The following is a 72,089-nucleotide window of genomic DNA, read 5'->3' on the forward strand; positions in this document are numbered from 1 at the left end:
GTTTTTTTCTTTCATGCTATTGCTTCTAACACATTTATAAGATTATTTCTTTGTTGCTTTGTATGTCCCTCCCCCACAGTATAACCTGTGCTTTCACTGTATTTGATGTTGGTATAATTTGTGGAGGGGAAGGGAAAAAACTAATCATTTAAATAGGGATACAGGTGGACCCATTGCAACAATGAGATGTACAAGTTGTTATGTGGAAAACGATCTTTACAACTTTGGTAGGGGTGGGGGAGGAGGGTTGGATGGGGGGGTGGCGGGAGAAGGGGATGGGAAGGGGAAACAAAGGAGGAGGCTACAATGCTTGTTAAGAAATGTACTCATTATCTTGCCCATGTAATTGTATAACCCCTCTGTACAGTATTTTCACAATAAAAAAATAAAAATAAACAAAGAAATTTCAAAAAAAAAGAGGAGGAGGAATGTACACACACACACACACACACACACATATACACACACACACACACACAGATTGAGGATGTAGGTCAGTGATAGAGTGCTTGCCTAGCAAAAATGTATGCAACAATAGAAACTCTCAATAGTTCTGAAAGAGGGATAATGAAAAAAAGATGGGTTGAGAGTAGATACAATTTGGGATGAATTCCAGCCTCTCCTTGATGTCTGTGGAACACTAGGCAAGTGATTTACTTCTTGGAGCTTCAAACCTATCTAATCACAGAGGTGCAAATAATATTTGCTCCTTTAGATTATTAGGATGAGTAAATAATAAAAACCTGTAGGAGTTTGTCATAAAATAGTGTTCCATACACAGTAGCTCTCTTGCACCACTTTTCTTGTTTCTCCCATCTAATCATAGTGATTTGTACTGCTCTGAATTAAGGTGTTTTCCTACTTCAAAAAGAGTCTTGCTGATTCATCAAATGGATATAATGACCAGTAGCTATGTTTTAATATTTTGAGGCTATAATTACAGTACTTATCTTTTATATGAGGTACATGTCCTCAATATGTCTTATTATGGCCACAAAACTATTTTCATTGAATCACACCTTTGAAACAAAAATCACTCTCTTTCTCTCTCTTTCTGACACACACACCCCTTCTTCCCTCCACCCCCCATACACACTGGACACACAGTAAGATTAGTTAATAGCTTAGAGAGGTTAATTTTCAATTATGGAGTCATTCCCTTAATTCATAAGACTATTATCTGCGATTTTATATTAGACAATTCTTGAGGTTTTTTTTTTAACTTCTCAAAATACCATTTACTTTTTATGTGTATTTGCATAGAATAGTTGTTTTGATTCAAAATGAATAAAAACTTTTATTCCTCATTTTCTTTCTCCCAAGACTTCTGAAGACTAATTGTCTTAGATGAGTACCAGTGGCTAACATCTGTAATCCGAGCTACTCAGGAGGCTGAGCTCTGAAGATTGTGGTTGAAGCCAGCCCAGGCAGGAAAGTCCGTGAGACTCTTTACATCCAAGTGGCGCTGTGACTCATATGATAGAGTGCTAGCCTTCAGATGAAGAATTCAGAGACAGCCTGGGCCCAGAGTTCAAGCCCCAGGACCACCAAAAAAAAAAAAAAAAAGAATATGCTCTTACTTAGAAACAGGGTATAGTGTGCCAAATTAAGGTAGGCATGAGTAGAATAGGCTGTTGATCTTATATGGTGTCCTTCTAACTATAGACAAATTTAGATCCAGACCCAGAATTGAAAACAGCTCTCTGAAGATGGGTGCAGTGACTTGTTAGGCTGCCATAACCCAAGGAACACTTTCAGCTGCTAGAAGCTGGAAGAGGCAAGGAGTGGCCCTCCCTGGCCTAGAGACATCAACAAGAGCATATAGCCCTAGTAGCACCTTGATTTTGGACTTCTAGCCCACATAACTGTAAAACAATAAATCCTTGTTATTTTAACCTACGCCCATTCAGTTTGTGGTACATACAACTTAGTGCTTAGCCTTAGTTCCCTAGTCTTGGCTTTCTGACCTTGAGACTCATTTTTCTGATTATGGCCCTGCCCAACCCCGAGATATAAAATTGTACTAATTTTCCGTGTTAGAGTTGTCCTTCCTTACTTAACCAAAATAGTGGACATCCTCCAATGATAATATGAAACACAGGTGTACAGCATCATCCACACCAGTTTGCTGGAGCTCCTTCCCTTTGCAAGATATAACCATTATTTCAAAAATTATATCACACAAGCTTTAAATTAGCGAGGCTAAAACAAAGATAATAAATCACCAAGCTATTTCATCACTTCCAAATTATCAGACTAAATTTTACCGCTGTATGTCACAGACTATGTTTAATTAATATTTTTAGTTATTTATGAATAGCACAGTTATATCTATTTTATCTGCATGGCAGAAACACTATGTAATGTTTAGCTACTGCCTACTTTTGCCAGCTCTCATTGATAGCTTGATATCAGCCATGGTGTATTTAATTGTCTATATTTTCAGAGAACTAGTTGTAAACTTAGACCAACACAGCACAAAAAGAACTTATAGTTCATCCTATAAGTCAAGCTGTAATGGCTACAGGGAAACAGACCAAGATTAGTGAAGACATCTTTTCTCTTTCATTAGGAATTTGGGCCTGAGGAAAGCAAGAACAAAAAAATAAAGTGCACTATTACAAATAATGGAGGCAGAGATTTGACTGGGATTGTGAAGAGGGATAAAGGAGTCTTAGATGCTGCTGACCTACTTTTTAGTATTGTCTGCTAAATCTCTGAGGGAAGTGGTTAGCTCTGATTATAAATATTAATTAGATTCTAAGGTAAATACTGTTTAAAGGGTCTTCACTCTTTAAAGGTGAGACATTCAGATCTATAGGAAATAGAGATAGATGATAATGATTGGCTGATAGATCAATAGGCAGCAATAGGTATGGCATATACACAATTTGCTCAAGTTGTTAATAAAATAGATGATTTCACTATGCAAAACAGGTCCACGCTAACTATAAAATTAGAGGAGAATTAAATGACTCTATAAATGGGTCAGATAAAACTTTAGTAGCTTTAGTTGCTATATAATTCTACCATGTATGGGCAAGGTCAACATTCTTTAGCTTTATTATGACATCTTCCATATTATGCCTATAAGCTGAACAAAAATATTTATAGAAGCAGCAGCTCTATACATTTAAAACAATGATCCAAAGAAACTGAAACCCATTAAGTAGTGACTTCCCAGTACTCTTAAGGATATTTTGACGCTGTTGGCTTTTTGATATTCTCCACAACAGGGAGTAGAATCTCAGGTTAGAGACTCTGCCCTAGGCCTTGAACTCTGTGCCAGTAGATACTGGGATTGCTTCAGACTTTTAGTCAATGCCAGAGAAGGGGAAGGCCTTTCTTCTTCTGACCACAGTGTTGGCAGTAAATTAAGGAGTGGTGTTACCCACACTCCACAAGTCTCGCTCAGTCCACTTTTGTTGTAAGATCTGGAGCTTTTACTGGGTGGTGCTGTGGGTGGAATGTATGAAGCATGCATCACCTCAGTTTGTTGTGACTGAGACATTCTTTGAAAACGTGTCATCTGAGTCCAACAACGTTCCTATTTAATTAACCACTAGGGTTTTTCTAAAATAAATAAGAAGCTCCTTTTCATTTTCTGTGAGCACACGCTGAGTGAGAAGAAACATAGCCTCTTAAAGTTTTCTATGGTTTAACATTTGTTCTAGATCCCCTGTGCAGTCTAGGTAAGAAAAGAAAAACAACAACAACAACAAAAAAAACAAAGGCTTATCTAACATACCTTAGCAATCTCAAGAGAAAGTATAATACAGAATAAAACACTGCATCACAAACGCAAGAAATGAGTATTTTTATAGTCTTACTCTTTATTGTCCTGGTAAAACACCCTGAGCCCTGAAGATGGTAAGATAGAGAAGCACAGGAAGGGAACACAGCTAACACTGAGAATCTCAGAGCCTTCCCTCTTGGTCTTGGTCTTTAGCTATCTTTCTTCTGTTCCCTTTCTACTCCTTGCAGGTCTCACTCCACCCCAAGCTCCCATCTGGACACATTACTGCAGGGTACTGTCAAAGAATTCCCCAAATCGCAACACTTGATTAATTAACACTTCAGGTGACAGCAATCGGCAAACTGGTAAAACTACTCACATAACTTTCTCACAGATGGATCTTGATAACCATCAAAAACTATACTTAAGACCTAATGAGAAGATGATCTTTATTTTTCAAATACTTTGGACAAGTAATGTCTTATAAAAGTACCAGATCAGACCACACAAAGCAGTAATAGTGTTAGCACAAATAATTAAAATTGTATGACTTTATTGGCTTCTAAAAATTAGCTAAGAGGGCTAATGGCTCTATTTTAAAGTAAAATGTCATAAAGAAATACACTGAAAAAAAAAAGAATATAGCCAAGCTTTTCTTTAAGCTTATATTTGTTCTGTATTTTACTGGAACAGATTATTATACATAGATGCCATATCTTTGTTATCAAAGTTGATTTTTTTTTCTTTTCTGCTTATTACAAAAGCAAGAAAAGAGCAGAAGGGGTGACTCACCCGTTCGCAGCTTCAGAGGGCAGTAGGTAAGTGTGAGGGTCTCCCTCTGAGAGCAGAAACAGTTGGCTCTTTACGGAAAAATAACTAATAAGGGATGGGGGCATGTTTCATACGGCAGAACACCTAAACATAGATCTAGATTATCTTTAGCATCAAGTACCAATTTTACTATCTGTGACTCATAGTAAAAATGCCCCATTTTTATAGTTACAATGATGATCATTTAAACAATAAATGCTTTTTTTATTGACCAAGTTCAAGCTAGATTTGTATCTGTAAGCTGCTATTCTCACCAGGCCTATGCTGAACTTTGTAAAGGTTTTATAATGAAAGCTTGACTGAAACACAAGCCTCTCATAATTACATGTCATGGGACAATTCTTATGCCATGACCTTGTGGTTCTCCAAATTTAGGACAAACTTGTTTTATCAGTGAGTTGAGTTTTAATTTTGTTTTCCTTTGATTCCATAAATGATGGTTCTAACCTTGAATTGGGCCACCTAATGTATGACGATGTTTGTCATTTCTTTTTAAGAGTAAAACAAAAAATAACATGAAAATTACTGGCTTGTGGACAAGAGATGATATTCAACTTTCTCCCTGATGTGGAAGATCTCATGCAGAAGGTCCATGTTTTCTCTCTTTAGATGGTTTCCTAGATGAGGCTATGATTAAAACATATTCTGGAATGCATCTACCTGACTGATGGTCTTGATTATGAAGTCTGGGAAGGAAGACCAAGAACATAAAATATTTATTTGTGTCCCAAACCCAATAACAGAGAGGCTAGAACTCTGAAATACTGCAATTGAACCAGAAAATTGTAGTTTACTGGGTTGAAAATCATATCTTTTACTTGAAGTTCATCAACACAAACTCCATGCAGAATCAATCCTTTAATCTATGTAGTGTGTGTAACAATTTAGATGTTAGAAGCATCTCTGATTAAAAATTTGCACAACTGGAGTTTCTGTTAAATAGTTTGAAATTATAGATAAATGATTAAAGCAGATAACTTTTTCACAAGTTATTCCCTGCATTTTTCTTCCATAATTAAAACAGATGTATCTCAGCAGCTGAACAACCCTCCCCCCTTCCTAAAATTCTACAGCTACAGTTATGCCTGTAGTCATATAAGCTGTTTAATTCTTTGACTTCAGCATCCAATGACATACTGAAAATTTCTATGACAGTCACGATTCATTGTACATTTTCATTCAGCTTTTGGCTAAATCCCTCCATTCCTCTTATTTTTGTGAACTTATTAGGAAAGGCTTGTAAAGCTAAGTGTTTGTTTTGGGGAAAGATGTGGAGAGATAGGAAGGGATCTCAAATTTAGTCATTCTTCTGCTCTCCTCCCCCTCCCCCCTTTTAAATTGGGAATGCTGTAGGTACTAGGCTGGTATTTCTCCTGTAAAACTGAAAACCTGATATCTTCTCAACTTAAAGCAGGCTATTGAAACTCTTGCTATTAGCTGCATGGTTGAGGGAATTTCTATTGCTCTTCTTATTGGCGACATACGGTAGAGGGGTTGGCCCTGGTTTGGTCCACCTGCCAGCGGAGTTTAAAGTTTCCGAGGCTCAGACGAACACAATGACTTGGATCAAACAGTCTAAATGAGAAGGAGGGTGTTTATTCTGCCCCCAGGAAGCCGTTAAACTTCTGCCAAGATTACCGTCTCTCTCTCTTTCTTATTTTTTATTTTTTTGATGGGTCCATGCGGCCTCCAAACCTAACCGATCGACCAATCTCCTCTTCCACTAACCAGAGATTATTTCTGACAACCCAGGATATCCCAAACGCCTGGAGACATATGACTCGAAAATGAAACGACCGGAGAGTGTGGCCACAGCGTTCTTTCATGTCGCAAGCTACCAGATGGACGCTCAGTGAATGGCTCAGGGATGTGAATGGTCAGTTTTAAGTATGATTTTTCCCTCCCTCTTAGAATGCTGAAGCAGGCTTGATTCCCTTCGCTTTTCTTTTGGTATAAAGATACTTGCCTCCTCCACCCTTTCCCCATTCCCTCCATAAATCCTTCTGGCAACATCAATTAACTCAACTTTGCAGTGGAACGGGCCGAAAAGAAGGAGGAGGACGAGGAGGAGGAGGAGGAGAAAGAAGCGACCTGAGTGGTTTTAGCAAGTGTTGGAGACAACGTCGCAGAGGCCGGGGTGGCTGCGGCGGAGCCCGACCGCCGCCAGTACGGATCCCAGGGCCGGACACTGCGTTAGCAGCTATGGGGCGGACGGCGCCCGGGGTGCGCGGAGGTTAAGAGACCCGGCCCCGGGAGGGAAGGTAGGGACCGAGGGTCTGGTGATCTCGCGGCCGCCTTGGAGGCCTTGGCTGCCTCTCCTCGGCTCCTACGTGTATTATCATCCTTATCGCCGATCTTGAAGAAAGTCATGGAAGACGGCCCGCTGCCGGACCTCAGAGACATCGAACTGAAGCTGGGGCGCAAAGTACCCGAGAGCCTGGCGCGCTCCCTCCGTGGGGAGGAGCCGGTTCCCAGGGAGAGGGACCGGGACCCCCGCGGGGGCGGCTGCGGCGGAGGCGGCGACGGCTGCGGCAGTAGCAATAGCAGTAGCAACTGCAGCTTCCCCCCTTCCTCGTCTTCCTCCTCCTCCTCCTCCTCGTCCTCCCCAACCTCTAGCTCCCCACGACGTAGCCACTCCGGCACCTTGGAGAGGCTGGAAACCAAGCTTCACCTCCTTCGCCAAGAGATGGTGAGTGTGATGTTCTGAGCCGCCGGGGTTAGGGCGGGGATGCCGAGGGGGGGGGGTCAGGCTGAAAGATGGGGCGATCGGAGGACCAGGTCGGGAGTGGGGAGACCAGGGCCGCGGGGCGGAGTGCGCGGGGCGCGCGTGGGAAATGCGGGCTGGGAGATGGGGCGCGCAGTGTGTTGGGGAAGGGGGGGAATGGAAGGGGGGAGGAAGGGACGCAAGCTGGACTGAGCTTATTTACCACGGACTTTGCTCGGTCACCGATGGCCACCGCTTTTCCCGGTCGCTGTACCGGGTGGTGGCGCGCACTTCTGCCGGCGGAGGCTGGCAGTCGTAGCCTCCCAGCGGGTAGGGGTGGGAAAGGCGTCAGCCTTTGGTGAAGGCGGGTCATCCCTGCGCCCCGTCTGGAGCCTGGGGCGAGCCGTTTGCACTTTCCGTGGGTGCAGAAGGAGGCCCCAGTCCGCGGCTTCCGCTGTATGTATCCGTGCTTCCCCGTTTGCCGGGAGGGGGCGCGGCGGGGTCTTTCCCTTTGCCGCCCTGCGCGCCGAGCTCCCCCTACCTCCCCAGGCCGCTCCCCCTCCCCCGGGAGGCGGCAGGCGCAGCTGTTCCAAGGCCACTGGCTGTGCTCAGTCTTCACAGCTGGTTCTGAAAACAATGGCCCACCCGCCCTTGATGTGCTTAGGAAAGGCTAGTCGCACTGGTTTGAGGCAGGAAAGCAGGTGATCCCTTCCCCCCTAACACCCCCTCCAACCCCGGCCCGGGGATTTGCTAATAACCACTTCCTATCCTTTCTCAATCTGCAATCCGCAGTTGTTTTCTCTGTCGTTCGCAAACGTTGACCTCTGCCTAGGACAATGGGGCGAAGGCAGCGTCTGAGAATACTTGTTTTTCCGGATGTGTTTAGGCTTAGGCATTTATAGACTTGCCGTGAGCTCTTAGGCCAGTCGTTTGGCCTCTCTTAGACCTTTTGTATTTTTGCAGCGTTGAGCTGGTTGTGGGAGATGATCTCTTGTCAAATCCTTGGAAGAAAATGACCACCAACAACAGCATTTTCTACTTGTTTAAAATAGTGGAGGTTCCACAGTAGGCCTCAGTCACTCAGGAAGGTTTTGTACAAAAATGACCCGGTCTGCTGTGGATTTGCATCAAAAAGCAGTTTCCTCTGGGCCCTGGTGGCTCACACCTGTAGTACCAGCTACTCAGGAGGCTGAGATCTGAAGATCTTGATTCGAAGCCAGCTCCAGCAGAAAAGTCCACGAGACTCTTATCTCCAATTAACTACCGAAAAGCCTGAAGTGGAGCTAGCTGTGTCTCGCATGGTAGAGCATCAACCTTAAGCAAAAACCTGAGGGGACTGCATGAAGTGCTGAGTTCTCAGTTCAGGCCCCAGTACAGGCACACAAACAGTATCCTTAATTTCCCACATTTTGATCTTTGTGGGGTTGGGAGACTTGAGGAAGGAATCGTGAAGTCATCTTGGCAACTCTACTAGTGCCAAAGGTCAATCTTCAGAGGTCATGTTGTTAGTACACTAGGATGCCACCTAAAATCCTCCCACCAGATCCTTAAAGCATCTGCCCAAGAACTTTTAGTTCTTAGGTCTAAGGAATCGTTTTCTTCCCACTAGGAACATTACAGATGTTGAAAGTAAACATATGTGCATGTCTTCATGTATCTGTATGTGAATATGTGAATACATATTCATGTACCATGTGTATTACAAGTGATTTTATTAATCTATACCTTGTCCACTTCCATATCTACATATATATATATTTATATATCTTGTATGTATATATGTATGTGTGTGTGTGTACCTAGTAATTAACTGGGTACTAAAAATACAAAATAAAAAAAGTCAAGTAGTTTGTTTAGGCTCTTAAGTCTCTTGCACTAATTTGTGAGTTCTTCCCTGTGTCATATCCATGCTAGTGTGATGAAAAATGGTATAGGGTGAAAAAAAATCTGGTTATTTTCAGCTAAGAATATTTTCTAAATATTCTTCTAAATATTGTTTTTGTGTGTTTTTTTTTTTTTTTTTTGTGTTTTGCCAATACTGGGTTTGAACTCAGGGCCTATTGCTTGTTTTCCTCTCACAGTTGGTGCTGTACCAGTTGAGCCATGCCTTCCCTTTCAGCTTTTTGCTGACTAATTGGAGATGAGTCTTTTACATTTGTCTGCATGGCCTGGCTCTAAACTGTGATTCTCAGATTTTAGCCTCTTGAGTAGATTAGGATTATAGGCATAAATTACTAATGACAGGCTTGAACATCTGTTTTTCTTAATGAAAATTTCAGACTTGACACATTTTTTTTCTTTTCAACCATGTCTAATGATTATGGTATACTGGCACACACACACACACTTAAAGCAGAGACTCATGCCTGTAATGGTAGCTACTTAGGAGGCAGATATCTAAGGATTATAGTTTGAAGCCAGCCCAGGCAGGCAAGCTCCTGACACGCTTATTTCAAATTAACTACCCAAAATTCAGGAGTAGAACTGTGGCTCAAGTGGTAGAGTTTCAACCTTGAGCCAAAAAGCTCTGGGGCAGTGTTCAGGCCTTCCATTGAAGCCCCAAGACTGGCGTATGCATGTAGAAAAAGAAGAAGAAGAAGAAAATAAAAGACAAAAGTGGTATATTTTTCAGTTGATTGGCTAGTCATCATATTTTTTGTGTGAGCTTCGATGTGGGCTTAGAAACATTTATGTTAGAACACACGTTTCTGTGATGAACTTTGTACCAAAGAAGAGCTCCACAGAACAAATCTCCCAAAGACTGGCTTTGAACATTTAGAATGTGGAAATCAGAAGAAGGTATGTTGCTTTGCCAAAAGGATAATTTTTCCCTCACATTTTATATAATTCTTGTGGGTGCTCAAAATCCTAGCTTCAGCATAGTTGCAGAGTAACAGATTTGTTATTACAAAGAGTTGGCAGTTTTGTTATAAACATTGAACAGATGCAGTTCTGTGGTTCTCCTGTCTCCTCCTAGCTTCTTCAATAGAAAAGTTAGGGAGCTACAGTTGGGCTACAACATCTTGATCATTTCTCTCTTGCCCTGTAGGATGAGCGCTATGTTAACTGCAAGATCCCATGTTTTATGTTTATGATTTAAATTGTTCACAGCTTTTACTCATTGATCTCCTGGAATGATCAGACGTTGTGCTTGCCCTCAGAACACATTAGCTATGCATAAGCTTTTGTAGAGACTTTCAGGAATCAGGCTCCTTTTCTTCTTCTTTTATTTTTTATTTTTTTTATTGTAAAAATACTATATAGAGGGGTTACAGTTACATGAGCAAGGTAATGAGCACATTTCATATCAAGCATTGTTACCTCCTCCTTTGTTTTCCCCCTATCCTCCCTTCCCTCCCACCTCCACAATTATACTCTTCCCACCACACACACACCTAAATTGTAAAGTTCATTTTTCAACATAGTGTCTTGTACATCTCAAGAGAAACTTCTCTGAAGAGGAAATAAGAATGGACAATAGACATGCTCAACCTCTTTGGCCATAAAAGAAATATAAATCAAAGCAACATTGAAATTCCACCTCACCCCAGTTAGAATGGCTATCATCAAGAAATCTAATAGCAACAGATGCTGGAGGGGATGTGGCCAGAAGGGAACCCTACCACATTGTTGGTAAGAGTGTAAACTTGTTCAACCACTTTGGAAAGCAGTATGGAGGTTCCTAAAAGACTCCACATAGAGCTCCCCTATGACCCAGCAATCCCACTTTGGGCATTTACCCAAATGATCACAAACAAGGCCAGACTAAAGCTACCAGTACAACTATGTTTATTGCAGCACTGTTTACCATAGCTAAGATATGGAACCAACCCAGATGCCCCTCAGTAGATATTTGGTATATATATACAATGGAATTCTATGCCTCCATCAGAAAGAATGGCATTGCCCCATTTGTTAAGAAATGGAAAGACTTGGAAAAAATTATGTTAAGTGAAGTAAGCCAGGCCCAAAGTAACATAGGTCCTATGGTTTCCCTTATTTGCAACAACTAGTATATGTCTGGGACAAGCAGAAAAAGTCCAAAGCTATGTACATATGGCCAGATAAGATGATGTTAGGCGAAATGAACCCCAAGATAGGGACACAAGGGCTGGGAAGGTGGCTCAGTGGTAGAGTGCTTGCCTTGCATGCATGAGGCCCTGGGTTCGATTCCTCAGCACCACATAAGCAGAAAAAGCCAGAAGTGGGGCTGATGCTCAAGTGGTAGAGTGCTAGCCTTCAGCTGAAGAGCTGAGGGACAATGCCCAAGCCCAGAGTTCAGGCCCCACGACTGACAAAAAAAAAAAAGATAGGGACACAAGTCTTTTTTTCTTTCTTGCTATTGTTCCTAACATATTTATAATGTACCATGTGATTTTTTTTGTTTCTTTGTATGTTCCTCCCCCAGGGAATATCCCGTTTTCACTGTATTTGATGTCGGTGCCCTGCATCTTGTATGTACACTTCTCCAGTTTGGGGAGGGGAAGGGAAAAAACAAAATGCTTAAATAGGGATACAGGCACCTTTTCTTTGCCTCTATTAGTGGCACAGTAGAGCATGCACTGCAGGGTGTCAGTCTCAATATTTAAGTCTTAATCTATACCCATAGGATTTCACCTTGGTCTTTCTTACTTTTTGCAGATAATTTCTTTAACTTTTGCCTGTAAATGCTACAGTCACTCCTCTTACAGATTTGGGAGATGACCTGTGAAGCAGCCATATTGAAAGAGGTTGAAACATGGGTTTGGATTTTTTTTTTTTTTTGGTTGTTTGTAGGGCTTGAACTATGGGCCTGGGTACTGTCTGAGCCCTTCAGCTCAAGGTAAGCGCTCTACCTCTTTAGTCACAGTGCCACTTCTGGTTTTCTGGTGGTCAATTGGAGATAAGAGTCACAGACTTTCCTGCCCAGGCTGGCTTGAACCACTGTCCTCAGATCTTAGCCTCCTGAGTAGTTAGGATTACAGGTGTGAGCCACTGGCACCTGGCTAGAACTAAACTTAATGTTGAAACCTTCATTAATACAAGCTACATGTAATAAAAGATGTGAGAAGGAAGATGTTAGAAAGGAAAACTGCAGTTAGGGATTTGATATGATTGGTCAATTCAAGATTACTTCAAGGATGTTTTCAGAGGGAAATAAATTTTCCTGATGATAAGAATTTGTTTTGAAGTTAGAGATAAAGAGATTTTATATTACAATAAGGAAATACAGAAACGCACATAAGGAAATTTGTCATAAAAATTGGATGTAGGTTTTGAACCTCTCATCCAATATTTGCTCATTGTACTCAGTTTTTGTAGCATTTCAATGTCTGTTATCATTTGAGCCTAAGGTTAGACTAGGAAAACGGAGGTATTTTAGTGAACAGAATCATAAGTTGAAACTATGTCATCTAACTCAGTAGAGTGTGCTTTATTTTTCCAGTAATTTTTCTTCAAAATAAAGTATAGCTCATGTATATCTGTGTTATCTCAGTACCTAGTGAAGTGTTCAGGGACCCACAAGAACAAACCCTATGGGTATATAGTGGAATTGTTTTAAATATGAATTCACTTATTAGTCTGCAGAGTTACTAAGTTCCTACTGTAAATCAACCTGCTTCTTACCTTGGGTGGGGACATGGAGACAAATGGCTTCCTTGAAAAGATAGACTGACTGGTCCCTTTTCTTAAACTTTCTTACAGAATTGTATATAGGTTCCACTATGTCCTGTACAAATGTGTATGTGCTATACTTTCATATTTACCCATCTTTTTGTCTCTTCCCTGCTTAGAGTGATTCTCTTTCCCAGTAGTCTCCAAGTTGTAGGCTGACTTACTTTCCGTCAGGTCTATGTCCAGGAGTCATAAAGCAGGGTCATATAGTAATTCTATATTTAATATTTAATTGCTTGAGGAACTTCCATACTGACTTCCATAAGGCTGCACTAATAAGGGTATTCCCACCAAGAGTGTATAAAGTTTCCTGCCTACCTGTGGTTTTTTGTTTTTGTGATGTAGCCATTCTGAATGGGGTAAGATGGAATCTCAGTGTTGCTTTCGATTTGCATTTCATTTATACTTAAAGTGTTGAGCATTTGAATATTTATTGATCATTTATACTTCTTAAGAATTTTCCAATTCATTGCCTCATTTGGTAATTGTAATATTTCATCTTTTAGTGCTTATTTTTTATATATTTATATTCTAGGGAGTAATACTTTTTGAGATGAATAGCTGGCAAAGCTTTTTAATGTGATATGATCCATTTATTAGTTCTCTTTTTTTTTTTTTTGGCTGGTCATGGGGCTTGAACTCTGGACTTGGGCGCTGTCCTCAGCTCAAGGCTAGTGCTCTACCACTTGAGCCACAGCGCCACTTCCAGCTTTTTCTGCTTATGTGGTGCTGAGGAATCTAACCCAGGGCTTCATACATGCAAGGCAAGCACTCTACCACTGAGCCACCTTCCCAACCCCCCATCTGTTAGTTCTTACTCTTACTTCTTGATTAACTGAGTTCAATTTTTAAAAATTGCCTATCGTTTCAAGTATCTTTAACTTTTCCTGCAGTGGTTTCAAATTTTCAGGCCTTACATTTTTGTACTTTTTTTTTTCTAATGAAAAGCCTTTTTAAAAATTATTATTATCTTTAAGTAGTTGTACAAAGAAGTTCCCATTCTACAAAACACTATATGAATACAAAGTGACAACATTGTCACCCATGGCTTCTACCCTATCCCTTCTCTCACTTTTTTAAAAAAATTGAGATTAGGTGATCACATAAATTTCACATATTTCACAGTATTGTGGAAGAGTGATACTTAGAATCACAAACACATTTTAACTTTCACAAGGCAAATTGTCATTATCATGGTCTAAACAGTTTGTGAATTCTATGAGCTTTGACAATACAAGTTATTTTTTCCACATCAGGTAATGTTTACATTTCTTTCCTTTTGCTTAGTGTAGGCTGTTCCCACTTATTCTGTTCTTTCTCCTGGCTTCCCTCCGTTGTGTGCATATATCTACCATATATGTGGTCTAGAACATGTAGTCATTTAGCAATGATATGATAAAATGGGTGGCTGTCCTTTGTTTCTTGAGTCCTTTTACTTTGCCATATCTTCTTGTATTTTGGCTTTAGCCTCCACCTAGCAGGAAGACCATGTGCCATTTGTCTCTTTGTTCTTGGCTTACTTGGCTCAAAATAATCTGCTCTAGTTCCATCCATTTCTCTGCAAATGCCTTTATTTTGTCCTTTCTAATGGCTGCATAATATTCCATTGTATATAGATACCACAATTTTTGGATTCACTCATCAGTAGTGGGGCATCTGGGTTGTTTCCAAATCTTGGCTATTGTAAACAGTGCTGCAATAAATATGGAGGTGCATGTGTCTTTGTATACTGGTTCCTGTTGCTCAGGGTAGATGCCTAGGAATGGTATGGCTGGGTCATAGGGGAGGTCTATATGTAGCTTTCTGAGGTATCTCTAGACTGTTTTCCAACCTGGTTATATCAAACTGGTTGTATTAGAATACATTCCCACCAGCAGTGTGATAGGATTCCTCTTTCTCCGCATCCCCTCCAGCATTTGTCATTGGCTGACTTTAGGATGTGAGCCATTCTGACTGGGGTAAGGTGGTATCTCAGTGTTGTTTTTACTTGCATTTCCTTTACAGCCAGGGATGATGAACATTTCCTCATGTGCTTCTTTGCCATTTTTATCTCTTCTTCTGAGAAGTCTCTCTTTAATTCCCTTGACCATTTCATGATTGGTTTGTTAGATTTGTGAGGGGTTAGTTTGAGTTCCCTGGATATAATGGATATTAGACCCTTGTCTGATATTTTACTGGTAAATATTTTTTCCTAATTATTTGGCTGTCTTTCTAGTTTTGTTGCTATTTCTTGGTCTGTGAAGAAACTCTACTGAAAAGCCTTTAATACTACATGTCTCTATGATACTTCTAGTTTGAGAGTAAAAATTCTTTTTTTTATCACTTTAGTTTGGAAGAAATTTGACATGTGTAGGCTTATGAATAAATACAGTCACAAAAACAGGAAATTGAAATTAGGAGAGTCTAAGCCATGTCCCCTAGTCTGCTTTCCTAGATGAATACTAGAAAGTCAAAGTACAGTTTGGAATATATATACACTTTCTGCAGAGCTGATACCACATTCTATAGTATGGTCAGGCCCTATGTAGAGATGGTGTCCTACGGATACTGCAGTGCCAATGTGAAAACATGATTGGAAAATACAGTGTCCTGATCTCCATATTTTTTGACAATAGTTTGTAGAGCAGCCAGTAATAATGAAGCTTAAGTAATCTCACTAAAGTACTTACCTTTTCTTACAACTAAAGTAGTCAAATACCTCAGCTGATTGCTCATCTCTTATTTTGAGTTTTGTACTGAGCATCTAGGGATAGACACAAACACACATATATTTAAAAAATAACCATAGACAATAATAGGACACAAAGCAACGTGTAAGAGTTCTAAACATAGTTTAGATTTTTATTGACACTTTCCTTCTCTAATTCATCTTTCCCACATTCCCCCCTGTTTTAAATGGCTTGCTTGCTTTTGTAGTAAAAATAAAAACATTTCACATTCCCTAAAAGGGGAGATAATGATTTCAGTAAATTAACCTCACACTTGTTTTTTGGCATGCTTTAAATAGGTGAAGAGATTTTTATCACTTAAATACCTTTAGGTAGAAACTAGAAAGTGGGTGGGATCTTTGATGAATTCTCAAGATTGCTGAAAAGATAAAATAGGAATATAATTTGGTCAGAGAAAAATTACCAAGAAGTCTGCAGGCTTCTGATGCCTTAGTGGAAATTAGGTATAAGCATGAGACAAACAGACACAATTATGTAGATACTTCACAGGAAATATGCCTTTTAGGAGGAATTACAGATGCTGGGAACTATGTAAATGAGCACTTAATACTAGGGATAAAGACATCAAGGAAATGAGGAAATCTTGTTTCCAACATAGTTTTTTTTTTCCTTGTCTTTTTGCCTATGGAGTGTTAATATAGTTATTTAAACTAACAAACAGGTATTTGGTAAGGGAAAACCAAAGCTTCAGTTCATCTGGTCCTCTACTCCCCATCCTACTCTGTATCCCCAAGTAAACAACTTGCTGACAGTCTGCAGTGAATCCTCTGAGGTGGCTTTCTACGTTTTGCCTGCATATGTATTACATGCATGTATAAAACTGTTGTGTTTGCACTAATGTGATGGTGTATCTGCACTTCATTTTCCTTATTCTGCATAGTAAGATTGTACCATAACAGTTACCACTGGTAATCATTAATGAAAGTTATAAATTCTAGTATTTTTGGGGGGGGGGCAGTCGTGGGGCCTGAACTCTGGGCCTGGGCACTGTCCCTCAGCTCTTCAGCTCAAGGCTAGCACTCTACCACTTGAGCCACAGCACCACTTCCGGCTTTTTTCTTTCTGCTTATGTGGTGCTGAGGAATTGAACCCAGGGCCTCAGGCATGCAAGGCAAGCGCTCTACCACTGAGCCACCTTCCCAGCCCCTTTTAGTATTTTAGTAACAGACATTTAACCTAACTTGTCTCTATCAACTTGGAGTGAACCAATCAAAGCTTGGGAATGAAAAAGTGAAGGAAGTTAATTTCTCTCAAGGTGATGAATCCCAACGTTGAAGGCTGGGAAACATTTGGAATTCTTTTGCTGAAAACTGAATGAAAAATAGCTGCCACTGGCTACTGATGTGAAGTTCACATTGTTTCTAAGATTTCTTTTATGCATAAGAAATTTTGTATTATTATTAAAGGGAGTACTCTTTGCTCCTTATGCATGCAATACTATAAGAGGAAATAAGAAATAAAAAGTTTTCCATATCCTTTTTCCCTATTTCTACTCTCCCAAAATGATTACATTATACTATTTTATACAATAATGTAGAAACTTTTGGAACACATGCAAAAACACCTAGTTTTAAGTGTACTTCCCATATAGCTGTGTACCTGTAAATTTATGTATGGTTTTAAAATTGAGACTCAAAAACTACTGATGTGACTGTTTCTCTAGATTCCACAAACACTCAGCTATTGATCATTCTATTTTTATTATCTATATTGTGCATACACACAATTATATCTCAAGCATAACTTACAACTGTAGTGACTTTGAATAGAAAATTGACCAACATAACCCCCCATCCCCAAAAGCCCAGCATTTAAAGAGTCATTCTGTTTGTATATAAAAAAAAATCCTTGGCAATTGGTGATGCAAAGTAAGTCAATAGTCTCCAGAAATAGAGAAGAACATTGCAGAATCATATGATAGAAACTTTAGAGGTCACCTGACAGATTCTTCATTGACACCCTAGCCAGTCTTAAATTGAATGTTTTTAATGGTGAGGACTTCACTGATTCTCATGGTAAACCATTCTGTTTTCAGATGCCTGTATTTATTGTATCTGGTAAGTGGCAACCCTAGGTCATCAAAAAACAAATTTGTTATCATTTGCCTTGGGGTGAAACAATGCTTCAGCATGCAGACCTTTACACTCTGGACTCCTAACTTAAGATGTATGCTTTATTAGGTATAAAATATAAAGGAAGCGGAGTGCATTTTCATAGGTTTGATGTTGTAAATAAGGTTTTCTTGAAAATTGAGAGGATAATGCTCATCAGCTGCATTAGCAAAAATAGCACTCTCCTCTGTGTAGATGTGTGCATTGGGAAACACCATCAGAAGTAAATTTATGGCTGGACATCAGTGACTCATCCCTGTAATTAATTCTAACTAATTAGGGAGGCTGAGATCTGAGGATCCTGTTATCTAGCCAGTCTGGGTAGGAAAGTCTGTACGTTTCTTATCTTCAATTAACCACCAAAAAATCCTGAAGTGGAGCTGTGGTTCAACTGGTAGAGTGCTAGCCTTGAGCAAAACAGGGGCGGGGGGTAGGGGAAAGGGAGGGGAGAATCAGGGACAGGGACTATGCTTAGGTCCTAAGTTCATGAGTTTAAGCCCCAGGATCAGCACAGGAAAAAAAAAAAAGAGTAAATTTTTGCTATATTAAAAAGTTTCTGGTGCTAGTAATACTATAGGCATCTATTATAAAGAAATGATAATTCACCAAAAAAGTAGTTTATGTCTGCATTTGATATTCTATATTATTGGGAAAAGTTAAAAATTCTAAATGACCAATAATGGTAAGTAGATTATATATGTTCATATGGCAGAAATTTATGCACACTATTAACGTTAACAGGACAAATATAAGTGGCGTTATTAGCAATACTTTTTTCTATTTTATTTTGACCAGTTTCCTCTAAAGTAAGTATATTTGTTTTGATTTTTAAAAGCTAGTTAAAAAGATTTTTAAAAAAATAGACAATTAGAGAATGGAGACTCTAGAGTAGGAAAGAAACTGTTCCAAGGCATCAACAGCCCTGCCATTTGTTACCTAATCCCTTTAGGCCCATAATTTTAACAATGTGATTAATATATTCAGAGTAGCTGAGATCCTGGCTAATATATAGTAAACATTCATTATACTTCTCTGCAGTTATTCTTCCAACTTGATTAGTGATTAAACTATGCAAATTTCAACGGAAAGAGGACCTAAAGTTTTTCCTACCCTTTATTCTTTTTATTCTATTTCATAGAAGGAAGCATGCCAGTATATAAAATAACTTGCTTCCTATCTATACTACTCTCAGCCACTCACTTTGGCATTGGCACTCTGTCTAGAAGTAGCATAGAAGTAGCCAAATAACCAATCCAACCATGGAAGATAGTCTGTAGAAGGCTGATGGATCAGGACTTGAGTCATAGTGGTGAATATTAATCATGACCAGACCCATCATAAACAGGTAATGGAACTGATAACTACTTTCAAATATTTACGAAGTATTCTATTGCGTCTTCAGAGGAGCTTATGAGAGCCTCCTGCTTCTTTGTCAGAAATAGTTGCATAGAAAATACTCAGTCTGGGGCTGGGAAGGTGGCTCAGTGGTAGAGTGCTTGCCGCACCTGCATGAGGCCCTGAATTTGATTCCTCCGCACCACATACACAAAAAAAGCCAGAAGTGGCACTGTGGCTCAAGTGGTAGGGCTAATGCTGAAGAGCTGAGGACAGTGCCCAGGCCCAGAGTTAAGGCCCACGACCCAACAACAAAAAAAAAAAAAAGAAAGAAAAAAAACCCTCAGTTTTAACTAAAGGTTCACATAGATTTTAGATAGAGTTTTGTTGTTGTTTTTCTTGTTGTTGTTCTGGGTCTTTTGATTCTGGCACAGTCATTTAGCTGCATTTAATGTCAGCATTAAACTGGCATTGTTTAATGGATATGTTGGTATCCATTTTTAATGTTTTGATCCAGCTTCAAATTAAATCACATACACATTAAAAGGATCGATTTATTAAAACTCTTAGTGATTTTAGAATCCTATAATCAACGTTCTAGAAACCTAGACTGTTCATTCTATCTATTCAATTTTTTCATCTGGACACTTGTCATTACAAGTATGCTAACTGTATCAAACAACTCAGATACAATATGCCCAAACCAATTGTGCTCTTAAGTCCCAACTCCACCAAAATTGTGTCAATAAAAAGTCATAGGATTCATGCCCTGATGTTACTCAGCCCACAAAGATGGCTGCTGAATTAAGTAATTATTTTCAGCTAAAAAAACATATATATTATACCATGTGTTAAAATATATGCAATAAACACTAAGATTCCTGTTCTTTGTTCTGTTATTTTGTATGCTAAACCTCAAAATCTCATTTCAGAGTAGGAAGAGGATAGAAAAACCTACCTGCATATTCTCTGTGAATGTACTGATAAAGGAAAAACCATCTTTACTTTCTGTGTTTCGGAGACACCCTGGGAATGATGCTCCTGAGATTGACAATATCTGAAGAAATTCTCCTGCACCATTTCAAAGCAGGCACAAAAGTTATTTTTTTCTTAAGCTATATGCCACACTAAGGTCAGCAAAAAGAGTTTTGAGTCTTTAATCCAGAACCTAAGTTCCAAGCGACTGAGTTTAGCTGGTGGGAGGCAAAGAGGCAATGAGCTCTTTGTTCTATGCCAAAAAAGGAAATGTTTCTGGCGCATTCCAAATGCGAAATGGGAATCAGGATTAAAGTGTCCTTAACTTAACACGTTATACACATTTTTTGTCCCTATATACATGGCTAAGCATTAGGGAAGTGTCAGCATCAGCGAGTCACATCTGCCTCTAAGTTGATTATATAGTGAGAGAAGAATAGTATGAAATGTCAATGGCCACACTGGAATAAAGAATCTGAAATCTACTATAACAAGAAAGTAACAGATGATGTCACAGTTTTGTCAGAATTTTACTTGAGCCTTTAAACAATAGCATGTTTTAACTGCAGAAAAGCTTTCGCCAATACATTGTATTTAGGGTGCTTGTTAGGTTTTGTAGTGAAACTGAAGCAGTCAGCATCTACATGATAAAAGTTTGTGATATTAGGGACTTAGTAGTAGTCTCAAGTATGCTTTTAGATATTTGCCTGTGATTTCTGAATCAACCTAAAAAGGAGGCTTTTTTTCCCTCTGTTAGTCTTAATGATTTCTAATCCTTTACTGATCTTGTCAAGAACAAATTTTTACCAGGCACCTGTGGCTCATGCCTGTAATCCTAGCTACTCAGGAGGCTGCAGTCTGAGGATGGAGGTTCAAAGCCAGGCCTGGAAGAAAAAGTCCATGAGCCTCTTATCCCCAAAACACTACTCAGAAAAAGCCACAAGTGGTGCTGTGGCTCAAGTGGTAGAGTGCTAGCCTTGAGCTGTTGTGTTTCCTTCTGTTTTCTTTCTTTTTAAAATCTCTACAAGAAGTTTTAAGATACTGACTCAAAGATATTAGCTCTATCCCTTTTTCAAATAGCTCTGCTATATAGGACTTTGCTGCTTTTCAACTTTTTTTGTTTGTACCATCCCCAGGAAAAAAATTCCACGTATAAATTATTGTTTTGAAATAATTTTAGACTTTACATAAAAGTTGTAAAAACAGATCCAGAAATCATTACATAGCCCTTTACCTTGAGTCTCCTAAATATTAGCATTTCATATTTGTGCTTCTCATCCTCTCCCTACCTTATCCATCTTTCTACATATGCATATTTAACACATTTTTCAACTTTCCTGAAAATGGAAGATAGGCTATCACTTTGCTTCTAAATAGTTCAGTGAACATCCTGACCCCCATGTCAAGGAAATTGATGAACCCTGTTGGCAGTTTTCTGTCTTGTGTATCTTGTTATACTATTAACGATTCATGTCACTTTTCCCTACTGAGTTTAGATCTATCCTAAGAATATGTTTTAGCAAAGCAATACCAGTGGCCATCTTCGTGAAAGCTACCTTAGGCCAGCATCTTGTCAGATAGCACAGTGGGTCATCTAAGGCATTGCAAGAACAATTAGAAAAGCAAGCTTCAACTCCTCACCCTAAATGCCTAACTGCCTAACTGCCAGGTAGTCACATAACATAGGGAAATAAAATCAAAATTCTCCATTACTGTACTTAATACAAGACAGAGCTGTTTCTTAAGTCTATATTGGTATGAGTCGGGTATTATTTGAATTGATTTGTTATCAATGTATACCCATATTGACCTTGGCTTTGACCTTGTAGAGTTAGATTGATTTCTGCTAGGCAGTTTTTCTTTCTTTCTTTTTTTTTATAGACTTGTTTGGTTACTCAATCCAGTGCTTTTTGAAAAAAATTGTTTTCCCTTCCCAACAGCATTATAATTTATGTTTACAAGGAATTATAAGAGGATAATTTCACAGAAGCTGGGAAACTTCAGTGAAGCAATGAAATATTTCTATTGTGTTAAAGTTGAAATATAATATGGTTTTATACATGATGAGATATGGAATTTTGAGATCTTAATGAACATCATGTATTCTATTAAAGAGACAGTATAGCCAAGGGCTGGTGGTTCATTCCTATAATCCTAGCTACTCAGGATGCTGGGATCTGAGACTCATGGTTCAAAGCCAGATCTAGAAGGAAAGTCTGGGAGACTTATTGCCAATTAACCACCAAAACAATGGGAGTAGAGCTGTAGCTCAAGTGGTAGAGTACTAGCCTTAAGCAAAAGCTGAGAGACAATGCCTAGACCCTGAGTTCAAGCCCCTGGACTAGCACTAGAGAGGGAGACAGAGAGAGATTAAAGACACCACATAAAACCTCTTTTATAAGTATTCTTTCTAGTCTTAGTCCAAAGAAATCACTTCACTGAATGATAGCTCTACTCAGCACCCAGACCTGGAAAACCATCTATCTGGCATTCATGGAAAACCATTTATCTGGCTTTTTGTGTGATATCAGCACAAAATGAGACTCATTAAAATGAGACTTTTATATTAAATAGATAAAAATGAGTTCAGAATAAGAGTGACTCCAGAAGTGGTGACTGTGTTCTTTGTTAGATGCTCTTAAATATTCATATGCTCTTAAATAAGATGCTGTATTGGCATTAATAAGCAAGTGAGTTGACATGATTATTATTAGAACTTAAAACTCTTATTCAAAACCACTAACCAGGGCTGGGAAGGTGGCTCAGTGGTAGAGCGCTTGCCTTGCGTGCATGAGGCCCTGGGTTCGATTCCTCAGCACCATATAAGCAAAAAGAAAAAAGCAGGAAGTGGCGCTGTGGCTCAAGTGGTAGAGCGCTAGCCTTGAGCTGAAGAACTGAGGGACAGCACCCAGGCCCAGAGTTCAGGCCCCATGACCGGATCCCCCCAACCCCCCCCCCAAATAAAACAACAACCTACTAACCATTAATTAAGTCTCCTGAGACCAATATCAAATCCTCATATTGCTGAATTGGAAATGGAGATACAGAGATTGTGCAATTTCACAGCTGATAAAGATGAGGGTAACTTTCCTGCTTCCCATACTGCCTGTTCCAGGTGTTATAGAGGGACCGGGACCAGTATTAACAAAAGAAATACATTCTCATTTACACTTTAATTCCAAAAATTCAGGGATCATTACCAGGAATGCTTTGCAATTTCATAACACTGAGTTGTATTTTGATGGTATTCAGTCTTAAGATAAATTGTTTCCATTTGGATGTTGACCGTTCCTTAAGGAGAAATATAGCATTACTCTTTTTTTTTTTAAATTTCTAAATCCATGTGTATTTTTCTAAATTAATCCAAACTGATCCACACTTAAGAAAAAAATTTTTTTTAACATTCATTAGGTTAAATTTTGTGGTAACAGGAGACAAACTTAAAAAATTATCTTCTGTGTGAAAATTCTCTAATACCTTGTCATAAAGAGAATTTTGAGCTACTCAAGTATGTTAACTCGAGTAAATATACAAAGTCCCAAATCCTCATTTCTTCATCCAGAGACAGATGGAAACTCTCAGGGGTGCATCGTTTAAGTATGTAAATATATACCCTGGACATTGCTCCCATCTCTGCTTCGAAGAATATTTCTGTAAGAGTCAGCAAGCAAATAAAACACATTTTAATCATCAACAGTATCCCTTCCCTGATAATCTCTCTAAGGAATACAGAGGTAAACGACATGCAAAGTTACAACTAAGACAACTTAATTTCATAATCCATGGTATTGAAGATTCTGATCTAATCTCAATAGTTTTTTTAATATGTGAGATACATACATATATATCTTTTTTTAAAATATGAACTTTTTTTTGTTCAACATGGGGCTTGAACTCAGGGCTTAGGTGCTGTCCCTGAGTTTTTTTCACTCAAGGTTAGCACTGTACCACTTTGAGCCACAGCTCCACTTCTAGTTTTTCAGTGGTTAACTGGAAACAAGAGGTTCATGGGCTTCTGTGCCTGGGCTGGCTTCAAACCATGATCCTCAGTTCTCAGCCACCTGAATAGCTAGTATTATAAGCATAGGCCACCAGCACCTGGAGTATTTATTTTTTAATAAGAATTTTTTTTATCACCATGTCTAATGTTGTGTTCAGGAGCCATTTATATCTACATCTACAGCCAGAGCTCCATCTTAGCTCCTCAGACTTGCTCTATGTACATTCCTTCCAGTATTTGTAGGTGCTGTTTCTTTTGTCTGGGTTTTTCTTCCTTTCTTGCCTTCATCTCCCAGACTTCACATAAGTAACTCTGATTTATGATCCTTCAGGTCAAACTACTGATTGCATTTTATCTAGTTTTGGATTTTGATAATTGTCTTTACTTTTTTTTTACATCCCTCAAATTCAGTTTTTAATAAATTAAGAGTAAAAGAATTAATTTTCTGCATTAGCCCTTTGGAGATGAGATTAGACAGAAGGTAATGTGATTAGAGAAGGGTCATTTGTTATAATGTTGTGAGCAAATCTAGGGTTAGTGATAAGTCTGGATTAACTAGGAAACCTTAATAAGATAGATATGATTGTGGTATTGGAGCTGATGAATAAAAATTGAAGAACTAAAATAATCTCAATTAATAGAGAAAACTGAATACCAATCTAAGAAGTTTGTATGTTATACAAGAAAAGCTGTATTGTTTTTTCATACTTATTCTTTATTCCTTCTAATTCTCTTCTTGAGAACCAAACAGTTTCCATGTGTTTTATATTATAAGCTCCCTAAAGGAAGTTGTACTTTTGAACTTGACATAAACAAGAAAACATACTGTTGATTGCTAAGGAATGGAAATATGCAGTATTTTTTTAAAAGACAAAAATAATTGGAACAAGAATAGAAAGAGTAAGAACATTAAACTTGCCTAAGATATAAATATTTCAAAAAATGTTTTCTTATTATCAGAGATTTTATGATTCTCCAGTTTGATCTCAATTAGTTAAGTTGCCTTTATTTCATGTTGAAGCCTTCTAAATAAAAATTTTAAACTTTTAACCATCCAAGCAGTATTTATATTTATATTTCAACCTTGTAAAGTTTTGAGAAAATTAAGTTAGTTCTAAGTAAAGGGGAGAGAAAAAGATGAAATGCTCTTAGTACAGGAATGATACTGAGTTTTAAGAAGTTAGTACATCACTGTCAGCTGTTCCTTATCTCCTTTCTGAACAGTGAATTTTGAAAATTGTGAAACAGTATAGAAAGATACTCTTCTTGGAGAAGGGTGATGGAAAACATACTCTGCTTACTTTGTCAAAGCAGCACATGCAAAATATTAAGACAGATGTCACATTTTGGTTGTTTGTAAAAATTAGACTTCTGAATCAGGTGATAGGCCCCAAAGAAGGCAAGTAGTTGTTTGACTACTGTAAGAGGAATCTAGAGGCAAGCAATACAGATTATATTTTTTAACTGCCTGCATTGAGATTTTAAGTGATAAGTTTGCAGTGATAAGTTTGTACAAAAGTTTGGGACTTCTTAAACCTTTTTCTTTCTGTGTATTAGGGTTTAGGAAAAGCGTCTAAGCTTTGTCTTAATTCAGCAAATGCTATGGATTTCAGTAAGGATTTCTATAAGAATTATATATTTGCCTAACTGGAAAGAAATCAATCAACCAAACAGAACCTTATTTAGAGAATTGACACCCAAGGGAAAACATATGATTTGGCAACTCCTTTCCAGTTACATGAAACAGTTATATTAAATAAACATCAGCTATTAGCTTTTTATTTGTGTGAACGAGTACTTCTGGCTCGTTTTCATCTTTTGAGTTTATACACTCTTATGTATGAAATAACCTGAAAATGATTCTGGAATATTCCCTCTAAATGTACATTAATTCAGATGATACTCAGTTATCATTTTAATGCAAGCATCATTTTTTAAAATTCTCAATATAAAAGTATATATGCTTCATAGATGAAATTTTCAGTGTAAAGTTAGGATAGGGCACCCAGTGAGCATGAACTATACATTTTGGTGGTAAAAGCCTGGTGTCTGGATGTGTCCTGATGAATTCATCATGTACCATCTGCTCTGCAATTCTTGCCACCAGGAGACATTTTGGCAGTGTTATTGATTGTAGGATCCGATCTATCATTACTTGACTTGCTTATAATTTTTTTCCTACATGGCTATATACAACACTATGATAGGTAACCTGCTACTACACTGTAAGTGTAATATTTTGTAGGACACTTAAAAACTGTGGAAAATTAAGAAGCCAATTAAATCTGCATTGCATATCCCTTTCACCTTATTTTTTTCAAAGAAATAAGAATTGAGGGAAGTGAACCATACTATTCCCAGTATCTCTTTTTAAATGTGGTGACCCATCTGTTGCCATATGCCAGACGTCTGCTTTTTATCATCCTTGTTTGTGGACCTTCAAATCTGGAAGTGATGAATTAACATTGTATATGTTCTAATAATGTAGTGTTTGAACAGCATTTGCAAACTGTTTTACTAGCAGCAATGATTTTCAGATGTAAACAATTTAAGAATAGAAAGCAAAACTACATTTGTCTTTCCAGCCACCAGTATATAACTTTTTTGTAACATCTTCATGATTCCATTTCTTTATCAGTAAAATGTGGGGAGTTATTCTTGCTTGTAAAATATTTGTAGATTTTCTATCACATCTGACACCAGATATCAAAGGGCAGATTCGTGAATGAATGATGATGACAAGCCAATGCCTGTTTGACCTAACTTACAGATTGTTTCTTTCTTGAAGAAGGTACTATTTTTATCTGATCTAAAATGTCTTCAGAATGTCTTGAAAGAAGTCTAGAGTTATACTACAGTGAACATACCGTGCTATTCTTTGATCCTGGAAGTTAAGCAGAATGGGACCTGTCTAGTTCTTGAATAAGAGGAAGTATTGAAGGAGTGTTAAAAGTTAATTCCTTACTGATCCATACCATAATATTCCCATGGTATAATGGAAATCACAGTGAATTGGAACCAGAAGGTGAAGGGTTTATTGTGTTTATTACTAAACACTGATATAACTTGCAGGAAGTCATTGCTCAAGTTTGCATAGGTTTCAGAAAAGGCAATAGTCTAAATTCATCATTAATGATGGCTTCTTTTAGCACTAGGAATCTCTCTAAATTTAAGCTCCATTTTCATAAAAACAATTGTGAGTGCATTCAACAACCCCATTCTTTATATACACATACAATTTTTTTGGGGGGGGTACCAGTCCTAGGAGTATGGATCCTCTCCCTGAGCTTTTGTGCTTAAGGCTAGTAGTCTACCACTTGAGACACAGATCCATTTTTAACCTTTTGGTGATTAATTGAAGATATGAGTCTCATAGATTTTCTTGCCAAAGCTGCCTTTGAACCACAATCCTCAGATCTCAACCTCTGGAGTAGCTAGGATTACAGGCATGAACCACCACCACTAGGCCATATTGAATTCTTTAGAGTAATGTAGTATTAATGATACAGGACATTTATATTTATATTATATTTTTATTTGTCTTTTAAAATTAAAACCCAAACTACAGAAATAATGTATATGGGAAGATTTTTCAGTGCCTAAGCTAACAAATCTTTTTGAACAGTAAAATTTAGTCAATGTGATTGACTTGTTTAGTGGGATTAAATTCCAACATCCTTAGGTTGTCATTCATATTTTCATTGTGTGTATTTAAGGTGCACAGAATGATTCTTTCATTCACGTAATGAAATGATACTACAGCTATGCAAATTAACATATCTGTCATCTCATATGGCCATGTTTTAACCTATTTCTCTGGTAAAAACACCTCAAACTTAGTCTCAGCAAATTTCTAGTCTACTACACTTTATTATTAACTATAATTTTTATTGCCGCACATCAGAAATTTAGACATCCATCTTATACACCTACATGTTTTTGTCCTTTGAACGATATTATACTGTTTTGAAAATGAAAGAGTTAAATTCTGTTGAACACCTGAGTCAGAGTCTGTGCTACACACATACACTATCTCTTACAGCTTTCTTAACATGGTTATTAAGTTCATAATATACACGGGTTTGCGGAAAACACAACTAATATGAAGAAAATGTTAAGTGACATGTCAAATTGACAAAAATCCAAAAGCTATGGACTGGGAAGGTGGCTCAGTGGTAGAGCGCTTGTCTTGTATGCATGAGGCCTGGGTTCAGTTCCTCAGCACCACATAAGCAGAAAAAGCCGGAAGTGGCTCTGTGGCTTAAGTGGTAGAGCACTAACCTTGAGCTGAAGACCTAAGGGAGAGCGCCCAGGACTGGAGTTCAGGCCCTACAACCGACCAAAAAAGAAAAAAAAGAAGAAAAAAATCCAAGAGCTAACTAGTAGATGGGTGTATTTTTTTTAACCCAGTCTGAAGACCGTGTTTCTTTATAGACTGACAGACTTTTCAGGTACCATTTTCTTGCACTGCCCACATTTGGCACTTTACGAAGCTTTAATAATAATAATTTTTGATATGTCTTATTTCATATATTATTATTCTTGAATTGCACAGAAGGATTTTAATTTAATAAATCAGTTTATGAGTGCAATGCATCTTGATCAATATTACTGCTTTCATTGTTCTCCATCTTTCCCAACCCTTTTTTTTTTTTGGTGCTGGTGTACAGCTTGAGATCAGGGCCTGGGCGCTGTCCTTGAGCTTTATTTTCTTCTTCTTTTTCTTTTATGCATTTATTTATTGCTGTTGCAAAGGTGATGTACAGAGTGGTACAGTTACATAAGTTGGATAAAGAGTACATTTCTTTTGGAACAAAGTCATCTCTTCTTTCTCTCCTAGTTTTTCCCTCCTGTCCCCACTTACAAGTTGTAGAGTTCATTTTCAACATAGTGTCTACTGAGTATAATAATAATTTTTAAGCCAAATATAGGGAGTCAAAAAGAAAAGAAACCTATTACTTCTTAGTCAAGTTTAGATATTCAAAAAGGATTTAGGTAAACTCTTTGAAATGTTATAATCCATACCAGGCAATCACTTTTCAATTGCTCTGAATCTTTGATATTTTAATAATTTGCACAATAGAAGAGAAGTAATATCTGTACAGTAGTCCTCTCTTCTCAAGCTTTAATAGAAACCTAGACATCCTTATTTTTACTAAGCATAAAGTAAATTATGACTCTTAAGGTATAAAAGCAAATGCAAACATTCAGGGCTTTTAAATTCTGATAAAGATCAAAATTCTTATCTTTAGTACAAAAATATTTCCAGTGTGTTGCATAAGTGGAGAATGTGTGTATCTTAATTATAATAATTATATTGTAATTCTCTTAAATCCTTTCTCCCTAAAACATCCAGCCACTCTACAAGCTATCTATACCTCTCTGAAGTAGCCTAGCATTAAGACAGTATCTTAAATGTAGTTAAGTATGAAATGTTCTCATAGGGATTTGTGAATTAACTGTTACTTAGCTTTTGAATCTGGATCTGTTTCCCTGTTCCTTATACTGGAGTATTAGTCCATACATATATCTTTATAAATGGAAGCAGGTATGCCTAAAATAAACTACCATTTGAAAAGAATTTATACCAACAAAAGATGTTACCATGTGAGTAAAATTAAATAAAAACAGCAAATTAGATGGACCTAGGCCAGCTTTAACATGGTGGCTCATGCTTATAATCCTAGCTACTCAGGAGGCTGAGATCTGAGGATCAGTTCAAAGCTAGCCCACGCTGAAAAGTCCCTATGAGACTTATCTCCAATAAACTACTCAGAAAATCCAGAAGTGGTGTGGTGGCTTAAGTGGTAGAGTGCTAGTCTTGAGCACAGAGGCTCAAGGACAGCACCCAAGTCCTGAGTTCAAGCCCCATGACCAGGGGAAAAAAAAATGTTTTCCCTAGATTAATCCCATCAAACTGCTTCAGCCTCTGACTTAGCTGGAATTGTAGGCATGAGCAACTATACCAAGTCAAAAAGTTCTTTCAAATGATTAATTTAAAACATAGAGTATGTTTACAAATTAAAATTGGGAACAAATCTTACTGCATTTGAAAATCATGTGCAAACTTCCCATGTCTATTTTGTAAAAAGACACAAACAGATTCCAGAGAAACTTAAAAGACTGTCCTTAGAAAGGGAGAAGTACTCAGAACCCAAGAAGAGGAGCATCCTTGCCATGAGAATTTGAGGAACAGTAGGACTGGGTTTATGGGAGGAAATGAGAGATCAGAATAAGAATTTGGTGTCAAGCCCTCTGGGTGTGTGTCATGTAGTTACTTGAAAAGCACTTCACCCTCATTTTTGTCTGCCTGAGAAATAGAAATCAGCTATGTTTCACATGCACAAACCAAGTCTTGTTTTTCTTCTCAGTTCCCTATCCTCCTGCTTAGCGTGAATCTGTCACTCTAGCTTCAGGAGAAGGAAATAGTCCTTACAAGTTAGCACATTTCGTATTTGAAGAATTATCATCCATTCCAAGAAAGAGACATACATGTTAAAACTGGCCTGTGTCCATCTAATTTGCTGTTTTTGTCTAATTCTACTCACATGGTAACATCTTGTGTTGGTAGTAAATTCTAAACTATAAGAAAGCATTGATATGAGATGCTAATAAAACATCCATAGAACTTTTGAGAGCAACTCACTGTCAGTAGCCAGCAGTGAGCTAGAGCTCCAGGTCAAGAGCTTCTATTTAGGATAATGTGATGAGTTTTCCAATGGAACTGGACTGCAATTCATTTCCTTCATTTCCTGGGGTTGTCTTGCTCATCAGATCCTCTATGGCATGCCTCCAGTCTCTAATTTACCCCTCACCAGACTCGATCCCTAGCTTCTAGTTGCCTTGGTTGCTGATAAGCGTAAAATGAACTTTTGCATCTCTCAGACTTTGCCTATTTTCCTCATCCCAGACTCAAATGATAATATCTTTCTTAGTGTGGCTCATCCACAGCCATCTCACTTCTCTTCCCAACAAAAAGTGAGCCCATATTTTCAACTACATTATCACATAACTACATGCATCAGTTTTCTCTCTCATTTAAAAAATTTTCCACACCTTTGTTGCTGTCTTTGTACCTAAAAAAGAATATTAGATAGGGCAGGACGATTGAACTGGGGGAGTTGCTACTTCCTACCTCTTTGTCCCTTATATTTAATTATCATCAAGGTTTCTCTTTCTCTAATATCCTGGACTTTTTTTTTAACCTTGAAAAATTGTTCATATATACATACATACATATATATATATATATATATATATGTATACACACATTCTCTCTTTCTGTATCTCTCTCTGTCTGTCTCTCTGTCTCTCTCTCTCTCTACCACTGCAGTCATCTTGTAGAACCAGACTCTGAGATTATCCCAGCTGTGTTCCATGGGAAGGTAGCTATGCTGTCTACTATATAAAAATATTAACACAACAATGTTTCATGGGGCACATGGAGGGCTCTTTTCAGACTAAACATTGATCCCACAACTAAAACCTAAGTTTCAGGTTTTGTACCATGCCTACTGAACTTCATTATCAGTGGATATCTGAGTCATGGAGAAAATCAATAACAAAACACTTATCTCTAGTCTACATTTCTTTGGATGTTATTTCTGCTGGAAAGAGATCAATATAGATGTAAACATGACAGAGTACATCATACGCAAAAGTGAGCAAATGCTTACATCATATCCAGTTAAATTGTTTCTGTGAATAAGAACGGAATTTTAGAAGAATAGTTAATTAAAAAAAGAAGAATATTATATATAAGGCCTTGTTATTTCACTGAATGCAATTTAATGTGAAATAAACAGGACGGTTTTCCAAAGTGGTAGACAAAAGGAGAGTGTAAACATTTTAATTTCTGGGACTGGGAAGGTGGCTCAGTGGTAGAGCGCTTGCCTTGCATGCATGAGGCCCTGGGTTCGATTCCTCAGCACCACATAAGCAAAGAGAAAAAAAAAGCTGGAAGTGGCGCTGTGGCTCAAGTGGTAGAGCACTAGCCTTGAGCTGAAGAGCTGAGGGACAGCGCCCAGGCCCAGAGTTCAGGCCTCACGACCGGACCCAAAAAACAAAAAACAAAAAAACAAAAAAAAACATTTTAATTTCTAAAAGCATAGGAAGAAATATAAAAATTTCATCATGTGTGATCTGTGGTGCCAGAGATATCAATAAGCTATTTGTGGAAATGAATTGTACATAGTAACGAAAGGGTATTAGCACTGACCAGAGACACTACTTAATACTCAGCTGAGTCATGATGTGACATTGTGAAATAGATATTTGATCTTCCTCCCTGTGTTGGGCTTACAACTTTTGAAATTCTTAGAATGCCTTTTTGTATAGTGAGTTGACTGATGGCTCACGGCCTGTTGGTGATTTCAGCGTGGGTGGGTAGACCACAGCATGATTAGAGAATTGGAACTTTCTTCCCCAACCCTAACCTCTGGGGAGGGATAAGGCTGAAGGTTAAGTTAGCCAATAATTCAATCAATCATGCCTAAAGAGAGAGGCCTCCATAAAAAGTTAAAAGCACAGGTTTCAGGAGAGCTGAGCTTGTAGAAGTTCTTGGGAGGTGAGCACCTAGAGAGTGTCTGGAAAATCTGTGCCCCACCCCATCGCTTGCCCAATGCAACAACTCATGTAACCCTTGTGATATCTTTAATAAGAGGAGAGCACAGTGCTCCTCTTCAGCTCTGAGAGTGGCTTCAGCAAGTTCAAGTTCAAGTTCTACTTGAACTCAAGTAGAAGTTATGAAAGTTTGATTTTTTTAACTATTGAGTTAGGAGTGCAGAAGAACCATCTGGGACTTGGCATCTGAAGGGAGGCACTGTCTTGTGGGACTGTTTAGTGTCCACTAATGGGATCGTTTGCTTGCTTGATAAGTGGAGGAGAGCATCCTGGCCCATACATGTGATCACAGAAGTCTCCTGAGGAAAAAGCTCTTTGATTTCACTTTGTTTTTCTTGTTCTCAGACACAACTGATCAGAGACACAAATCCTTTAGAAACACAAAGCAAATCCATTCTCTTCTTGTGGAGTTTTACCATGGTTCCCATTGTAAAGACAACACCTGGTCCTATTTGAAATACTCAATTCATTGTGTATCTTTCTCTTAGGCAATTGGGAAGGGGCATTTTTACAGGATAAAAGATAAGATGTAAAGAAATTAAGGCTATATAAGATGATGCTAAGTGAACCCCAAGACATGGACATGAGAGGTTTGTCTGTATTATTATTGTTTTAAATGTACCATGTAATTTTATTTTTGTTGTTGTTGTTTCCTTTGTATGTTCTTTCCCCTATGGCATATCCACTGTTGTTAGTGTATTTGATTTTGGTACCCTGCATCTTATATACACATATGTCTAACGTGGGGAGGGGAAGGGGTATAACAAAACACTGAAACAAGGACACAGGATGAGCCATTGCAACAAGGAAACAAGCATACCCACAGGACAGTATATTGGCAAAGAACTTTACAACTGTAGGAAGGGAATGGGGGAGTGGAGAGTGTGGGAGATGGGGGAGGGAAGGGATAGTGTGGGACAACAATAAGAAAGGGAAGAAGGTAACAATGACCGACAAGTAATATACTCATTGCCTTACTCATGTAACTGTAACCCCTTTGTACAGTATCTTTGCAAAAAAATAAAAGACAGTCCAAGAAGTAAAATCTGACTCTTAGCTCCAATTAACCACCAAAAAGTTGAAAGTGGAGCTATGGTTCAAGTGGTAAGAGCAGTAGCTTTTATTAAAAAAAGATCAGAGAAAGCCAGGCAATGGTGGGTCACCCTGTAACCCTAACTTCTCAGGAAGCTGAGATCTGAAGATGGCAGGTCAAAGCCAGCCTTAACAGAAGGTCCATGAAACTCCTATCTGCAATTAAGCACCAGAAAACCAGAAGTGGTGCTGTGGCTTAAAATAGTATAGTGCTAGCCTTAAGTGAAAAGCTCAGGGACAGCACCCAGGGCCTGAGTTCAAGCCCCATGACTGACCGACTAAATCAATCAATCAATCAATAAAACTCAGAGACAGTGTCCAGGTCCTGAGATCAAGCCCAAAATTGGCACACAAAACAAAGAAAAAGCATTTTATGGGCATCTGTAAATAAACTGATGCAAAACAAGAATATAATTTTCTTTCTCTTGGTATTAAAAGTTGTTGTAAGACAATTCCATTTATTCTTAACAGGGAAAGTAAAGGGAATTCTTTTGAGTAACCTGTGCCAGGTAGCAGAGATTCCTTGTCTAACCTGAATACTTAGGTTTGGGCTGATTTTGGCTTGTCCTTGATATTTTTTTCTTTAAAAAGTCACTTAAAATAATTTTTAAAAGGGGTCCTAACTCCAAGCTATTTGTTGCTTAAAGGAACACATGTGACTCAATCAATTATCTAAGCCTACTCAGTTAATACTTTAATTTTCCCTTGCAAATATACCCTAAATTTAGGGAACAACTTTTGAAGATACCCTTTACACCTAAACTGTTTTATTTGCATCCTCTGCAAGGATTCCTTAGACTAGTGTCATAGACAAAGCCTGCTAGACACAGTCAGATGTCTATTCTAGTCAAGGAGTGGGACATGTTGGTGCTCTAGGAAAAAATATTCTGAAAACCAGATGAGCTGGATTTAGGCAATAGGTTACCCAAGTCTCTTTTTTTTTCAGATATTAAAGAAGAAAGAAATTAAATAAATCAGTAAAAGATATTTCCTGTTAAACTAAACTCAGTATGTACTTTTCCTAATAAGGGACCTGACTTCTGCTTGATTCTTCTTTTAATCACCATGTTCACCCTTATGTGTGAAATAAATACTTAGGACATGCTTGCTTTGTTTGTATGATTCAAGTTCTTGTTTGTTTTTTTTTAATCTATCTCAGTTGACTCACCTAGCCACCTTTTTAGAACAAACACAAATGCAGATAGTCTCAGTACACACAAAGGAACTTGAAAAATATGACTGTACTGTGCCAAGTTCCATTGAATATGTCCCCAGCCCTCAACTCCTGTTAGCCTTAATTATATACATGGCTATTGAGCTTTTCAGCTCATCTGATAAGGTTATCCTATATGTATACTAATTATTGCAAATAAGGGAAACCATGGGACCTAAATTTCTTTGGGACTAGGTTACACTTAATATAATTTTTCCAAGTCTTTCCATTTCCTAACAAATGGGGCAGTGTTGTTCTTTTTGATGGAAGCATAGAATTCCAATGTATATGTATCCCACATTTTCTTAATCCACTCATCTACTGAGGGGTATCTGGGTTGGTTTAGCTATTGTGAATAGTACTGTGATAAACATGGTTTGCTGGTAGCTTTAGTATGGCCTTGTTTGTGATCATTTGGGTAAATGCCCAGAAGTGGGATTGCTGGGTCATAGGGGAGCTCTATGTGTAGTCTTTTGAGGAACCTCCATACTTATTTCCAGAGTAGTTGGGCAAGTTTGCACTCTCACCAACAATGCAGTAGGGTTCCATTTTGGCCACATCCTTTCTAGTATCTGTCATTATTAGATTTTTTTTATTATAGCCATTCTAACTGGGGTAAGGTGGAATCTCAGTGTTGTTTTGATTTGCTTTTTTTTAATGAAGAAAAGAGGTCTATTTAGTTTATAGTTGTGGTGGGCCAATAGCATAGTGTTGAAATCTGTTTAGCTCTGGTGAAAACGTCATAGTAGAGTGTATAAAAATGACAGGAATATGTTTGAAAAAGAGTACATGATGAAGATAGAAAGCCAGAATGTTTCAGGATTCAGGATCCTTCTTTTTGTAACACTCACTTCCTACAGAAACAAACCAGCCTCATGAGGATGCATGAATCTCTCCAAAAGGTAGTTCACTAAATGATAAATGACTTATTTGTTACAAGGCTTCACTTTTTAAAGGTTTTGCCACTTCTCAGTATCACTATACTAGGAACCATGGTTCTAGCTCAAGTTCCTTTCAAGAATGCACTCAAACTTTATATAAGCCACAGCAGTAATGCTGAGCCACAGACTAGCCTGTAGTAGACTAGCCAAATATATACCAAATTCTATACTTTAAAATTTCCTACATGAAGCTGGTCAACAAGCTTTACTAATCAGCCTATGATTGTTGCACAACTGTGGTTGACCAGCAGTCTCATTTGATTTGCATTTCTTTTATGGCCAGAGAAGTTGAGTATTTCTTCATATGTTTATTGGCCATTCTTATTTCCTTTTCAGAGAAGTCTCTCTTTTAAGTCTTCATCCCACTTGTTGATGGGGCGATTGTAGCAAAAATAATCCTTACCAGAAAGGACAGTACTGGAAAAATAATAATACCAGACTTCAAACTCTACTACAAAGCCATAGTAATCAAAACAACTTGGTACTGGCACAAGAATAGACCTGAAGACCAATGGAATAGAACCAAAGACCCAGAAATAATGAACCCACTAACCTATAGCCACCTAATCTTCAATAAGGGAGCCAAAAAAAATGGAAGAAAGTAAATGGTGCTTTAGAAATTGGTTAAAACACCTATAGAAAATCAAAATTAGATCCATATATATCACCCTGCACCAGAATCAACTCCAAGTGGATCAAAGACCTCGAAGTAAAAGCAAACACCCTGAAAACATTACAGGAAGGAATAGGAGAAACTCTAGGGCTCCTTGGCACAGGCCGAAATTTCTTAATAAAGATCCAGAAACACAACAAATCAAAGAAAGTTTGGACAAATGGGATTGCATGAAACTGCAGAGTTTCTGCATGGCAAAGTACGTAGCTAGTAAGATAAATAGCTCACATCCTAGGAGAAGATCTTCATTTGCTATACAACAGACAAGGGTTTCATCTCTAAAATATACTTAGAACTCAAAAAATTAAATCCTCTTGGATGGGCTTTGAATAGCAATACTCAGATCTCAGTCTCTCTCAAGTAGTTAGGATTGCAGGTGTAATCTTCTTGTAATACTTATTGTCAGAACCATTACTTGCAGGTATTATAATACAAAGCAAACAAAATTGGGAGATTTTTTTGCATTTTATTTTTTTTGTTGTTTTTAGTGTATTTACTAGGTTTTATATGTCAATTCAAATTTGTTCATTATTTCTGTCTTTTACATTGTAGAATAAGAAAACATTTTAATTGAGAACAAATATGTTCTCCCCTTTGATCAGCAACAACATGTCTTACTGTTCTTTACAAAGATTTCCAATTATTCACATATGCAAAAATTTGAAATCAAACTTAAGAATATTTCTAAAAGAAGCCAAGGCAGTAATAACTGTTAGTAACACACAAACATTTCACCAGTGCTGCTAGACTTTCACAACTCATAAGATCCCCACAACTAAAAGTATCCTTTGTACCCCTTATAAGTATGGGATTCATATGTTCATTCAAACAACATAAAAGTATAGTTTATTACTTATGAAAGTAAAAACCATGAATAGTGATCACAAATTCATAGACATTTATTTACTAACTTGATTTAATAATACAGTTAATAATTATCTTCCCAACTATGTTTAGGCTAACATAGTACAAAATATAATTACAGTTAAATGGGAAAAAGAAAGGGTCTAAATTGCAGTCCAATGTAGTTGAGTACATAGTGTCATATTTTCTTCAATGTAGACATTATTTAGAAGAAACACTACACTATCTAATCAGTAAACCAATTTAAGAACTATTTTTTAAAGTTAAGGTTATCTAGTATCTTCATTAGGAAATCAAATCTCAAAAAAGTTAAATGATATATGCTTTATGCTGGCGAAAATGACATTTGGCTTTTTTTTTTTTTTTTTTTTTGGGTCCGGTCATGGTGCCTGAACTCTGGTCCTGGGCGCTGTCCCTCAGTTCTTCAGCTCAAGGCTAGTGCTCTACCCCTTGAGCCACAGCGCCACTTCCTGCTTTTTTTCTTTTTGCTTATGTGGTGCTGGGGAATCGAACCCAGGGCCTCATGCATGCAAGGCAAGTGCTCTACAACTGAGCCACCTTCCCAGCCCACATTTGGCTTTTTTTAAATGAAAATTAGTGCTTGTTAGAAATTCACCATGACCATTTTCTGTTTTCATAAGAATTTTCTTTTGTAGCTAGGCATGGTGGCTTATGTCTATAAGCAACTTCTCAGGAGGCTGAGATCCAGAATATAAAGGTTAAGCCTACACCAGGCAAAATATTTATAAGACCTCCTTTTTATCCAATAAATAACTGCACAGTGGTACACATCCTCCATCCCAGCTATGCACAGATTATTAATAGGAGGATATGTGTGTGTGTGTGTGTGTGTATAAAATCTTTAATACTCTCCAGCTTTATTTTCAGTATCTACCAGTCCCCAGAATTGACAGTTACATGCACATTTTATTCATAAAGGATCTCTTGAGTACATAACTGAAACAATCCCAGTCGTCTCTTATCTACATGTAGAAACAAACATGACTTGGTAAGTGAGTTAAATAAAATGTGGAACTTTGTGGCCAATATCTGAAATAATGAAACAAATCAGAACAAAGTAACCTGGACCCAGAAGAAACTACAAGTCAGAAACCTAAAAGTTTGATCAATTTGTAATTCATTGCAGAAACTTCTCAGGGACCTGCAGTGGGAACACACAAAACTTCCTTATGGCAATGTCCAAGGCTGTCAGAGTAAAACATTGTAAACAGACTGTCACACAACTATAGGAAGAATATGTGTCCAAGATTGATGAGTTCATTTAATGAAAGAATGAGCAACAAGTGACTGTTAGTTCAAGAGAATTGGAATGAAAACAGATGATATATTTTCTCTTAAGATCATATGAAGTACTTTTCCTAATTTAGAGATAAAGCAAATATCCAGTACAATAATAAAACTATGACTTTTAAAATTATTCTTGCTTTACTAGACACAGTTGTTTGTATTTTTTACTAGACATTAATCTAAAAGTGAATTTACAGCCCCATTAATGATCATGTCAGGATGAAACAGCAGCTCATACAAAAGCCTGTTCCCATAGCTGGCTAAGGAAGTGCTTTGATGGGCCTCTTCGGCTATCTTCTAATATATAATTGACCAGATATTCAAATTGTTTTGTTTCTACATGTTGAATACGTTTTTGAGATGATTTTATGTTATATTTTTAGAAGTCTTAAAAGAGGATTGTACTAAGTTTTAAATCTCCTCTAGTAAATCTAGAAAAAAGGGTTTTCCTCTTGTATTCAGAAACCACTGTCCACTTCAGAAGTTACTCCAACAATTGATGCACCTGTGAAGTTTCAACATCTCTAGTGCTGTCAGTCAATGAATATAATTTGTATCAAGTGCAATATAATTTAGTACTAGGTCACAGAGCAAATGTAATGATAAAAATTTTTAAAGTTAATGACGTGGAATCAACTTCTTGCAAAATCCTGTTTGAACTCTGTTGTTCATCTAAGGGATCAGAGAGACAAGCAAAAGCATTCTTTGTGGATCAGTTGGTTATATGTAATTTATAGTACAAGTGAATTTGTTTTCTATTATTATGAAGAACACTGAACATCTTTTATATCAACATAACTTTTATTACATTTATGTATTTGGTAGGATACCAATGTGAAACGGTAAGTTTTCCCTAAGGAACTAGTTGTTGCTCACCGACTAACACATCACCCTGGGATGTTTTCCTTATGAAGTCATGACCACTGCAGATTATGGAGGAGCCATTATGACGTCCTAGATTTCCATGTGAAAATGCTAATTTTAAGTTCTATAGAAGGAAAAAAGCCCATGTGCATAATAAATATCAATGAAGACACATTTCTCAGAGTTCTGAATGTGAACATGCAAAGTACATGATTTTTGCGAATCTCTTAATCAGTGATTTGTAGTCTGATCGATTAGCCACAGCGATACTTTGTCCATTTGTAGTAAAAGTACCCAGAGAATTAATTTTCACCATTTTGGAATATGGGGAAGGAAGTGATATGCCAGGCATTGTAGGTACCAGTATGAACTCAAATATAATGGAATAAGAATGAAAAGCTACATAGCTTACTTTAGTTATCAGAAGACTCAGCAGGAGGAGCTGTAAAGACAGATCTTGTTAGCAGACCTAGTAGAATTGATGTGTAAGATTCAGGGGAGCCTCTTGTGCCCCCCTCACATAAATCAGATGTAGCTTCCAATGTAATTCAAACAGCATTCATCAGTCAGTTGTACTGATGGCAGAGTTTTCATGTGGGTAATTTTGTCTTTGGAGGAAATTATTCTTCTCTAGGGCTTTGAGGAAAGACTGTAGTGGTGTAGTTATTGCCTGGTTCCTTCTATAAACAACACAAATGGAAGAAGACAAAGCTGACTGATAGAAAAATTGAATTCTCTGTTGTTCAATTAGGAGAAAATTTTGCCATAAATTTGAAATTGACTCAGGAAAGAAAAGCTTTGTGGAAGGTTCAGTACTAACATACACATGACTGCAGACTTAATTTTTTTTCTCCTATAGATTTTGAATCCAAAGCAGAAAGATGGGCAGAAAGGTCATACAAGGTCTGTCACTGAAAGGAGATTATAATGTCCCTCCAAGAAAATGATTTAATGAGTACATTATAAATACAGGTGTTCATAAAGTGACTGGAAGTTATAAGGATGGTTAAGCCAAAATCTTCTCTAATCATCAGTTCTGGTGTATTAGGAGAGCAGGAGATTTGGTTATAAGGAAGTTTTCCAAGGGAAAAGTACAATTAAGCTGGGGTAAGCTTCTGAAAAAACAATATCCCAAACTCCTAGAGAGCAACTCTTCAGTTCAGATATAGATGTTTTGCTGTTTTTGCAACATTTGTAAATAAAAAGTAAAAGTAGAGGAAAGACTTCATGTGAGATATGATTACACAGAAATATATACGGCCAGAAAAAGAAGTTTGCCAGAATTAAATTCTTTCTTCAATTACAAAGCAGGACAAAAACAATGCCAATTGTTTTCTCCTAATTAGAACCTGGGTTAGAACATTCCATGAAAGGCAAGTCTAATCCTTTTTCCAGGAGGTTCGTTATTATGGTCTTGCAAAGAAGTCTTTCATCTGTTCAATTCATATATTATATCTTGCAGAACATTTGGGGTTTGTATGATGAATATTGTGGATCTTACAGTAGGAAGTGTAGCAGGGAGATGGCTTGCTGAATCCTAGACATGACATTCACAAATGAAAGAATAAAAGTGGTGAGATAGGACTTTATGAAAAGTCTGATTACATATTGCTAGCCCAGACTTCAGTATGACATGATGGAGAGAAAAAAATGTCCTTCTTTGGAAGATACAGGCAACAGCTTTCGAACACATTCCATATAATTTACACATATATTAAATACGACATGCACATTTGTCTAAAAACACAAACACAATTTTTTATTTAAATACAAATAAGAGCACAAATTATTATGACAACACATAAATTTAGGAAGGGTGATTAAAATCCATGGAGAGCTCAAGTGTCTGGCTTTGGCCACTGGCTACTGTAGGTACTCAGCAACAAAACGGACTATTCTGTCTCTCCTGTTATAGCCTGTTTTTCTCATAACAAAAAACAGTTTATTATTCAAATGGCTACAGGAAGACAAACAGTCAGAATAGAGGGATATCCTGAAATTCTCTGATCTCTAACATCTTGTTACCAAATACTATCTGAAATGAAATCTCACCACATAATGCAAATAAAAATATTGGTTGAACTCCTAAATTGAATGCAGACTTCATAGGACCTCACGGCCTTGATGAACATCAGAATCCAACTCCATGATTTCTCTTCACATGTCGGGGAACTGAGAGCCTGTCCTCCAAGCTACTTTATCAGAAGATGAAATAAGTGGGTTGGGTTATGTCAGTGAGAGACTGGGACTATGTACCCTATTCCTCACACCACTACAAGAGAAATCAATTTGAGTAGCAGCTCAGGAGATTTATTCAGGGAATTAATTAATCAAGGATATTAGAATTCAAAGTTTGACCACATTCTTCCTCAGATTCTGTCATGAAAATTTATAACTTTGGCATTTCTTCACTATTCCAATGATACTTTGGAAAGAAAACATAAATCTATAAAAGTTTGCTATGGGAAATTATTTGCCTTTTCAAGATCTCACAATTTGAATTCCTCCATAAACTCAACTTCACCACTTGTTAGAAAATGACATGAAATTGAAGCATTTTCCCTCACATACAAAGTCCTCTTATGCTCTAGTCCTGAAACATGAGAAGCTGGGTGTGAAGATAAATCCACCACAGTGCATATTGCAGAAATTGGAATGTCCAGAGTTGAGGAGGGGAAATGGGGAGGATGAGAACAGGTTATTGGCAAGTACTTGAGCCAATCATTTTTATTGGAGTGGGGGTAGAAAGGAAGGAAGAACACATCCTGTTTATTTGTTCCCTTTGTTCAGTTCATTTCACCAAATATTTACAGTACACCTGTGCTGCACTATCACCCGTTCTCACTTCTGAGCAAACAGAACAATGTTTGAAGTGTGACTCACATCTTGAAGTCAATTTCCTTTTAGAGATACTACCTGTGCTCTGTAAATTTAAGTTGGTAAGAATCTCACAGTTCATTCAGGATCTAAGTCTTGTGACTGACTAGTTGGATTGAATGTTGAAAATCTTTCGGTTCTGGAATGTTCTTTCCTGAACTACTACTTTCCTTCTTCACAAGTCACCTAAGATTGATCTATACTAATGTCACAGGTTCCTGACAAATGGTCATATCTGCAGCAAAGCTGGTAATTCAGCCACTGTACAGACCCTGATTGAACACATTCTGGATCTCAGACACTCTGTTTAGCCTTGGCACAGATGGTAGGTGACCAGGGAGATCAAGTTCCTACGCTTTGTAATTCCTTTGTTTTCATAAGGTGGACAGAAAACAATAAGTGAATAAGAAGTTTGATATCGACTAGTCATAAATGTTATTAAGAAAACAACAGACAGGAAACTGGACACCATGGTTCATCAGGAATGGACTCTTCAAGGATGTAACATTTAAACTCAGACCTTGAGGAAAGTCCCACTTCTTAATATGCTTAGTGTTAAGTCAGAGGACCTTATAAGACCTTAACTCAAAGAACCACAAGGTTTTGTGGCAAGGCTGTTCTGTTCTTAATTGATGGCCAGACATAACAAGGACTGGAATGAGTAAGTAAGAGTGTGGGAAAGTGGGACTGGTGATGGAGACAGAGGCAGCATTGTGCTTAAGTTTTTTTTGGCAGATGGCTCATCCTTTCAAGATTCATCAGCAACATAGCTACACCTTAGTTCTTAGAGAAAGCTGTGTGTAGAGCAGGTGAGGGCTCAGTGCCTGGAGCTCCCAGGAACCGAGCAGAGTGGGAGCAGCCATGTGAACAAGCTAGTCTAGCGCTCCCACAGAAAGAGGCAGCTGTTGACTCTGGCCAAAGGACACAGAGTTAGACACAGTTAAATCTATAATCATTATCAGCCACATCGATATGTTCTAACCGACTTACTCTAATCATTTCCCCTCCAACAATGGCTCAATGGCCTGTGAACATTTTGTCTTCTGATACAAAAGATGTTCTTATTTAAATAAATCATTTCATGGTCAAAGGAAGCTTTTGTTACTGTATAGTCTGCTCCTCTTTTTATTCTTATTACTCAATAAAATAGAAAAATATGTATTAGAGGCAGCCACTGTGTAAGGCAGACAAAATTGCTGTCAAAGAATTTATGCTAAGTGCATTTTAACTCTGGATGACATAGTTATTGGGAACATGTATTTATTACTATTTTAAGGATGAATCTTCCACTGACCTTAACATTTTGGGTTTCTTAAGAAATAATTATTGCATAGGGATGACCTTCAAGTATAGAAGTAATATAAATGATAGCTTGTTTCCTTAAAGTTGAAGAAAAGGATAAACAACAGGATAATTCAAAGCAGTCAGTACCCAACAGCACAAAATAAGTGTTATTAAGATCACTACTGAAGTTGACTGGGTCAGCATTTGAGGGTGGGCCCAGTAAGTACTACTTTCTGGAAACAGCAAGGTTGGAAGAATGAAATAGGGAGGATTTGGAGAGGAAGAGATAGGAGTATTTCAAATAAGGAAGTAAGTAATGGGATGGGGGGGGGTCGGGGAAGAGCAGGCATGGGGGAAGCACCCTCAGAGTGTGGCCTGGATCTGAGCATTTTTCATGGGACAGGATGGGGATATGAACACATGCATCTGTGGTCTATTTGGAGAGCTTCTAAGAAATGGCCAGACTGGCATTGCACCATGCCTACAATGGGTACAGTAAGTTTTATTAGTCACAGAGAATTTTGGGAAGCTTTTGGCTCATTGAATTTCCAGGATCCTTAGTAGATCCTAGATATTACCTGATGATTGGTAATTTGTAAATGTCCATATTATTTGTAAGTTAAACCGTTTGTTGACAGCTTATGGGACAGATGGGTGATTTTGAGCCAGAATACCTCCTGTCCCAACATGGTCATTGCAAAGTCATTGAGATAGGAACATACATAGAGAAACTGCTCAAGCCTTAGGTTCATGTTCTTCTGCTCATGAACACATCAAAGAGAAAAAAATTTCACTGGTACAGTGAAATTGATGCTTTTTTTTGTCAGAGAGACCACCTTCATATCTTAGCAAATTCATTTTTTTTAAGTATATTTAATTCTTTGTTCATTTTTCTGAAACCTGTAATCTTATATCACTGGAATCAGTAGTGGAAATTTTATCTCTTATAGTTTGTTCACCATGTTCATTCAATCCAAAGTTCACTTTCAGTTATGGATTAACTCCTTACCAGGAAATAGTTTTATGAATGCATTTTTTTTTTAGCACAATGGGCTCCTTTTTCTCTTATGACTCGAATCAGTCAAGAATGAGTGTCTTTGACAATTCTTGAAACTCAAAAATCTGCATTAACTTGGATCTTAAAAAAAAAGAATTGTCATGACCCAGCCTTTCTGGTTAATACTCCAAAAGAACAAACCATAATGAATGTGAATAGGACCTCTAGTGGTCAAAGATGTCTCTACCTCCTGTTAGGCATTGCAACCTAAGAGGGCACCTGGAACAGAGCCAATCACAGAATTCTGTACAATAACCCTCACTCACTACATCCTTGATATTGGTGTTCCCTCTTTAACTTTGGAGAATACCAAGCGATTGTACTTTGTGGTTTGGGGACACAGATTATTTTTTCATCATTCCATAGAATTATTAGAAGGACCATACAACAATAAGGCACCAGTGACTCATGCCTGCAATCCTAGATACTCAGGAGGCAGAGATCTGAAGATTGCTGTTCAAGGCTAGTCTGAGCAGGAAAGTTTGTGAGTCTTTTATCTCCAATAGACTACCCTCTCCCCCCCCCCAAAAAAAAAAGCCAGAAGTAGAACTGTGTCTCAAGTGATAGAGTGCTATCCGTGAGCAAAAGAAGCTCGGGGACAGCCCCCAGGCCCAGAGTTTAAGTCCAAGGACAGAGATTTGAACAAAACACACACACACCAAACCCCCATTGAGATGGCACAGAGGAATGTCACAACTCAATTTTGAGCAAGGGGTCCTGAAACAATCAGATCAGCAGAAGTATTATATACTTTGTTATGTAAATTGGATATCCTAGTATATTGGCACTTTTCTGATAGAGCAATTCATTTCTTCTTGAGAGTGAAAGCATTATTCAGCTGTCTTTAGGCCAGTATAGACATGAAGCCTTTTCTGTACTCTTCTGTAGATTTCAATGTCTTTCTCTCTAAAATGAGAGAAATATCTGTCTGTCCTCAGGTTGTTCTAGTGAATGTTGAGTTTTTGTTCTGATACCTGGTATATTGTCACTCAATGAAAAAGGTGTTGATGATTATTCCTACACTTTGTTGTTCTCTACACTCCCCATGGTCCACATAAATATTTTCATGTAAACATAAACTATAAATGTAGCCACACAGAAAAGAAATTTCTTAGCAACATATCTGCCATTCTGTGTGATACTTTCAGGTAGTTTAGTTAGAGCCAAAAATGCAGTACAAGTTTTTTTGTAGTTATTTTGTTTTGATATTGTTACTATTAGGTAGTTATTCAAAGGGATTACAATTCCATAGGTCCGTTTATGAGCACAAGACTTCTTTTTTTTTTTTTTTTGTCGGTTGTGGGGCTTGAACTCTGGGACTGGGCACTGTCCCTGCACTCTTCAGCTCAAGGGTAGTGCTCTACTATATGAGCCACAGCACCACTTCTGGTTTATTGGAGATAAGAGTCTCATGGACTTTCCTTTCCTGGCTGGCTTTAAACTGTGATCCTCAGATCCCAGCCTCCTGAGTAGCTAGGATTACAGGTGTGAGCCACCGGTGCTCAGCACAATAGTTCTTAGTCAATACTACCTCTCCTTCCTTCTCTCTCATTTTCTCCCACAATACAAGTTTTACTGATCTAATTGGCAGGGAGTAAGCTATTTGTCTATGACTCCTACCATGAGCCAGTAATTTCCAAAGTGATCCTCAACTCTAGTATTCTTACTTGCATTTTACTCTGTGAGTTTAAAATTGTGAATTGCAGTAGCAGGATTCAAATGAATTTGTTTTGTGTTGTTTGTGTTGTATAGAATAACTGGCATGTCTTTCCTTTCTCCTTCTCTTCCATAGGTTAACCTCAGAGCCACAGATGTTAGGCTCATGCGCCAGTTGCTCGTTATCAATGAGAGCATTGAGTCCATCAAGTGGATGATCGAGGAGAAAGCCACCATTACCAGCCGGGGCAGCAGCCTCAGTGGCAGCCTGTGCAGTTTACTGGAGAGTCAGAGTACCTCTTTACATGGCAGCTACAACAGCCTACATGATGGCAGTGATGGAATGGATGGTATCTCTGTGGGAAGCTATCTGGACACTTTGGCAGACGACGTCCCAGGTCATCAGACTCCATCAGACTTGGACCAATTTAGTGACAGCTCTATAATAGAGGACTCACAGGCACTATCAAAGCATCCCAAATTGGATTCTGAGTACTACTGCTTTAGCTAATGACCCAGGTTTTTTGTTTTTGTTTTCTGCACGGGACTGGTGTGCAATTGACTTGTATGCATTCTTCTTCTCTGCTGCTATATTTTTGGTGTGATTTTTTTTTTAATGAGGCAACCTTTTTAAAGAAGCTTATTTTTAAACTGCTTAATGACATTTCTGTTGCTCCTAATATTGCTCATCTAGTCTGATTTATTTTTCTCTGTCACATCTTTATTTTTATTTATTTACAATAAAACGTTCTCCCTTCTCTTACAGTAGCTTAGGCAAAGTGTAGGGGAAAGAATAAGCAATAATGATGTCTTTGTTTTTGTTTTCAGAGTAAGGGGTCAGGGATTACAAAGAAAACTTTGCTAAATTTTACAATAAACCAAAGTATGATAAATATTAATTTTGTTGTTGTGTCTTTAAATGATTCAAAATTTTATCTTCCAGAATATACTGGGATATATTTGTGTTTATCTGTTAAGTTGAATAAAATGCATGGGCTAACCTTACATCATTCCAAGGCTTCAGTGTCCAGTATGTGATCAATACTGTTATTCATACTTTTCTATGTGGCCCTATGGAAGCCCCTAGCTATATATATGCTATGTTATTGATACTATATATTACCATTTTGTCATCAATATTAACTCAAAGCACAGATTTATTGGATTGATAATGTCAGTGAACAATTGAGACTAGTTATGAAAGTGACTAGAAGCAAAGGTATCCTGAATTAGATGTATTTTAATATTTATTGGCATTTTCTTTTATACATTTTGATACTATGATAAATTGTATAAGTACATCATTGTATAACTACAGATGAAGAAATAGATATGTAGATCCTAGATACCCTTGAAGCAGGATAGTTATTTACTTATGAAGCCCTACATGGCATTTTTAAATCCTGGATGGATATATAATCTCTTAGTTTTCTCAAGTGACACCTGGAAATATAACTCATGTGTAGTGAGTGAAAACATTTAGTTTTGATGTGATATTTTATAGTATCACATATCAATCCCCTCCATTTTACTTATCTTAATGATTCCTAGTGAGGTATTTAAAACTTCAAAACTATTCCTTATAATGTTGTATGTTTCGCACTAAACACCTCACAAAAATGAATCAAAAAGTCTTATTCATAACTGAGAAGCATCTATTCTCAAGAAATATTTAAAATGTATGAGTCTATAATTTGCACTAGTCTTTCCCCATGAATTTCTTTTTCTTTTTTCCTGTGAATACATCAACACTATTTTTCAGAAAACATCTCTTACAGAAGGTTGGGGGACAGGTAATTTAGTCATAAGAAAAGCCACCGAGGGTGGGGTGGCCTGATTTAGTCAGAGGAATTCTTGATATCATTCTTATTATATCACTCATAAATCTCATCTTTGGATTGTCATCATTCTATGTCTGTTCTCCTTCCTTCCCTTTTTAAATTGCCTTTTCCAGTGTTGAGTATCAAGCCCAGGGCCTTGAGCATGCTAGGTAATGTTCTACCACTGAGCTACATCGCTAAACTACCATCCATGTTTAAAGAAGCTGAGAGATGCAGAAGGCAGATAAGTAGGTTAAAATCTCCTGGTAACTGTCAATCTAGAATTTGAACTTTGCTCTATTTGATCCCTATCAGTGACATTTAGTAACCTCTTTTCTACTTATTGACATTAAATAATAAAATACATATGAGAAAGCAAATTTAGCTCCAATTATTTAAAAAGAAATGCAGCCAAATATTGTCCCTCTGATCTGTGTCTTTGTTTCCCCATACTGAGCTTGCCTAGCCTTTTCTTGAATTCGCAATCCTGAGTGGTGGTTTAGGAAGTTGGCCACACACCAATGATTCCTTTCTTTCTGCATACTTTTAGTTTTAATCTAGTAAAGGCTGTTTGATTGGTTCTTGTTTTAGTTTGGAACCAAACCAAACATTTTTAGCACAGATTGTTTATCAGATTAAAATTCAAGGACACACATTTTGACTCAACAAAGAACACCTCCTAAGAACTAGGACAGATGAATATCAAACAGAAATACTTAAGCATATGTCTATAACATTGTTAAGAAGAATACCCTTAACAAGAGGAGAATAGTCAGTCAGCAACTTAAGAAACAAGAAAAAATTCCAACACCTTTAAAACCCATCTTTTGCCCAGAACAAGTTATGCACAGGAATATTTCTGTTCTTAGATTCTGGCTTCAGATTATGAACTCAATCTGGCAACTTTGTTTTGCACTGTCCTTTTCCAACCAGCTTCCTCTTATCTGTCTGGACCTACTATAAATTTCCTGTCTGTAGAAAAATGAAAAACAAATTATGAAAGTATAATGTGCAATAGCTTTCATTTATACATGGTATTTTAAGAAATCTATAATGCACATTGGCAGAATAGTGAGAAATTTTTGCTCCCTTAATCATTTTCAATATTTCATATGCTTTACATTTATCCCAATAATATTTTACAAAATACAATTATATGCAATATAGATTGTATGATTCAGACACAGAAAATCACGTATGCACAAACAATATTTTTATTGTGGATTTTATAAGAGGTAGGGAAGTACAGTTAAATAAGACTAATCATTAACATATTATTGCTCTCAAGAGAATAAATACATAGAGGTGTCTCATTTTCAATGGAAGACTCCTCATAGCTAATCTCTGGCCTGGAGCATATGATATTCAATCTCTATTACCACCATGAGGAAATGGGGTAAAAAGTTAAAAGTATTTTTCCAACGATTCTCCCTGAACCGAGTTTTGTTTTTCCAGAGAAAATGGAATGTGCTAGAGTTGCATTAATCTATTTTATGGACTTGTTAGTCTTCAAGTGGAAGGGAAATAATTGCAACATAAGGAATAAAGACAAGCTAAAACTAGTATATCTTTGGAAAATTTGCAAATAAAAGAGCTCTAGATGACAAACCAATCTGGTCTTCACTGCAAGGAAATCCTAATATTTATTTGACCAGTCATCCCTAAATTAAATAGTTTTAAGTGTTTGTCAATGTTTAGAAAGGCAGCAAAGATTCTTTCTGCTGGGCACATTATAAAGGCATTTAGAAAACCACAAATAATTTTCATACATTTCTCTCTCCATCAAAATACAGTCTCATATCCATAATTACAAAAATATTTATTTCAAAATACTTATCTCCCTGGCATCTCAACAGCAGCATTTTTTTTTATTGTAAAGATTCTATACAGAGGGTTACAGTTACATGAGTGAGGTAATGAGTATACTTCCTATTGAACATTGTTACCCCCTCCATTGTTGTAACAGCAGCATTTTTGAGAGAATATCATCACCCGGCTTCCAGAACACCCTTTCTCTTGAACCCATTTGTTCCCCATAGCCTGCTTGTTCACAGATGCCACTGTTTGTTTCCCTTCATTTTCCTCACCTCCACAATGCAAGAATACCCTGGCTCTTAATTCCTTTCTAACACGGATTCTCTTCCCCCAGAATTCATCCACCTTGAGGTTTGTGAGACTTTGAAATGTAAATTTTGTGTCCCAGTCTCTCTCCTAAACTCCAATATCGCATTCCCACCTTTCACTATATCATTTGTGTTTGGTATAGTATAAACAATTCTGAATGTTTTACCATCCTTACCAGTTTAGTAAATGGTGTTTCTTTCAACTTATCAATTCACAGCTCAAATCCTTAAAGTCATTCTTAGTTACTCTATTTCCCTCACACAACATCCAAATGATATAAGTGCCACCTCAAAAATAGATCCAGAATACCACACATTCTCACCATCACCTCAACATCCACTCTTAAGTCACTGATACTTCTTCCTGGGACTATTGCCCTTACCTATCTTGTTTCCTTGCTCTCTTCATTACCTTCTTACAGTTCATGCCCAATACAGCAGAGTAATTTGGCAAGACACAAGTCAGATTCTTCTAGCCTCTACTCCAATTCTGTGATGGATTTCCACCTCAGAGGTTAAATTAAATCTTCACCATGGACTACAAAGTCCTATACCGTCATCCTCTGCCCACCTCAATTCACCTTGCATTGTTTCCCCATCTATCACTGTGAAGCTTCATTTTGTAACTGTGTTATGCCTTAAGCTTCTTAAATCCAAGCAGCACGTTGAACTGCTGAAGCTTTGCACTTCTAATTCCTCCTGTTTTCATATTTACATCTGATTCATATTTCTGTGCAAACTCTATGTTTCCTAGTACTACAGTGTAAGGTCCATAAGAACATTACTTTATTCATTGTCATAGCTCTCACCACCTAAAAGTGTATCTTGCCATATGGTAGATACCAAATAAATGTTTTTGACTGAAGCAATTATGAAACATTTATTGAGAGCCCATCAAGTGCCAAGTAATTCCTGTGTGTTCTGGTGATGGAAAGATGAGGAGGATATGAGGTCCTGTCCTCAAAAAGGTCATATGTCTAGTATTTCCTGTGGTTGGAAGAGCAATATCTCTCACTCCTGTCCCTAAAGATGTCTGAGATATAAGCACTAGAATCTCCCCAAGTATGCAGAGTTGCACAGAATAAGGGTCCTCAAAGAACTGATTAAGATATGGTTCTTCAGATGAGAAGATACTGGATCATCTGAATGTGATTCATGTGTGGACAGAGAAAGAGATGAAAGAAGGAAGGAAGGAAGGCAGGCAGGCAGGAAGGAAGGAAGAAAGGAAGGAAAAAGGAAAATGAAGGAAAGAGGGAGAGAAAAGGAAAAGGAAGGAAGGATGGAAGGAAAAGAGAAAAAGAGAAAGAAAATAGAAAGTTGTAAATGTATACTGCTGGCTGTGAAGCCCGAAAAGGCCATGAACTAAGGAGGAATGTGAAGCAGGGTACAGTTTCTATTGCTCAGCATGGATTTTATTGACTAACTCATTAATCTTTTACTATTCTATGTATTCACAGTTATCACTGTTTAAATATTGTGCAGAGCATTTCCATTAAACACTGAACAACATTTAAATATTCTCACCTGTCATTGTGGATTATTTTGTGCAGCATGTTTAACTCAAGGCCTGCCTGAGCCAAACCAGAGCCAGTAATGGATCACACCTACGTGTATTTGGGTGCTAGTTAAACCCCAAACATTGCCCAAAGTTGGCATTCCGTCAAGCCGTTATCATCAGGTTCAGGCCCTGTTTATCCAAAGTGGGAGGAAGAAATGTCAGAAGTGATGATATTTCATTCTTTACTAAACGAGGCACTCAGTACTGGTCGGGAAATGAAGGCATTTTGATGCTTTTAGATTATTTTCAGAGTAATTTACTACAATTATTTTCCATCATTCAAATCTACTTATAAATCAATGTAGTTCTAGCTATCAACTGTGCATATTTTTCTCGCATGCAAAGGACTGTGTATGAAGAGTTAGAAGGCCTCTTTTGCCTTTATCTTCGAGACATTCCAGATTCTTTTTCAATGGGCCTTTCCTTCAGAATGCTTTCTTTAGTTTTTCTATGGAAGATTAGTGTAAAATTATCACAATGGCTCTTCAAACTAAGCCTTGAAATGTTTTGTCCATATAAAGAAAAATGGACTAACATGATTATATATATTCTGCTAGACATAAAAAAATCCTATTTTCTTAAAATATTGAAATTGTGTGATGCTAGGTCTGGAGAGGCTGACAGGAGACATATGAAAGAATATCTGCCTTTACAAGCAAGGTAAATGATGGTCCATAAGCTGAATTGTCTTTCTGTATTATATTGTAGAAAATTGTGTAACCCATATGTGTGGCTGAATGCTAATGGCCCAAAGTGTTTTAATGAGATATCAATAAACAGGAGTAATTAATTGTATTAAAATTTAAAATATTATTTAAGAAACCAGGCACCAGAGGCTAACTCCTGTAATCCTACAGGAAGGTAATATCTGAGAATCACAGTTCGAAGCCAGCCTGGACAGGAAAGTCCTTGAGACTTACCTCCAATAAACTATTCAGAAAAAAGTGGAAGTGATGCTGTTGCTCAAGTAGCAGAGTGTGAGCCTTGAGCACAAAAAACTCAGAGACAGCATCCAGGCCATGAGTTCAAGCCCCAGGACCGGCACAATAAAAATTATATCAAAAGCAAAATGAAAGACATCAAAGAGGTAAAATTACGCAATTATTAACTTAAAATTGAGAATTATAAAAAAGTATTTAAGAGTCTGTTCTACCCATTACTAGATTATAAAAAATGAACTCTATTCTTTTCTTTGCATGTCAGTTTTTTATTTATAAAAATGGCATAATGAAACTTGCCTCATAAAACTATTAGACGATTAAATATTTAGAAGATGCTTAGAATATCTGTTAGCACACATAAATGCTTAATAAATGATGCTACTCTCACTAGACTAAATAATGAAGTAGAGGATTCTGTTTTATATCAAAGAAAGGAGAAATTAACACAGCATTAGAATGTACAATGTGCTGCAATCACTCCAAGGGTCATGTCTAACCACCTCTCCTTTTAACAAACTCCTCTCTGGAAACTACAGAAAGTAGTTCCTTTTGCACTTGCCTCTAGCTAGATATAAATGTAGAACAAAGTTTTGATTAACAAACTCAAAGCAGAAGTCTTAATGAAAGGAAACCCTTTTTTCTGACTTTGTCTTCTTTATAGAAGCAGTTATTGAGGCTCCCATGTGGATCTGTAAAACGTTGCAGTGTGAATGCCTTCAAATTCTTAAAGACCGGCACTGCTTGGAAAATGGCAGAAACTTCATACAACACAATCCAAGATGGCTGGCAAGTTGGGAAATGGCAAAAACCTCTCAGAGAATTTGCAAAGTTCAACAAGTTCACAGTCTACTTCATACTATTTTGAAAGAATGAAAATACCATAGTTAAGACGTCATTCTTTTTCTATTTGAGGTTACTATTTTAATGAGGAACATATATGAACTTGACGACCTTAAGCATTTAATTTGAGGTTTTGCTCTGAAATTGAGAACAGAAAAGCAAATGACATCTTTTTGCCACGATGGTATCTTTAGAATGCTACAAGGGATCTGAATTGCTAATTAAGTCCCCATGATTTGGTAACTGGGAATGACTTGTATTTGTTTTAAGTTAAACAATTCCCTTTTAAATAAATATTATGATCTGCGCTTTCTTTAAGTGAAGCAAATACTTCGCATTCTTTCAGAGTCTTGTCTTTCTAATTATGAAAATTCATGCAAACTCACATTTCATATAGATCCATTTTGAAGGAACAATATAAAATATATATTTATATAAAACTTTCCTTTGATCATAGGAGACAGGTGGACTTTGAGTTCGACTCTAGTATAGAGTATATAACAAATTCTTAACTAGCTTCAGCTACACCGCAAGGCCTGCTCAAACAAAGCAAATCTAAAGTAAAAGGTATTTTAATGTAAAATTTCCCCTTGAACTGAACACCAGTGGTTCATGCCTATAATCTTCATTATTCAGGATATCACTTCAATTTGAAGTGAAAAAAAGTTCACAAGACTCCATCTACAAAACATCCAGTGAATACTGAGATTGGAATGTGAATCAGGTGGTATAGCACCAACTATAAGCAAACATGCTAAGCAAGTATACGATTCAGAGGTCAAACTCCAATAGTTGCCTCTTAGTTATTCTGTACCTCTGTCTTCTAACATACTCTTAAGAATTTTCTGCTGAAGAATAATTTCTCATTCAGTCTTACAACTTTATCCAACCACAACTAATTGTGTATTGTGCAGAGGGTTTTCATTCTCAAGAAGAGGGGCAACATAGTCATACCATCATAAACAATAAAATGTTTAATAAAATCATTGTAAAGAATTAATAAAATATTTAATAAAGATTTTCTTGTAATGAAAGTTGATAGTAAAGCCAATGATAAAAAGTATGTAAGGTCATGAAACATATTTAACAGGCAAGGAAACAAGAGATCAGAAAAATAATTAGAAAGATCCCAAAGTGCACAAAAAGTCAAGATACAAAACTAAGAGTATGGACCTTTGATAAGGGAACTCAGGAGAAGAGGTTTGTGTTGCAATAAAGAATGAGCACAAACTCTGATCTGTTATAAGCTCTGACAGTTCTAATGGCCAGCAGAAGTATGGCTCATCAACAGGTCAAGCTGGGTTAATGTGTATGGGAAGAGCAATGCCTACTCTTTCTACCATTAAGACTGAACTGTCTAGTCTTTGAATAAGCCTTGACAATACAGTTTCCATGTCTTTACTTTTCCTTCTCTAGGCTCAAAAATAACTTGTTATCTGTCCATTTAAATCTATCCATCTTTGAAGATCTATTGTCTCCAGAGAGCAGTCAGCTTTACTTCAAGTTAATATTATTCACTAGTGCTACAATATATTTTGGCACTAAAGAATTTTCTCTAGGGCTGGGAAGGTGGCTCAGTGGTAGAGACTTGCATGCCTGAGGCCCTGGGTTCGATTCCTCAGCACCACATAAGCAAAAAGAAAAAAGCTGGAAGTGGCGCTGTGGCTCAAGTGGTAGAGCGCTAGCCTTCAGCTGAAGAGCTGAGGGACAGTGCCCAGGCCCAGAGTTCAGGCCCCACAACCGGACCAAAAAAAAAAAAGAATTTTCTCTAATACCATGTGTATTTAGGTTTTTATGTATAAGTAATTTTAAAATGAGCCATAATTTTCTAGCTCCTCTTTCTCTAAAGTATTACTTGTTTTTTGATAGTCTCAGTATACTTTTAACATATATTTCTAGAATAAACTTAGTTGAATTTGTTTTTATGGGCTGCCAAATACATTAAAACTAACTTCACATTAGGCTGGAAACATGACTCTACTAGTTGAGCACCTTTCTAGGAAGCACTAAATTCAAACTCCAGTACTGTCAAAGAAAAATTTCACTGTCATTAAAATCAACAGAAAAAGTATACCTTCATTGCTGTTCTGTGTGTGTGTGTGTGTGTGTGTGTGTGTGCGTGCGCACACGCGCATGCAGGTCCTGGGACCTGAATTTAGGGTCTGGGCATCATCTTTGAGCTTTTATGCTCAAGGCTAGCACTCTATCACTTAAGCCATAGCTCCACTTCCTACTTTTTGCTGGTTAGTTGGAGATAAGAGTTACAAACTTTCCTGTCCCAGCTGCCTGACCCCAAAGCATGATTCTCAGATCTCAGCTTCCTGAGTAGCTAAGATTACTGGTGTGAGCCGTGGGTACCTGACATTCATTGCTACTGTTTACTTATTACTACTGTGTATATTATTTTTTTTATTTTTGTCAGTTGTGGAGCTTGAACTCAGGGCCTGGGCACTGTCCCTCAGCTCTTCAGCTCAAGGCTAGCACTCTACCACTTCAGCCACAGTGCCACCTCCGGCTTTTTCTGTTTATGTGGTGCTGAGGAATCGAACCCAGGGCCTCATGCATGTGAGGCAAGCGCTCTACCACTGAGCCACCTTCCCAGCCCTAGCCTAAGTTAATTTGTATGTAGTAAAAATATGAGAACAGGAAGAAAAGTTATCAAAGAAAACAAACAGTGAGAAGGAAAGTAATAACACAAAGTTCACAAAAAGAAAAGTATTTTTGATCATATATTAAGAAATTTTTTATTTTTATCCAGAATGACTGAAGTTCTATAAAGAAACACATGTGTGTGAGTTTTGTTGCTGTATGCACATTGTGAAGATTTTACCATTGGCATTATAAAACATCATATTATTGAACTTACATTTTGAATGGAAGATACTTTTAAAACACATTGTCAAACAGACCCCTACTTGGTTTTACCAGTTTATCAGTATTCAATGAAGGTCATATTTTTAGTACCTTTACCATTATATATATTTCTTTAAAACCTTAATAATATAATTGAAAATTAATCTCTACTGCTATATTTTTCATCTCTCTCTCTCATTGGTAAAATTGAACATTCATTTATCTTAATTTGCCCTTGAGTTTTCTTCTAGGAATAGGTTTAATTTCTGTGCACTGTCCCTGAGCTTTTTTTTTTCTCTCTCTCTTAAGACTAGCACTCTACTATTTGAGCCATATATCTACTTCTGGCTTTTTGGTGGTTAATTAGAGATAAGAGTATCATAAACTTTGCTCCTCAGACTGGCTTTGACTCAAATCTTCAGATTTCAGCTCCCTGACTAGCAAGGATTACAGGTGTAAAGCACCTACCTAATTTCCTATTATTTTTAATTTCCTATGATTTTTATTGATACGTTCCTTATAGGCACATATGTACTCATATATAACATACAAAAAATAACATGCAGTTAAAAAAAAGCTATTTAAAGTATTAGGTCTTTCAAAATCATAGTTGATATCTCTTGCTTCTGTTGACACCTAGAACCTTTACATGTCATTAGATATATAAATTGTATATTGTTTCATAGCCATTTCAAATATATTGTCCAATTTTACTTTCTGATATTGGATGTAACAATTGGATTTTAAGTTGTTTAGTACATCTAGTTTATCTTATTTTAAGGGTGGGAAGTTGACTTTTTAATTAAAATTATTATTTTATAATGATCAGTTCTTTAGACTCATAATCAACTGTACTGTGCTTAAATCTAATGGTTCTTCTTAGGAGCTATATCATCCCGGGTGAACCTGATTTTTGTTCATGGATAAAACTGAAAACCTATATTCCAAGACTATGGGAGGAGTCATTCAGTTAGCACTGTGAAACTGTGGCACCCTCCACAATGGTAGGGAGCTTCCTCCTGTTGTGCTTGTAACTTGGATATGCTACCTTTCACAGAAGGTAGCTCTACTGGGAGTGCCCGTCAACTATTGACTATTGTCTGGTGACTGATGTTCATTCATGATTCACTTGATGGCTTTCCTATGAAATGTTCCATAAAGCAATATTACTGTGAAAATTCCAGAAAAGCTAGACAAATTACTTAGGTGTTGGTAAAACTTACACTTCCATTTAGTTTCTGAGCTTTTAACTCAAGAAATTCTGATTCTACCTGTGGGAGGGCGGTGTTAAAAAACTCGTATAAGACTATCAGTAGTGAGAATGATTATTATGTTTGTTTAACTTACTTCTCAAAATATGGTAGATAAATATATGACTTTCTGTTATATGACTAATACTAGAAAATAGTATACTAAGTACTTATTTTCTAGAAAGACTTTCAAGGTTGGTTTGTCTCTAACTACATTTTCATTTGATTTTGTGTAACTTGATTTTGGAACAAAGGTTTGTATTTCTCAAACTTGCACAGTTACTTTGTGATTTGAATGTTCTTTATCTGTCACTCCACTTTATTTCATAATTAAACCCTGAATAAAATATAATTATTGGAGAATGTCCACATGTACATGTTTGTGGATGCTGTCTTCTCTTAGTCCAATTAAATTATCTACTGCTTCAGTAGATTTAGGCATGGATTTAATCTGAATCAAATGTCCATGAAGGGAAAGAAAATGTTATTTTAGTGCCAAGAGTCGAGTAGAATCATTTGAATTTATAGAGAGGGAAATAAAAAGATAATATATAGAGAGAGAATAGGCTGTTGAAAGCTAATATAAGTATTTGATGATTTAAATATTTTCCTACTTTAAGCATTCCAAAAAGATGTTGCATTTATAACTAATATATTCTGGAGCTACAGAATGTAGATATGTTGTGGAGAACAATGAAGCAATATGGAAAACAAAGCAATTCTATGGAGACAAATCTCATCTTTCAAGTGGTTATTCATTCTACAAACAGATTTATGACATGTTCTCATTGAGTTGTTTGCTTTGTTGGAGTTAAAAGGAAAAATTTTAAAGTTAAAAGACAAATGTACAGTAGTACATTGTCTTAAAAGCAAGAATAGTGACAAAAATGATAAATGTGAAAATAAATTTCAATAATTAAAATACTTTTACATTTACCTTTTTCAGAAGCAAAGCTTGATTATATGGTTTTTCTAGGAAAAGTCATGGCCAGACTCTCAAATCAGTGTGCCCACAGAGATCTTGACTAGTGCCAAGAATATGATACAAGCACCTGTGTAAAATATTAATGAACTAGTGAGAAAATTTCAGGATTAGAATGTAGACCAAAGGGAAGACCTATAAAAGAGTAGCTGAATTGTAGTGCAATGTAGAAATCTGGAAAGAGATGAAGAAATGATGTAGTTTTTAAAAAAATAAACAGAAGATGATTACTCAGTAAAGAAAGAGGAAATCTAGGTCAGATTAGGCAGTATGGTAGGGTTATGTGTGGTGCAAGGGCTCTTTTTTATTATCATAAATCTCTCAGTAATGATAAAGATTGCTCTTCACTTATCTTTTAGGTAGACTTACATATCTTCCCAGCTGCATCTATATATCATATTGGATATGTTTATCCAAGTATTCATGATTATTCACAACTATTTGGTTGATGGTTATGTTTGATACGTTATGGAAAATGAGTGTAAAGAGTAGCTTATTCTGTAGATGGGTAAGTTGAGTATGGTAAAGACTTCATGTACATAGTTAAAGATGTCACAAAAGGGCTGGGATGGTGGCTCAGTGATAGAGTGCTTGCCTTGCATGCATGAGGCCCTGGATTCGATTCCTTAACACCACATAAGCAGAAAAAACTGGAAGTGGCGCTATGGCTCAAGTGGTAGAGCCCTAGCCTTGAGCTGAAGAACTGAGGGATATCGCTCAGGCCCAGAGTTCTCACCCCACAACTGGCAAAAAAAAAAAAAAAAGATGTCAGGGAAAAAGAAGAACATATGTACAACCAGGCCAAGAAGCTTTAAGCTTAAAGATATCAGATATTTAGGGGAAAATCAGACATTTTAATAGGATTCAAGAAGAAATTAACATTATACCATTTTTCCATTTGATCCTTCTACCTTTTCTTTCATTGTAAACATGCTATCCTTTATATTTTTGGTTTGTTTGTTGGCAATACTTGAGTTTGAACTCAGATCTTTGGTCTTGGTAGTTGGGTCCTCTACCACTTGAGTCATGCCCCAGTTCATCCTTTGTGTTCTTGAACACCACATGAATGGTTTACTAATATCCTTGTTTTGTGATTTCAGTGTTATCACACCATTGGTTTTCATTATTTCATATTTACTTTTGAATATGATTTATATTTTATAGCTTTTTTGTGAAATCATTTAAGACTTCATGTGTGTAGCTTTGCCAATTTTTTTAAAATAAGTTTTTTATTGTGAGGATCCTGTACAGAGGAGGGGTTACAGTTACACGAGCAAGGTAATGAGTACATTTCTTATCAAGCATTGTTGTCTCCTCCTTTTGTTTGAATGCTGTAATGATTCTAGGTTCTGCTATACGCTTCTGAAGAATGCCAATCTTTTACTTTCAGCAGGCAATTAACAAGGCGAGACTCAAAAAGGTAACCTTTTTCCTTTGAACCAACAAGGTATAATTTTAGTGGTATTGTATCCTCAATGGATTTTGTCTTGTGTACTCCAGGAAAACAGCTGACAAAGTTTGGCACAACACAACACTTAGATATCTCTCTAATACTTGCCCTCCCAGGCTTCCACACATATATTGTGACTATGATTGCTTTAAACTCTGGATTCTTGGTTTAGGGTACTGAAAATCTGAAATTTCCCTATTAGGATTTTAGTCACCAAAGAAACAATATATTTTACAATGCTTTCAAACTGAATGTCATAAAGAGGCTGAATCATCATATACCATTTCTTTCTTCCAAATAATTTACCTCTAAAATGTGCCTGTTTTTATTGTCTATAATGTTCCATCATTTTATACACCGTTATCTAAAATTCAGTTATTCACAAGAAGTTTGGGTGTAGGTAAACTTTATTTTGCATACTCTAAACCTACACAGATATTTAAGATAAAAATGTTAAAAGATATCAAAGTAAATACTGGAGGATCAAGAAATGAAAAAAAAAAACTACTTTGGAGACTAGATGTGAATAACTGCAAATATTCTCAAGTTCTCTTACTGATAGTAGCGCTAAAATAATAATATACTGATACATTAGGGTTACTAATAAATACAAGGAGTAGTGGATCAAATGCTGTAGCATAGTTGTAGGTAAATTTAATGAGTCATATGGTGATTTCCATGAAACATATTGATAGATAACTTTTTCCTTCAGAAAAGAGGAAAAGTTGGGGCTGGGAAGGTGGCTCAGTGGTAGAGCGCTTGCCTTGCATGCCTGAGGCCCTGGGTTCGATTCCTCAGCACCACATAAGCAAAAAGAAAAATGCCAGAAGTGGCGCTGTGGCTCAAGTGGTAGAGCGTTAGCCTTGAGCTGAATAGCTAAGGGACAGCGCCTAGGCCCAGAGTACAGGCCCCACAACTGGAACCCCCCCCCAAAAAAGAGGAAAAGTTATCCAACAGACAATGAGAAAGGCTATTTATACAACAGAGTTCATTGGGAAAGGAACTGTAGATGCCAAAATGTTATGTAATATATTTTGCCTTGAAGAGAAACAGAGACCAAAATTTATGTCCAACTGTCAATTAGTAAATTTTATAGACAATTTAACTTATTGTTCTATGACTTATGTTTATTTTTCAGCAAGCAAAAAAAAAAATGAACATAGGAACTACCAATAGTTCGCATGAAAGGAAATGGCCAAGTTTTAGAAAGACTTTTTTTCCATTTTAAAAATAAAACTAAATGTCATTGTGATATTGCAAGTATGAGTTTCTTAAGATAGTTTTGGATTTGTCATAGCAACAGTGAGCAGCAAACTCTCCTGGAAGAAACAAATAAACATTCCACAAATGGCTGGGAAAAAGAAAGGGAGACTAAAAAATCACCCTCATTAGCATTTCCTTAGGATAAGCTTTAATATGTAAAAAGTAAACATTGTAAATAAGTGGTTTGTGTCTAAAAGGAAATAACAATTCTTGATGGTTAGGTTTCTAAGGATAAGTTATAAATCCACATAATGTGTTTATCTGGACATTAAATGCACACAATAGCTTCCTTCAGTCATGGATCCTGGTGGCTTTGTTGGCTATGTTTAAACATGTGGGAAACTAAAATGACATATGATTTACCTTCCTAATGGCCTGTCACTGAAGCCACATATAGCTACACAGTATCTGACACATCTGCTTCAATTTGTATTTGCTTTTTAACTTAGTTCCTTGTTGGTCTGTCGTGGTTGCATAATTTAGCATGCAATCAAGGAGCTGGGAAAATTTTATGCTATGAAGGGTTTACCTTCCCTATGGATCTTTCTGGGAAATCTCTATTTTTAGCATCTCAAGCAGACTTGGTCTCTGTGCTTGGACATTTCAAATTTAGTATGGCTTCGATTCTCTGCCTCTTCACTTGCCTGTGCTCTGAAAAACGTTCTCAATGACATGAGCAGAAAAAAATTGATTCGGTGTAGCAAGCTCATTGAATGGTAGGTTTTTCTCTGGCCACTCATTTTTCTCTGGGTATGCTTGCTTATTTTTTTTACTCTAAAGCAAACAAGGGATCAGTCAGCCATTTGTGTAGAAAGTATATGAAAGCTTAGATTATCATTCTAGATTCTCTTGTCTGTGGATTCTCTTTAGATTTCTTAGATGAGTTTTCAATATTGAGCTCTTTTCCTTGCTACTGTTCTGACAAGAGAGGAAGGCTGAATTGGTTTTTGAGTACAGTGTATAGACTGTGTATGTTTGAGTTTTTCCCTACATTCATATGCTCATAGCCTGTGGAGTGATTAGGCCAATGGACTATGATTCCTTTGCTCCTTGTTCTATGTAAGGTTATGGGAGGGGGGGGGAGGAAGACAACTTTCTATGAGCCAAGAGGCAGATGCTCATCCACTAGACATCTAACCTGTGGAAATACTCATTATGAACTTCCAAGCCTCCAGAACTGTGAGAAATTAATTTTTATCATTCATCATCCAACTAACCTATGTTAGTTTGTAGAGAAGTTCTGTTGGACCAGAAAATGGCACTCACACATTTCTTACTCCTCAATTTTATGGTTATCAGAGTTTATGTGTCTTGTTTTAGAGTTCCTACAATTCCTTTAGTTTCCTTAAATGTTTTCTCCATTTTTTTATTGTGAAAATACTGTACAGAGGGGTTACAATTACAAGGGCAAGATAATGAGTACATTTCTTATCAAACATTGTTGCTTCCTCCTTTGTTTCCCCTTTCCATCCCATGTTTTATCATTGTTAGCTATGGGAGGGTTTACTTAGCCAAATCTTTGTATCACCATTAAGAGAATTCGTTTAAGACAGAGACTCTTAATGTAAATTACAAAGAAGGTTTATATGTTGGTTTTGAGTGTGGAAAAATAACTGTGTGTTTGTGTGCTTGTGCATGTGTGTCCATTGTAAGAAGTGTGAACCAGGAGCCATGTACTTGCTTAGACAAGAGCTTTAACATTTAAGGCAGACACTCAGCCCTTTATGCTATTAGTTTCTTAATCCTCCCACCTTTGCCTCCTCTGTAGCTGGGATGGGATTATAGACATGAGTCACCATGTCTGGCTCTATTTTTCAGTTGATAGAAAACTGCACATGGGCATGTTTAGTTGCATTATTGTGAGGAGAGAGATTGTTACTTTCTTCAGATTTTCACTAGGTTTTTGACACACAGAAAGATTAAGAACCCTGACTTCAGCAGGACCTTTATTCTCACTGTAGCTTTAAATTTTATTGTAATTTTGTTACTAAAGTAGCTTTTATCTGAATTGTTCCTTCATTGATTCTTTAAATTGGTTTAAAACTAATTTAGCTATATAAATTGGCTACACATTTGAATGCAAAATTTCTTCTGACTGTAGCACTCTCAGTTTCTTTCTCCCTCCCTCCCTCCCTCCCTCCCTCCCTCCTTCCCTCCCTCCCTTCCTTCCTTTCTTCCTTCCTTCCTTTTCTTTTCTTTTCCCCTGAGGATTTAAGCCAGAACATGTGTTCCAAGAATAGGCATGGAATAGCACCATGCAAGTGTGGCTCTGCATTTCAGTTTTCTCTCATGTTTCAGAAAAGGGAGAAGGTCTGCAAAGAAACTTGTGTAAGCCCCTTTTATTTACATCATGACATGTTATAAGGGTATAATCATCTGTACTACTCTGGCTGACTCCAGCCTGAGTGTGTGAATCAGGCTTAATTTGATTCATCATAATAGAAGGGATAGGGTTGTTTTCACTCAAAGGTCATTCATAAACATTCATTTTCAGCTTCCTGGAAAAAACTGTTCTACTGCATTGTTAGCCCAGGTTTATTAGAACTAGCTATATAGACAGTTGAACTGAATCCATAGTATTGAATTATTAGATCAAAAGTTTACTTAATTAAAAAAGTAAAAAATGAATTGGTTCATTAGTTCCTAATTTTTTTTAACTTTCTGGACACATCTAGTAAGATGTGAGGTTTATATGCATAGTTTGAAATAGATCATGTGTGGTCCCTTCTGTTCATTACTTGATATGTGATTTTGAGCATCGACTCTGCAACTGCAGACATTCTTTAAGCTAGGATAGTGTTTGAGAAATTGTAGACAAGGACAGATGATCATCCTAATGTGAAAATTATATAATACCTGTTGTATTCATGATAACCCCAGGAACCTGTATGGCCAAAGTGAAGAGATAGGAAAAAATATTAGAGCTGATGAGCTAGTGGAGACATCGATCCTGAGAGGATCCCTATTTAATTAGAAATGGATGATGGCCAGCCAAGCACCGGTGGCTCACGCCTGTAATCCTAGCTACTCAGGAGGCTGAGATCTGAGGATCGTGGTTCAAAGCCAGCCCGGGCAGGAAAGTCCGTGAGACTCTTATCTCCAATAAACCACTAGAAAACCAGAAGTGGTGCTGTAGCTCAAGTGGTAGAGCGCTAGCCTTGAGCTGAAGAGCGCAGTGACAGCTCCCAGGCCCAGAGTTCAGGCCCCATGACCAACAACAACTAAAACAGATTTACAATACAGTGCTTAGAAACAAAGTTGAAAAGATTAGATAGGAAAAGATACTGTGAAATCTTCAGACTGTTGGTAACTGATACTAAGAATTTTTTATATGGAAATAATAAACTGTAAAGCAATTTCTAAACTCAATCATCAGTACAACTACAAGATTAACATATAGAAGAGAAGCAACTCATGCAATCCACTGTTAACAAACTTAAGGACAGTATTAGGGAGGTCACTTTTGCAATCACATGTGATTCTTGAATAGATTTTTTCACATTAACCACCATCTGTATTTCATATATACACGTTACTTCCAGCATTGTAGCTATAATCCTAGTCCACAAATGAGCTTTACTTCAAGAAACTGAGTTGCTTTTATTGCCAAATGTTCCCTGGAAAAGAAATGATAATTAAAAAAAATTCAAAGTCTACTAGGCTAATATTAGTATTAGGATAATGACTCCATTTTTACATCAGGCTAGAAGACATTCCTCCAGCCTTTGAGTCCTGCCTGCCAGCAACTCCAGGAAGCCTCTGTTGAAATGAAAGCCTACCTCTACAGAAAAAAAAAATGGCACCAGATATCTGTAGAAGGGAAGATCTCTTGAAGTAAAATTGGATGTGTCATCTACTAAAAAGATCTCTTTCAAAAAAGGCAAAATACAAACATATAAAATTTGTATTAGCATTCACTTCTAGGTCTAAGAAGGTTATATCCAGGATGTTATGGCAAAAAAAAAACCACATGAAAAAATGCATTCCCATTTTTAATAGACTAAAACTCAAGTCACTATAAAGTTTTGGTAAATACATGCATACACAGCATTTTTGTATGTTTGCTATAACCAGTGAGAGACCTAGCAACCAACCAATGCAGAAAGTGGGACAGGTGGGGTTGGGAAGGTGGCTCAGTGGTAGAGCGCTTGCCTTGTATGCCTGAGGCCCGGGGTTCAATTCCTCAGCATCACATAAGCAAAAAGAAAAAAGCCGGAAGTGGCGCTGTGGCTCAAGTGGTAGAGCGCTAGCCTTGAGCTGAAGAGCTGAGGGACAGCGCCCAGGCCCAGAGTTCAGGCCCCACGACCGGAACCAAAAAAAAAAAAAAAGAAAGTAGGACAGGTTTTTAACAGGGTAGCACAACCATGATAAAAGCAGACTCCTCCTGTATGAATTGCACAGAACACCTAGCATTTGTATGGCTGAACTCACCCACTTTTCCTTATTAGGAGAAGTCTTGGCTTCTTATTTTATAATCACTGTCTCATTCCTTCTTTCCATAAATATCACAAGTGCACAGGCTTGTGGTGTTTGCAATTGTTTAATTTTAAGGAACAAGCAGTGCCATTTATCATCTTCTCTTTTCACATTTTCCAGGGTTTATTTCCAATCACTAAGGGCAGTCCAAGCCTTGTGTATGATGCTGTGACAAATGGATTTGGGTAGAGGGCTGTCAGTTACTAAACAGGACAAAATAGGTGGATTCCACCTTAATGCTAATTTACAAACATTTGTTCTTTCCCATTTATTTAATTATGCATTATATTTGCATGCTGTGTGTATGCACATGTATATGTACCTATATGTATATGGAAGGTACATGTATGTACCTTAAGAATAATTCTTCTTAGAGGTTACTACTGAAACAAACACGTTTGATATGTTTAAGTGAGTGCAATGGTAAAACCATTTAATCCTAATGTGGACCAATATGTTGAGACATACTTCCAAAAACATTTTCTTTTCAAAAAAACAATGGTCACTACAAATGTGTACAACACCTTACCAGTTATTTGCCTCTTTTAAAGTAAAAGTCTTTCAATATTTATGTTTGATCCGGGGATTTCAGTAAGTGAATTCCTGTAGAAATAACATAATATAAGGAAACTGCCCACCTAAATATATTTATTAGAGTGCTATTTGCAGTGAAAAGAAATACAAAATACATTTAAATATTTTTAATATTACAGATTTCAATATTTGTAATATCTAGAGTGCAAAACTACCATAGAATTTATTTTATGACAGTATTTTAAAGTGGAATAAATGTTCACTCCTAAAGTTTGATAAAAAGTTAAATTTAAGTGGCTAATAAACTCACTTACATGTATGCCAGGATACCAACATAAGAATGTTCAATTTAGGGCCAGACTGGACAAAGCATACAATTGTCCATGAATGGAAGAATAAATAAATTATGGAATATGGAGACACAAAAGTTCTGTATGAAATTTAAATAAATCATAGTAATAAAAAATAGATGAAACCCAATATTACACTAAGCAAAAGAAATCACAAAATACAAATAGTGGGATTTTTAGGATGTAAATTTGATGGACAAATATTGGTATGCACAAAGATAGGCATCATCAGTAAAAGTCTAGATAAATAAATGAATACAGATCATGACAGTGATTACCTCTGAGAAAGAACATGTGTGATGAAGGGGTGCACTCTTCTTAAATGCTGACAGTGTCTTATTTCTTGATCTGAATGAGAGTAACTTAGATGAATTGCATCTTGAACTCAGACTTAAAGAATACATACAATAACCAAAATAAAGTCAGGATGGGGAGAATTTCCAAAGGTATAAAATCTTACCAATAGAAAAGATACAGGGGGAGAAATAAATCTGGCTTGTTGATGAAATATATAGGGTAGAATAAAGGGAAATTAAGTGGGAATTACAGGCACAGGGAGCTCATGAGCACTAAGCAAATTGGTTACAACTGTAGGAGTGCAATAACATACAGTCAATAATGTGGGTAATTCCTGTCCTTACACTTTTCCTGTGTGTCTCTGAAAAGCATGCTGATTTCCGCTTACCAGGACATAGAATAAGAGTTGGAAGAATCTTAGCGAACTCCCCCTTCAAAAGAAGAATTAAAGCTGTCCACTCTCCTGCTCCATGAGTTTTCAGTCTGCCCTCTCTTACTTGTCCTGCTCTGTGGGACTGAAGTACTGCTTTGATTTCCATTTACTACAATATTTTTGTTAGTTCCTGTTTCAGAGAAATTTCAAACACAATCAACCACTAATTCAGATTCTCTGCCCCTGTGTTCCATCTGCCTTATGAGGACATTATTACCACAGCTGAAATTTGGATACAAATAGCATTTTCTACCATAGTCTATTTGATTACCTTTCAAGAGATAATTTATCTAGACCTGCTTTCCAGGTAAGGCCTGACTGGTGGTGCTTCTTCTTCCTCCAAACTCTTGGCTGGAATGTGAACAAGTTCCCTGACTTTTCTGAAGCTCCATATCCAACTTTAAGAATAGAAATACTTGTTCAACAAATAACAATAAAGACGAAAATCAACTGTTACTTATGTACGATATTTGACATTTTTATGTCACTTTGCTATTTTATGTTTATGAGTATATAAATATGTATTTTGGGTGGGGTACACAAGTACATTAACTGATTCAGGGAAGAACTCAGTGTCATTCCTAAGAATAGCTAAATCAAAGTTCAACAAAATAAACACCAGGAAATGGATACTTGAAAGGGATAGAGTCGGGTCAAAGGGAGGAGAATAGAAAATTGAAAAGAAAAAAGGGGAAATATGCAATAAAAAAACTCAATGTGAGGGAAGGGGGGATTGAGAGGGTAGGGTAAGAATATTCAAAGAGGTGAAACTGATCAAGATGCATAATATTCATGAGCTGCTTTGTTAAATGTAAACTCCTTTGTACAGCTATTTAAGGATAAGAAGTATATTTTTTTTAAAAAAGAGCACTAATGGCTTTACTCCTGAAATTGAAATTGAATAAAGATATTGCAAAGTTAAAAAGTTGGATATTTTAAACTAAAGTGTCTATCATCATTTTTCGCTAAAAATGGAATAATTCTTGCCTAATACAAATTGTCACTTATAAGAAATGGGAAAAAGTTGAAGGTCATATCTAAGGATCCTACCATTTCCTATTCTTAAGTGGAGATGACTTATAAACAGTATTTTTCTTTCCATTAATGTTGAAGATCCATTTGTTTTCAGACTCTTTTTCTTTGGCTAATATTTTCCCAGTAAAACAATCATAAAAGAGGATAGTGAAACAAAAAAAGGGTGGTGCAGAGCAATTAGAATAGCTTTGGTTATTATAAATTCTCCCTTTGGAGACTATGGTTTATAGTGATACATCTGTTTTCACAAATACTGATTATAATAACATTGAATTACTGAGTTTTTCTATGTAAATACTTGTTCTGACCCAATTTATCTTGAGTTATACCCATGAAGCTGCTCACAAAGTATGTTGTTGAGAAACTTTGTTTTCTTTTTTTTTTGTTTTTGTTTTAAGTGATTTTTGTTCTCTGGTTCCTTTACTGCTGCATTAGCTAGTGTGCAAGCTAGGGGATTTGTCAGCATTCTGTACTGACACCATCACTTTAAATAGTGTGCTGCTTTCCCACTGGCCATTTTCTTTTTCTTTTCTTTCTTTTTTTTGTGGGTGGGGCTTGAAACTCAGGGCCTGGGCACTGTCCCTGAGCTCTTTATTTTTATTTTTATTTTATTTTTGTCGGTCATGGAGTTTGAACTTTGAGTCTGGGCGTTGTCCCTCAGCACTTCAGCTCAAGGCAAGGTGCTCAACCCCTTAAGCCACAGCGCCATTTCCAGTTTTCTGGTGGTTTATTGGAGATAACAGTCTCATGGACTTTCCTGTTCAGGCTGGCTTTGAACTGCAGATCCTTATATCTCAGTCTCCTGAGTAGCTAGGATTACAGGTGTGAGCCAGCAGTCCCTGGCCTCTCTGGCCATTTTCTATGCAAAATTGTAAACCCATTCTAATTTTAAATGGGAGTAAGAAAAGTATTTATATGTATTTACTTATGTATTACTATTAGTCAAGATCCTTTGATTGCAAATAATTGGCAATTATTCAAATTATATCAATTGGGAGGAAGGAAGAAAAGAAGAAGGAAGGGAGGGAGGGAGGAAAGAAGAAAAGATCTCTTTCTCCGAATACCTTTTGGTGAACACTAGTTTGCTTCTAAGCTCATTAGGGAGAATATGGCCATTTCTTGCTCCTGAATTAAAGTTCTAAGCAAGCATACCATTTCTCTGTTTTCAATTTTCATTAGAGGAAAACTAATCGCTCCATTCTCATCTTGGTGCCTCAACTCTGAATATAATCAGAGGTCAAATAAAATGCAACCATTCAAAATCATCTCCTTTTACAAAGGGGTACAAATAGTTCTTCAAGAAGGTTGAGTACAGCGGGGTGCTTGTGGCTCACTGTAATCCTAGTCACTCAGGAAGCTGAGATCTGAGGATTGTGGTTCAAAGCCAGCAGGGGCAGAAAATTCCAGAGACTTTTATCTCCAATTAACCACAAGGAAACCGAAAGTGGCACTGTGGCTTAAAGTGGTAGAGCACTAGCCTTGATTGAAAGAGCTCAGAGGCAGAGCTTAGACCCTCAGTTCAAGCCTCACAACTGATGGAAGAGGGGGAGGAGGAGGGCGGGGGAGGAGGAGGGAGAAAGAGGAGGAGGGGGAAGAAATACGAGGAGGAGGAGGAGGAAGAAAAGAAGAAGAGGAAAAGAAGAGGAAGAAGAAGAAGAAGAAGAAGAAGAAGAAGAAGAAGAAGAAGAAGAAAGAAGAAGAAGAAGAAGAAGAAGAAGAAGAGAAGAAGAAGAAGAAGAAGAAGAAAAAGGAGGAGGAGGAGGATAAAGAGAAGAAGAAGAAGAAGAAGAAGAAGAAGAAGAAGAAGAAGAAGAAGAAGAAGAAGAAGAAGAAGAAGAAGAAGAAGAAGAAGAAGAAGAAGAAGAAGAAATACTCTTGGTACCAGTGTACCCCAGCTACATAGCAGGCTGATATCTAAGGAGCAAGATGCAGAAAAGTTTGAGAAATTCTATCTTTAATTAGCCAGCAAAAATCTGGGCTAGAGTTTGAGATCAAACGATAGATGCCAGCCATGAGAAAATAGTAAGTAAGTAGATAAACAAGTAAGAAAGTAAATAGTAAATTATCTTACCTATATCTATCATAGAGTATCATATTAGAAACAGAATCCTTTTTTTTGTTGGTCGTGGGGCTTGAACTCTGGGCTTGGGCGCTGTCCCTGCACTCTTCAGCTCAAAGTGAGAGCTCTACCACTTGAGCCATAGCACCACTTCCGGTTTTCTAGTGGTTTACTGGAGATAAGAGTCTTACAGACTTTCCTGCCTGGGCTGGCCTCCTGAGTAGCTAGGATTACAGGCGTAAGCCACCAGCGCCAGGCCTTTTTTTTTTCTTGACATACATATTTCCAGTCTTATTACTACCTCTCTCTTCAATGTGGTTCAAGTCTAGAGTTTGAGAAAAGACACTTGAGACAACACAGATATTTTGTATTAACTCCTTTAAAAGAAAATAGATCTTTCAAATCAGATTTGTGGCTCAATTCCATCAGGTAACTTTAACATATACAACAGGTAATATTCAGTCTGCTGCATCCCTTTTCACATGGTGTCTTACTAAGCAGGTAAACATTGAACAAACACCAGGAATATATGATACAAGGATGAATCCGTGTGAATATTAGTCAAGAACAATGTGCAATTCAATCTTATTAATGAGCTGTTTCCCCTTCAGGCAAAATCATATCAACCACATATATAATGAAGGGCTTCAGTCAGATGTTCTTGACACATTGGACATGCTGTTGGACAGATGCCATTAGTTTGGAGAGAAGCACAAGGGTTTTCAGCAGGACTTTCTTAACAAATCAAGGTGGAGCAAGAACACAGAATTCTATCAGTCCCAACTTATTTGATGTGGAACTTCTAGTACTTCCTGTACAGGACCAAAAAGACAAGAAATCATTTAGGTAGTGAAGGAAAACAAAGACTTACAGAAAGCTTGAATTTAATTAACAAAAGAGATATTAGCAGGATTTATACTACCAAACAGGGAACACCAGAAGCACCCTCTTAATCTCTCTTTTCTGACTTTATAACATCTGCAGCTCAGAGTCTTAGGGGTCAGGTAGATCAAACAGCAAAGTTGTCTAGTTGAAAAGCCAGTCTTGGTACACATTGCTTGAATAGACACACATTCAACAAAGCAAACGTTTTGATAGGACTTGGGATTTTATGTTATTTGAGTAACAGGTTATTTTTTTTCTCTGCTACAAGAGCAAAATTATAAGAACACATTTTTCAACAACTTATTTTAACATAATGTGGAACATGGACAGTTGACAATAGTAGGACAAAACATAAATCTGAAATAATCTGCTTGAAATTATGCCAATAAGAGGAAAAATATAGTACTGTAATA

At 37.1% G+C, this 72,089-nt stretch overlaps 1 protein-coding gene across 1 annotated transcript; it reads left to right on the plus strand.

The window, feature by feature from the left end:
- The first annotated feature begins 6,159 nt into the window (after positions 1-6,159).
- Lurap1l (leucine rich adaptor protein 1-like) lies at positions 6,160-47,460 on the plus strand. The gene is made up of 2 exons (XM_013026387.1): positions 6,160-7,256; positions 46,664-47,460. Exons 1-2 carry the CDS (start codon positions 6,936-6,938, stop codon positions 47,036-47,038), a joined length of 696 nt encoding a protein of 231 aa, XP_012881841.1. The 5' UTR covers positions 6,160-6,935; the 3' UTR covers positions 47,039-47,460.
- Positions 47,461-72,089: the final 24,629 nt, after the last annotated feature.

Source organism: Dipodomys ordii, unplaced genomic scaffold (assembly GCF_000151885.1).
Source record: "Dipodomys ordii isolate 6190 unplaced genomic scaffold, Dord_2.0 Scaffold93, whole genome shotgun sequence".
In the NCBI taxonomy this organism is placed as follows: domain Eukaryota; kingdom Metazoa; phylum Chordata; class Mammalia; order Rodentia; family Heteromyidae; genus Dipodomys; species Dipodomys ordii.

Bases quoted from the DNA above. Each gene is read 5' to 3' on its own strand.
- Lurap1l (XM_013026387.1), top strand. From the start codon at position 6,936: ATGGAAGACGGCCCGCTGCCGGACCTCAGAGACATCGAACTGAAGCTG. The intron at 7,257-46,663 runs GTGAGTGTGATG...TCTCTTCCATAG, and splicing joins ACCTCCTTCGCCAAGAGATG to GTTAACCTCAGAGCCACAGA.